The sequence below is a fragment of the Panthera tigris genome, chromosome F2 (genome assembly GCF_018350195.1).
Source record: "Panthera tigris isolate Pti1 chromosome F2, P.tigris_Pti1_mat1.1, whole genome shotgun sequence".
Taxonomy (NCBI): Eukaryota; Metazoa; Chordata; class Mammalia; order Carnivora; family Felidae; genus Panthera; species Panthera tigris.
This window is the reverse complement of record NC_056676.1, coordinates 2,000,009-2,071,530: the sequence shown is the minus strand read 5'-3', so window position 1 is coordinate 2,071,530 and position 71,522 is coordinate 2,000,009. Positions and strand designations below refer to the sequence as shown.

Genomic DNA, 71,522 nt, shown 5'->3' with positions numbered 1-71,522 from the left:
ACGATTATCATGGGTACTGTAAAAACCTCTAGAGGAAATTGATTTCTCCATCTACAGAAAGATATTTTAAAACACTGACTCTTAAAATGGTAGCATCTTTCAAAACACAATTGAATAATGAGATACATTGTTGTTTTTATTAGCTATGGTCTTTAAATTTCATGCTTTTCATTTTGTAATGATTTTTGTTTGGCAATAAAGCAGATCCTGCTGCGAAAAACATTCTGGAAACATTTAGAACTTGACGTTGTGTGATGTCTCTGGAATAAAACAATCACTGGCCGAAGGCATTCCTCAGGAAGGTAGCAAATAACATCTAGGCAGTAATGGAACTGATATGTATCAGTGATTTATTCCGTTCCAGGCACTGTGTTAAACGCTTTGTGTTGGTAACTTTCTTCGGTAATTACAGGAGTCTGATGGTTGGCTCTCCCATTTTACAGACGGGAACACTGAGACTTAGAAGGCAGGCATCCCAGCATGGCTTAGCTGGCAGTGAGCAGAGACTTACAGAGACTGCTGGGTGGCCAAGGGCTCCTCTGACCTCTGCACCCCAGCCCGTGCACTCAGCTTTCTCAGGGGCTCAGACTCTGCGTGGCCACAGTCAGGGCAGAACGGCCATGGGAGTCACTGCCTGTCATCTCGGCTGTGAGGAGGGCCAAATGCTATTTTTTAACTAGTAGTAAATTACCGAGGTTTGTAAATTGGAAAGTATCCAGTTCTCCCCATAGTAAAATCACTCCTGAGCGTTCCACTGTTTTCTTGAGCGGAAAAGAAACGGGGTAGAGTTACAGCTGGCTGGATAGCACGGGTGGTTCAGACATAAATCACACGTTTGTTTGTGTCACAACAACAACAACAACAACAACAGGCAAAGCAAATACAAGGCTGAAAGCCACCAGCCAGGCTGGGCCCAGGATGGACACTTCGGTGCCACAGAGAATGGCCTTGTCTGTCACCTGGGTTTGGCACAATCTGAAGCACAGGTTACTCACGTGTTTAGACTGCACTGTGGGTTCAATAGGGGCCTTTTCATTAGATGCTCCCGCAGGAGAAATGACAACTCTTGGGACAAAGTAAGGGATCTACTGGTTTACACAGCAGGCAACAGCATAAGGAAGCCAGGATCCCGAGAGCTGAAGCTTATGGAGTTCGGTAAGGGTAGGTCCACTCACTACTACCAAAGGGTAGGCTGTCCTCAAGTGCCACCACACGAGCTCCACGCTCGATCTCACACAAGTGACACGAATCGCGCTGATCGTACTCTCCGTTTGTAAAATGGAACTCCTGTCATTGTCTGCATCAGCTAAAAATTATTTTTCAGATCTTAAAAACATTCAAGTGTCTTTGGATACACAGTTTCTCTGTTATTTAAACAGAAAAGTTTCTTTTACAAGATTAGCTTCGGGCCACCATTCTGACGGGTTTATTTTGTCTGTTCTTTGGTATGCCTTAACAATTGGCCCCTGGTAAACCCCTCCCTGACCACAGTGCTAATTCTCATTTAAATAACGAGGGTGTTGCTAAGAACTAACAGAGCGAAGGATGAAAGAAAACCATTTGTTCCTTAGGCCAGAGAAGCAGAAGGTTTAAGAAGATGGTGGTATCAATACCATTGTCTGACCTACAGTTTTGAAACGAAAAACAAGGTTTGATGTAAAAATCCTGCAGGGAGAGTGAAAATACTAGTCAATGTCCGTAAACAAGAACTGCATTTCACAGATTCTGTAATTTACTGAAAATATTCTCCCACTGTAAAATACACTTCAAAGAAACGTAGCGGGCCTCCTTCTGAATGCGTCCTAATGCCTAGTCCCAGGAGCTATGAAATAAAAAATAAGGAAGTTAAATAAATGCATTATATTGCTGAGCAACCTGGCTCAGCCTTCAGCAACTTTTCCTTGTACGAACCCTTCCAGAAAGGAGCTCCTGTGAAGTTTATGTCAGTTCTCACCCTGTGGGTACTGTTATAATATTTTCACGAACAGTTACTCCGAATGGTGACTGAATCCAATTATACACAGTCTCCAGGGTTATCCCTTCCACCACTGCCTCACATACAGGCATGCACACACACACACACACACACACACACAAGCACGTGCACGCAGGCACGCACACAGGGCTTATGGAACTTAACAAAGGTGGATCTTCAACACACATTGTATGTATTTAAAAAAAAACTTGAATGTATTTAAATGTTGATGAGAATTTAAAGTATCTCTCCTGCTTCCCTTGTTGTTTAAACTCTGATGCATGTTTTAAATATACAATCATCACTATTTAGTCTAGGCTGGCGGAGATACCCATAGGGATTGGAGGCACTGCCTACAAATCTAAGATGAGGAAGAATTACAGATAAAATATGACTTGCTTCAAACCCTTTTCCATAACAGATGATGAAGCCAAAACAAAACGGCTGAAGAGCATAATAAGAAAAAAAAAACTGGGTTCACTTTGGGTTTTGCTGCTTTTAAATGATCATTAATCTACAATATCTACAGTCCTGAATCCTTATAATAGCTGAGTGCTATAAGAAAAATCCCAGACCCCACGAAAGCTGGCCAGCAAACACTTATGGAGTGCCTGCTATATACCGTGTACAAACAAACCACCAAGTAACTCCTTGGGAATCTCTGAAACAGGTAATGCTTGGGATACTGGTTGGAATAAAATGCAATGTTCTGCTTAAGTCAAACATGCCAGTAGAAGCGAATGGATTTTTCCATACTTTTACGCTTTCCAGTTTTCCTTCTCTCTTTCAGAAAGAGGTCCTATAGCTGGGCACGCTTCTTTGAGAAATCTGCAACCACAGTTGCAAACAAATAGCTATTTGCCAAAGGAACATTCGTGCAGGGATCCAAGGATGGTCAGTGCTGCGTTCATAAACTTCAAAGACAACGAATGGTCAACAGGTGAAGCAGGAAACTATATGTGTCTGGTGCCCACAAGAGAAGTGAAAATCAGCGTAGCATTTGTTAAAATGGGTGACTCTGGCCAGCGTTTAATGTTCGTCTCCAGCCTCCTCTACATCTGTGTCAATTCTGCTTGGACTATTCACAATCAAAAGGATGAAGCCCAGGTTTAGAGGGGCAGAGCAGTCCCGGGACCCTACCAGGCATTTCACCACCATCTGCCAACATCCGACCAAGTAATAGCACTAGCTGAAAACCTTACCTTCCGTCAACAAACGATTAACAACTTAATATAATAAAGTTAGAAATAAAGTTATTTAGACAGTGCAAATCCACAAGATGACACTGTCAAAATGAGGCTTTCATTTAGAACGAAGACCGTTCTGTCGTTGAACTCTCTTCAGGCCCCAGCCCTGCCGCTGACTAGCTCCGTGAGGCTGTGTGAGTTAACCACTGCGACACTCACGTTCTTCTCTAAACTGGGCATTTACACCACTTACTCCATGAAGTGGCCGTAGGACCTAATGTTAACACGTGCATGGTGCGGAGGCGAAACACTCCATCCCTAGAAGGGAATAGTGCCTTCTCAGCGTCGGACGCTTCCTCTGTTCTTCATCACCGATGACGTTTCTGACACCGACCTTCCTCTCATAGCTGCCCACCTGCCTCGGGGGGGTTGGCCCCTTCGGGAGGGGCATGTGACCCAATTCTGGCCAATAGGATGATGAGAGAAAATTATGAGGTGTGGAGGGGGGGTGGCTTCTGGAAACAGGAGTTTATCTCTTAAGAGACAGAAACAGGAAAAGATTCATCTTCCCTCGGCTCTCTCTGGGTGTTGTGCCTGGATGTGACAACTGAGCATTAATGCTGTCGCATGAACACTAAGAAAGGGCAGAGGGAAGGAAAGAACCTGGATTGCGAGATATGTCTGTAGCATCTGTGTACTTACCCTCTGAAATTCTCATTGTGAGACCTTTGAATCAAGAGCTCTATTAATTTGCATGGAAGAGGACATTAAATGACTCAGAAAACACATAAAAGCTAGCGTGGGGAGGGCATACGGAAGGAAGGGAGTCACACTGTTCTAAAGATGATAAGAACCTCATTCCGTAGAATGGAATCAATTCAGAGTACCTAAAGTGCAGTTGAGTCGGGTTTGTAGAGATCTACTTCCCATTTTCTCCCATCCCCAGGCTCCAAATCTGCCAAAACAAAGAACTCCTAACTCTGAGAACATGCGTAGCTAGAGATACTTAGACCTGTTAAGCTGTCACAGCGGTAGGGCACCTGGAGCTCTGGCCCCCACTCCAACGGGGAGCCATCCTTAGCAAAGGTCCCTGTGGCACCAGGCATTCTCCATAAAGCAAAACTTGAAGAACTTGCACCTTTTTTAAATTAAATGAAAATATTGATTTTGAAATAAGTGTAGCTTTGCATGCAGTTGTAAGAGATCATTTGATGAGATCTCACGCACCTTTAGTTCTTCCGCTGATATCTTGCAAAGCCGTAGCACAACATAGCAAGCAGATATTGACATTGATACAACCAAGATGTAGGACATATCCATCCCCCTGGGTCCCTATCTCCTGCCCCCGTCCTTAAGTCCTGGCAAGTACTAATCTGTTCTACATCACGGCAATTTTGTCATTTCAAGAATGGTGTATCAATAGAATCAATCATGCAGCGAACGAACTTCGGGTTTGTCTTTTTCTTCACTCCGCATATTTCTCTGGGTATTCAGGCACTTTGTTGCTTGGATCAGTAATTCGTTCCTTTTTATTACTGAGTACAATTCCATGGTATAGATATACCACAGTTTGTTAACCATTCACGTGTTGAAAGACATCTGGGCTGTTTCTAGTTTTGGGCTCTGAAAACTGTTTTGAATATTCATGTGCGCATTTTCGTGTGAACATAAGGTTTCATTTATCTGGGATAAACGCCCAAGATAGCAATTGTTCAATCTCATGGTAGTTGTATGGTTAGTTTTTTAAGAAACTGCCCAATTGTTTGCACAAGTAGATTGCTATTTTATATTCCTACCTGCAATATACAAGTGACCTAGTTTCTCTGCAACCTTACCAGCATTTGGGATTATCATTTTTTATATCACCCATTTGGCTAGGTGTATAGTGATATATCTCCTTACAATTTTAATTTACATTCCCCTGATGGCTAATGATGTTGATAACAAGTTTTCATGTGTTCTTTTTATGTCATTTACCATCTACATACTCTATCCAGTAAAATTTCTGTTCATCTCTTTTGCCCATTTTCTAATACAAATTTTTGTTCCTTTTACAGTCGAGTTTTGAAAGTTACAAAATTGTTTTAGCTTTATATTTATTTTGCCTTTCGATGTACATTTTAGAACAATCTTGCCTATATCTACAAAAAAAATCTTCCTTGTATTTTGATACAGAGTGTGTTAAACTTCTACAGCAATTGGGGAAGAATCGGCTCCTTTACTATGTTGGGTTTTCCAATTCCTGAACCAGGTATGTCTCTCCACGTATTTACATCTTTGACTTTTCTCATAAAAGTTTTATAGGTTTTAGTATATAGTGCATGCTTTGTTTGTAAGTAGTTTTATATTTATAATTTTGCTGCCCATGTGTGCATTGTTACTATAAAGAAATACAATTGATTTTTGTATGTTGATCTTGTATCCTGCAAACTTGTTAAATTCATTTATTTCCAAGAGATTTTGTACATTCTTTCAGATTTTATAAGCAGATAATCGTGTAATCTGTAAATAGCGACAGTTTGATGCTTTTCCTATCCAATCTGCATGCCATTTATTTTCCTTTCTTGCCTGGTTTCAGCAAAAAGATTTACAGTGTTATGTTGGGTTATATGGTAGGAGCAGACATTGTTGACTGTTCCAGCTTAAGGGAAAGCAATACTGTCTTTTACCATTAGTATAATGTCAGTTGTAGCATTTTTATAGATGCACTTTTATGAAATTAAGCAAGTTTCTCTAGTATTCCTATTTTTCAGAGAGCTTTTTATCATGAATGGGTGTTAAATTTTGCTAGATGCTTTTTCTGCATCAATTAATATGATCATGTGATTTTTCTTCTTTAGCCTGTTAATATGGTACATAACCCTCATCAATTTTTTAATGTTAAGCCAGCCTTGCCTGGTATGGTATATAATTCATATTTCATTGTATATAATTCTTATTTTATTCACTACAATTTTGTTAAGGACTCTTTAGTCTGAATCCATAAAGGATATAGGTCTAAAGTTGTCTCTGTTGTACCGCTTTGTCTGGTTTTGATTTTAGTATAATAAATTAGGAAGATTCTTTTTTTTTTTTTTGCCTCTTCTATTTACAGTTGGTGCCAATTCTTCTGCAAAGGTTTGGTAACATTCATCATGGAAACAATCTGAACATGGAGATTACCTTTTTGAGATGCCTTTAATTACAAATTAGATTTCCTGAATAGTGAAAAGGCTACTCAAATTAATCCTTCATAATGGTAAGTTTGGAAGTTTCTGCTTTTCAAGGAATGGGTCCATGTCATCTAAGTTGCCCGATTTATGTGTGCAGACTGGTCCATTTTACTCCTTTGTTACCATTTTGATAGCTGCAGGACCCATAGTGATATCCTCTGTTTCATTCCTGGTACTGGTCCTCTGTGTCCTCTCTTCTCTCTCTCTCTCTCTCTCTCTCTCTCTCTCTCTCTCTCTCTCTCTGTGTGTGTGTGTGTGTGTGTGTGTGTGTGTGTGATATGTCACTTTTGTTGATCCTTTCAAGGACAACCTTTGCATTTCATTGCTTTCCTCTATTGTTCTTGTGCTTTTAATTTCACTGGTTTCTGTTCTTTTCTGCAATTTTCTTTACTTCTGCTTGCTTTGCGTTGGCTTTTCTAGGTTCGGGGTGGAAGCCTACATCGTGCACTTGAACATGCCCCGTCTTCTAATGTCTGCATTTAGTGCTGTCCGTTCCCTCCAGCGCTGCTGGGGCCTGTCCATGCCTTCTCGAGGTGGTATTTTCATTTTCATTCGGTGCAATGTATGGTTTCTTTCTCCCGAGGCTTCCTCTTTGACTCACGGGTATTTAAAGGCGCGGTGGTTAGTCTCGAAGTGTTTTTGGGGGATATTTTTCCATTTTTGATTTCTGGTCGGACTCCAGTGTGGACAGCAGACACAGTCCATATGATTTCAGTCCTGCTAAATCTGTTGCTTTTGTTTGCTGACCCAGGCTGGCGTCTGTCCTGATGTGTCGACTCGATCCTGTTGGCCGATGGTGTTGCTGAGTTCTTCCATACTCTTAGTGGTTTTCTGTCTGGTCGTTCCTTCAAGTGCAGGCAGAGGGGTGTTGAAGTCTCCACCGACAACCGTGGCTTTGCTAGTTTTGCTTTCAGTTCTCTCAGATTTTGCCTCACATGGGATGCCGGCTCGTTGTTTGGTGCATACACATTTGGGATTGCTGAGCCTTCTTGGTGGCCCGGCCCTTTGGGCATTCTGACTATTCCTGTCTGTCACCTGTCACTGGTAAGTTTCTTCGCTCTGAAGTCTAGTTTATCAGATATTAACACAGTGTTTCCTCCTTTCTTTTGACTGTTTGCATATATCTTATTCTTCTTTCTATATAGTCATGTTTGAAATGAGTCTCTTGTAAGCGATACACAGTTGAATCATGATTGTTCAGTCCACTTTGCCATCTTTGTCTTTTAAATGATATATTTAAGCAACTTAATTTAATGTAATGATTAAATTGTTAAGGCTTAAGCCTGCCATTTTGTTTTATTTTTTCTGTTTATTCTTTGTTTTTCAATTCTGCGTCTTTTTTCCCTGGGGTTCTATGGGTTAGTTGAACTTTTCATTTTTAAATTTTTTTTTTAGTTCCATTTTGATTTATCTCTGTGTTTTTTAATGTGTCCCTTTATAGGGCTTTAAAAAAATCTCCATGTACTGGTGTAGATACTTTACTAATTTGAGTAAAGTTTAGGAATTTTACCTCCTTTTATCCCGAATTCTAGCCTTGCTTAAAATCTAATTGTCATAAATATTTTCCCTATGTATGTTTGCAACCACATCAGAAAATGTTACCATTTTTGTTTCAACCAACAAACGTTCAGGCATAATTTGGAAAACTCAATAGGAGAAGGAAAATTATTTTCTACATACATACTTTAATTTGTTTCATTTGTTCTTATTTCCTGATGTTCCAAATCTAACGTCTTTTAGCATTTCTTTCTGTTTAGAGAACTTCATTTAGGCATTTTTTAGGGTATCTCTGATGGCGGGAATTCTTCCTTTTTCTTCATTTCAGAATGGATTGAATTCCCTTTACAGTTGAAAGGTAATTATGAGTATAGGATTCTGGGGTGATAGTTCTTTTCTTTCACTAATTAAAAATTATTGTGGGGGCGCCTGGTGGCTCAGTCAGTTGAGCATCCGACTTCGACTCAGGTCACAATCTCACAGTTTGTGGGTTCGAGCCCCGCGTAGGGTTCTGTGCTGACAGCTCAGAGCCTGGAGCCTGCTTCTGCTTCTGTGTCTCCCTCTCTCTCGGCCCCTAACCCACTCACATTCTGTCTCTGTCTCTTTCAAAAATAAATAAACATTAAAAAAAATTATTGTGGGCTCTGTAATTTCTGGAGAAAACTTTATTCCCATTCAAATTGTATTTCTCCCGGAGAAAAGATATACTTTTCTGCTCCCTATTTGTCAAGATTTTTGTTTGTTTGTTTGTCTTTACATTAGTAATGTGGCTATGATGTTTCTCCATATGGATTTCTTTGGGTTTATCCTGTTTGAGATCTGCTCAATTTCTTGAATCTGTAGAATTATGTCTTTTGCCAGCTTGGGAGATTTTTCAGCCATTATTTCATTGAATAGTTTTTGTTTGTTTGTTTGTTTTTTATCTTTTCTTTCAGGGACTCATACCATGAGTGTTGTTTCTGCTGTTGGACATTCAAGTTAGTTAATGCACAGTGAAGTATTGTTTTCAGGAGTAGAACTCAGTTATGTTTTCAACGGAACTACAGGTCCCTGAAACTTTGTTCATGCCTCCTCTTTGTACTTTTTCCTTGGACCATTCCAACTGGGTAATGTCTGTTGTTCTATCACCCAGTTCACTGATCTCTTCATGTTGTTGTTGAGTCCAATTTAATTTCGGTTTCTGTCATTTTTCTGTTCTAAGATCTCCCTTTTGTTTGAATTTCTATCTTCTATTTGCTTAGACTTCTGTTCCTTTGTTTCAGGTGTGTCTGTCATTCCTCATGAAGCGTGCTTATCGTGGTTGCCTTAAAATCTTTCTCAGGTAATTCTAACATCTCTTGCATATTGGTCATGGTGTCTGTTGATTGTCTTTTTTTTTTCCCGTTCAGGTTGGGATCTTCCTGATGCTTGGTATAATGAGTGATTTTCAACTGAAATCTGGGCACTTTGGGCACCACGTTATGACAGCGTGGATTTTATTTAAGCCTTCTATGTCGGCTGACTTCCCGTGACATCGCCGCGGCAGGGAAAAGGGGGCTCTGCTTCATCTTGCCAGGTGAGAGTTCAAGTCCAGGTTCCTCACTTGGCCCCCACTGTGCCAAGTGGGGTGCCTCGTGGCTGCTCCCCACGTGTTCGACACTGACACTGCATCGGGAGAGGTAAGTCCTGGCTCTACACAAGGACTCCTTGGGCACCATCTCAGGGGGGAGGAGGAGAAGTTCCTCACTACCACTGGGTGGAGGCGGATGTCTGTCTCTGACACTGTGGGTGGGGGTGGGGGGGGTCTCAACACCCCCATTCACGATGCGATTCCCAGCTTGTGACCTGGCCTTTTGTGACACCTTCTGGCAGAGCATTTGGGGCATCTCATTACGGTGCGGAGGGAATGGAGAGCAGGCCCCTCGCGTGGCCTTTGCTGATGGGGTTGGCCTCGTATCATAGTTTTTCTGTGTTCGGCTGGAATACAGCAGTTTTTTCCTAAAACTTTTCTGTGTTGCTGGGCTGCCGCTTTCCTGGTCTTTTGGCTAGGGACAGTCAACTAGAGAGAGAGGCTTCTATGGTGTACCATTAACACTTCTGGGTTGCCTGGTTCTCCAGCTCCATGCCTCGATACATAAGGCAGAAACAAAAGCCAAGGCATTCATCACCGTGTCTCCTCGGGCCCCGAGTTCTCTGTCTGCCTTCCTTTCTCTGTCTTTAAGAGTCTTATGTTTGCATTATATACACTGTCTGTTTTTTTTAATTTATATATAGCAGGAGGAAAAGGGAAAATATTTGTTACATTTTTCTAGAAGTAGAAGTCCAACGGGAGCCTGCTAGATTTTTATCGTTTTTATTTGAAGTGTTTTATAAGCCTCCTACTCAAGGTCAGTTTTTGGAATTGATTAAACTTTTGTAGTTATTGTAAAATAACAACTCCCTCTTATCACACATGTATTCTGTGTATATAATAGTCAACGTTGTATAATACATCATATGAAATTATATAATATATAATATATTATGCTGTATATGTAATATGTAATTGATTATATACATTATAATACATGATATACTAATATATTATTGAATTCTAATATATTACTATTATACATTAGTTATATGATATATTAATGTATTAATTTCTATAATTCTACGTGCATGATATAGAAGGTTATTATATGTGTTGTTACATATATCTATGTTGTTATATATTATACGTGGCCAACCGGTAGACCAACAAACAGCTTCTGAGGGCCTCTGCTTCCCAAGGCTCAGAGCTATCTATCGGGGATCACAAGAAGCTATATTAGTTTTCCAGGGCTGCCGTAGCAAAGCACCACAGACTGAACGGCTTCAACAGCAATATTTTCTCACGTTTCTGGAGACCAGCAGTTCAAGGGCTCGGTGATTTCTCTTCTCCAGAGGCCTCTCTCCTCGGCTTACAGACGGCCGCCCTCTCCCTGTGTCCTCACTGGGTCCTTCCTCCAGGGGCAGTTGTGTCCGCATCCACTCTTCTCATGAGGACCCCCTTCATATTGCGTTAAGGCGCACCCGGCGACATCTTACCTTCCTCACCTCTTTACACCCTGTCTCCCGATACGGTCACATCGGAGGTACCAGAGACTGCAACATGTGAATTTCGAGGGGACGCAACTCAGCCCGAGCCCACGACACAAGCCTAAGGCCTGATCGCTGCCCTCGGTGAGTGGCTGAGGCCTGGTGACAGAGAGGAGAGCGAAGGCACCCGCCTGTCCGACGGCTCCTGGGTTCAGAGGCGGAGGCCAGGCCCGGGGCTGCGCACAGCGGCTCCCGGACAGAGGCAGCCAAGTACGGGGTGTTGGGGAAGGAAGCTCACTCACTTCAGGAAGGGCTGGCTCCCCGGCTGGGGGGGGCCTCCTGCTCTCTGTTCTCCCTCCTGCTCCAAACAAGTGCGGGGAACTGAGGCCAGCGACTTGCCTCCCGTGCGCTCCGAGAGCTGGCTTCTCACGGTCCACACCTGTCCAACGGTGCTCACGAGGACACTGCAAAGGTTTGTTAAGTGATGGGTGGCCTTTTGCACAGATTTTTAAGAAGACTGATTCTTACGTGTTAATGAAATAGAAAACAGATGATACATTTCAGCCCTCGGTTTGTCCCTTGGTTAAGTATTCACACATCCTGGGGATATATTCTTGGGGGGGTTTATTGTCTTTCTTACACTTAGTATGATGTATGCACCTAGACGTACCAATTGAATTGTCTTTGACCTCAAAAACCCGTGCAAACCGAGCCTCCAAGCACACAGAGCTTTTGCTTTTTTTCTTCCCCCACCTCAAACAAATACACATTTTCCATCGGATTCACAGCCCAGTGAAGTCTCCAAGCGGCAGCAGCTGGTGAGGAGAAAAATAGCGGCCTAAAAGCCTCCTTGCAGGCCTGTTTAGCAAATGCCTTCTCATTTTAATCTTTCCTTATGATTTATAGAAGGATTCAAAGTTTGTCCCAGCGACCCGTCCCAGCCACCCCCGGCCTGTGGAGATAAATATCCTTACTGACTCCCGGCTGCATTTGGCAACCTATTCATGGCTAATTTTTACTGCACCCCCTGAGGAAATAAGAGCACTGTGTATTCTAGGGAAAAACAACACTCCTTTCAAATACGCCTTTCTCCGCGGCCGCGTGTGTGTGTGTGTGTGTGTTGTGAGCGTTGCTCCGTGGCAAGGAACAGTGTGGCTTTCTGTGGAGCCGCCCTCCCGTCTGGGGCGGCAGACTCCGTGTCTGTGGGGGGGATTCCCGCCCCTGGCCCCAGCCCACGGGCCCCGCTCCAGAGCCGCCAGGGCGGCCCGAGCACACACCCTCCTTTTCTTGCTTGGATGAGGATCTGTGCTCTGGAGAGGAGGAGAAAGCAGCTTTCACTGCCATCCCTGACTGGGAAACTCAGCTTGGTCCTTTCAAAGCAAACGTTCCCCTGGCTCCTTCTACTGGGTAGGAGACACAGGTAGAAACCGGCCTCCTGGCCTTTGTGTCTCTGGAGAACGAGGCAGCCGTGGAAACCGGAGTTCAAAATTCACGCGGACGGCCCCGGGAGGGCGGTTCTCACGCCACGTTTCGCACCTTTTCCTCTCCCCGGGGTCTTGTCTGAGGGACCCTGCTCTCTGCAGCTGACCGAGGCCCTGTCTAAAGAGGGCCTCTTGGCCTTACGTGGAAGTCAACCCACCCCGGACTCCTAGGCCTCCAGAGTCTCCCACTCCCGGCGCGGAAGAGAATGTGGCTTCGCAAAGTCGTGGGCTTTGGGCAGAAGGCATGCTCACATCTTCAATCATCCGTGGCTTGTAAATAAAACACCTCCAGCCCCCCTCTTCAGAGGAGAAACCTCTGGATGAGATCACAAACCCCTCCTGGGCTGCACGCTAGACGGAGCACAGGACTGGGAGTCTGGAGTCAGTTTCCGCTGGGAGGTCTGGCTGGTAGCCGTCTGAAAGGGAGAGAAATCAGGCGAGACTGTGGCTCCCAACCTTCCCTCAGCTCATCAGAATCATCCGGGGACCTTTTGAAACGTAAAGTCCCCGAACTCCTGACCTCGGAGAGTCTGATTCACAAACATGTTTGGGGGACTCCCAGGAAAGTGCGTTTCTTAAAAGTTCCAGATGTGATTCTGACTCCAGAGAGATTTGAGAACCACTTTGTTTTGATGAATTCTGACGTCTTGCGCGGCTCTGAGAAACAGGACACAGGAGAGGCCCAGAAGAGGAATCCTTCTGAGTCCAGCCACGTGCCCCTCTCTATTTGCGACAAACCATTGGTGGCATCATAGATGTAAAGCCTCAGGAGCTGAAGGGCTGCCATTTCCGAGGGGACCGTTACTAACGTCTGCTGACCTGAGGCACCGGGAGGAAGGACAGGAGGGGACTCTTCCGTCGGAGGGACACTTGCACGTCCCTCGGCACAAGGGCACTGCTCTTGAAGGGTGTTCAAAACAAAAAAACATCTTAGTGAAAGTGCATTCCTTTCCTAATCTTGTTCACACACACTTTGTAAGATGGGACGCTGGCTCCCTGAGGACACATTTGTCCTGCTGGGATGTTTCTCTTACCTGTACATCAGGGGACAAGGGGAGGGGGGCTTCCTGTTAGACAATGACTTGACCCCTTCCAATAATCATGTAAGTTCTTTACTGGTTCTACTTCAGTAAAATTTAAAATACATTCATACAAGCCCTTGAGCACCCGGACAGAAATAAAAGAGGCAGCAACAGGGCACAGTGCTGAACTTATTAACTGTAAAGCTCACTAATACGTATTGATATCGAATCAAGATGCGTTGTATCCATTAAGCATGTGACCTGAGACCCAAGGCAGCTCGGTTTAAGTATTTGGCTGATTTGTTACTTCTTTACTGATGTCTTATTCCATGTAAGTTATTTGTTTAGGGGAGCTGGGCTGAAATATTCATTAATTACCTTTATGTATTTAGGATTGCTTGCTTGAATTACTAACTTACTTAATGCCTCTCTGCTTCACTCAGAAGCCTGGGAGTTCACTGTAACACTGGGGAACTATTAAGTCCTTACTTCTCAGAAACACCCTGACCCTTGCTTAGAAAACAACAAGCTAAACCAATCAAAAACCAAAACGAAAACCCGAAACCCACTCCCGCCGTGAAAAGAAGGGAAGGACAGACAGGAGCGCCTGGCAAGCGGTGGCGAGCTGGGCTGGTGTGGCTGCAAGGTCCCTCTCTAACCTGAGACATGGGCAAGAAGACGTCTCCTGTCTTCAGATCTTATTACAGGAGGATGAATCAGATGCGCCTTTTCCCTTTTCTCCCACCAAGTACAGCTAAAATCAGTAAGCGTTACATATCAAACAAACACAAGAAGACTCTGGAAGGCAGACAGAAAGCAGCAGATGAGCCAGGCACTCGGGACCAGAGACACAACGAGGTGGTGCATTCCCTGGGTTTTCCTTCCGCTTCCTATAGCTCAGACCTGGAGTGGGACAGCCCGGGAACCTGGCGGTGTAAGTGAGGACCAGGGGAAGCCTAGCGAGCTGGGAAACTTTCAGACGATGACTACTCCGCTCTGTCGAAACACTGCACAGAGACGACAGCCCAGCCCTGCCCACGCCGGCACACGCGGAGGAGGGAGCTCAGATGTTCACCCCGGCCAGGCTGCACGGGCCCTCCAGGCTGAGTCCGTACCACAGAGCAGACATTTGTGTGACTGCCATCAGAGCCTCAGGAGGACAGAGTGAGGGTGGGACGAAAGGACAAAGTAAATGTGGAGAAAACACAGTATGTTGTCCTTCTCTTACTGAGTTCTCTAAATTACACCTGACAGTTGGAGCAAAAATATAAAACTTCCCAATATGTCTTTAATGGGAGAAGGGGGAATATTTAAGACAACGATGTTTTTAGTGAGGGAGGACAAGGTAATATAAAAGAGAGGCACACTTTCCACACCGGACTCAGATTGGTGAAATATCTACACCCGTAGACTGCGGGGAGTATATATATATACATATATATATATACACACATGTCTGTAAAAGACATGCAAAGAGATATGCTCACATTGGAATTCTAAGAATATGTTTAAGTAAGCTACAGGAAGATGGGAGAGGGGAAAACAAAAAACAGAATAAAGGAAAAAATAAAATGGAAGGCTGAAGCCTTGGTAATTCAATAATCACATTAAATTTAAATGATCTAAATGTATAAATTAGATTCACAGAATGATTTTTTTAATCACCTCATTGCATACTGGCTATAAGAAACTCATTTCAAATGAGTTAGGTAAGGAGAAAGAAAAAAGATACAGTATGCGAACATTAAAAGAAAGGAGCTATCCACATTTGATAGCCGAGAGACAGAGAGAGAGGCAGAGAGAAATAGACAAACAAACAAAACAGAGAACAAACTGATGGTTACCAGAGGGGAGGTCGGTAGGTAGATGGGTGGAACAGGTGGAAGGGACTAAGAATACACGTATCATGATGAGCACTGAGTAATGTACAGATTGTTGAGTCACTATATTGTACACCTGAAATGAATATAACACTGTATGCTAACTACACTTGAATAAAAAATAAAAATTCATGTAGAAAATTAAATATATATATATATATATGTATATGGGAGTTTAAAAATTTTCTGTTTGACAGGTAAATATGTGCTTATGTTTGAATGTGGTCAGAAAAAAATAATAACGGTAAGCTTCATCATTTTCAGAGTGATTTGTGGTGCCTAAGTATACTAAATTAAAATGATAATAAGAAACTAAAATACAGACAATATGTGAAAAAAAGGAGCTATCAAAACTAGACTTCAGAGCGAAGAAACTTACCAGTGACAGGTGACAGAGAGGAATAGTCAGAATGCCCAAGGGGCCGGGCCACCAAGAAGGCTCAGCAATCCCAAATGTGTATGCACCAAACAACGAGCCGGCATCCCATGTGAGGCAAAATCTGAGAGAACTGAAAGCAAAACTAGCAAAGCCACGGTTGTCGGTGGAGACTTCAACACCCCTCTGCCTGCACTTGAAGGAACGACCAGACAGAAAACCACTAAGAGTATGGAAGAACTCAGCAACACCATCGGCCAACAGGATCGAGTCGACACATCAGGACAGACGCCAGCCTGGGTCAGCAAACAAAAGCAACAGATTTAGCAGGACTGAAATCATATGGACTGTGTCTGCTGTCCACACTGGAGTCTGACCAGAAATCAAAAATGGAAAAATATCCCCCAAACACTTCGAGACTAACCACTGCGCCTTTAAATACCCGTGAGTCAAAGAGGAAGCCTCGGGAGAAAGAAACCATACATTGCACCGAATGAAAATGAAAATACCACCTCGAGAAGGCATGGACAGGCCCCAGCAGCGCTGGAGGGAACGGACAGCACTAAATGCAGACATTAGAAGACGGGGCATGTTCAAGTGCACGATGTAGGCTTCCACCCCGAACCTAGAAAAGCCAACGCAAAGCAAGCAGAAGTAAAGAAAATTGCAGAAAGAACAGAAACCAGTGAAATTAAAAGCACAAGAACAATAGAGGAAAGCAATGAAATGCAAAGGTTGTCCTTGAAAGGATCAACAAAAGTGACATATCACACACACACACACACACACACACACACACACACACGCAGAGAGAGAGAGAAGAGAGGACACAGAGGACCAGTACCAGGAATGAAACAGAGGATATCACTATGGGTCCTGCAGCTATCAAAATGGTAACAAAGGAGTAAAATGGACCAGTCTGCACACATAAATCGGGCAACTTAGATGACATGGACCCATTCCTTGAAAAGCAGAAACTTCCAAACTTACCATTATGAAGGATGTGATTTGAATAGCCTTTTCACTATTCAGGAAATCTAATTTGTATCTAAAAGCAATCCAAAAACATAATCTCTAGGCACAGATTGTTTCCATGGAGAATGCTACCAAAACTTGAAAGAAGAATTAACACTAATTGTATAAGATCTGTTCTAGAAAATAGAAGCAGAAAGTTACCCCTAGGCAGAAGGAATAGCAAAGTCTGGGCAAGTACCAGGTGCCAAGACACAGACTTCTTCTGATCTCCAGAGCTTCCGGAAGCAATATGCTAGGCCTTTCGAATAACTGAAAGTAATCTCAGGGTTTATTGAGAAAGGCAGATAAAGAACAAAATAATTAACTCAGAATCTGATAACCATTGCAAGGTGAGAATGGTATCTATAGGGACATGAGGCAGATAGAGATAAGATCTGAAATAGCAAACACTTCGGTTTATAATAATTGTTTTAGTTTTCTAATGTTCATTTATTTCTTTTTAACATTTTTAATGTTTATTTTATTTTTGAGAGAGAGAGAGAGAGGCAGAGAGAGAGGGAGACACAGAATCTGAAGCAGGCTCCAGGCTCTGACCTGAGCCGAAGTCGGAGGCTTAACCGACTGAGCCATCCAGGTGCCCCAATGTTTATTTCTGAGAGAGAGAGAGAGAGAGAGAGAGAGGGAGGGAGAGCATGAGTGGGAGAGGGGCAGAGAGAGGGAGACACAGAGTCTGAAACAGGCTCCAGGCTCCGAGATGTCAGCACAGAGCCCCATGAGGGGCTTGAACCCACGAACTGTGAGATCATGACCTAAGCCGAAGTCAGGCGCTCAATCGACTGAGCCACCCAGGTGCCCCAGGCTCCATTTTTAAAAAGGTGATTCCTTGCTACCGAGTGAGGTCAAGTCTAAGGCATAATATAAAATGTGATAATGCATACAAAGTAAATAAGTATGCACGTATACCCGCAGTATACAAATCCATGTTTATTTCTCAGATACACAGACGCTACTCCTCACCTTTACCTTGTCTTTGCAGAAAGAAGTCTGCTTTGTAACGCACATAATAATGTAAACAATCTGCCCCTGAGCCCAGAAGTCAAAGCCTTTTACAAAGCAGACTCGGGGCAGGACCTGGCGTTCAAACCACAGCACATCCACGTCTGCCGAAAACACTCAGCAGAGAGGCGTGTGGAAACAGAACATTCTCTTTGCCCCAAATGCAGCGTCCACATCCATCTTCCGAGGGAAATAGCTTTCCAGGGACCGTAGGCTGATAAGAAATGGCAAGTGATAAATGAAGCCATAGCGTCAAAGGACAAATGGCCCCCCGAGGATGGGAAAACCAGTGAAATTTTGACAGGAGCTATGCAGGCAGATGTGTGCCTGCCAAAAACATCACACACACGTGTGCCTGCGCACACACACACACACACACGCAGCCGGGCAGGCGTGCACACACACATACGTGCAGCGCGTAAACGATCGGTCCATTTGGAAAGGAGACCAGAGCCCCCTTTGCGTGCAAAATGAAGCAACTTGTGTAACCACCTGAGCCTCGATCTCCTCAAATTAGAACAGAGAAACTAATATTGCCTCCTTCATAGGGTTCACGTGAGGTTAGACGCTTTAAGACACAGACAAGGCTGAGAACAGCGTCTCGCATGCAGTAAGGACTTAATGACTCTGACTCACTCTTAAAAACAAGAGGTAGATGCTTCGCTGCAACTTTTCTGGGGTCCATCCCCCACGTCCAACTTTCTACCTGTTAAAAAAGAGCCCCTGATTACAAATGCTAGTAGATTCCAATTAATCAAGGTCAAAGTTTGTTCTTAAGGCAAATCTTTATCCTTAACCAACTTGTCCAGTCACCTCGGCTGTGTTTTCAGATGCTTGCTCCACACTAACGTCTCCAACTTAAGCAAAGGAAGAGGGGGAAACCCTCCCTTCCTGCTGGGCTCTTTGTCCCCTCTACCCTCAGGCATAAATATCTGGGCACCGGCAGGAATGAGGAAACCCTGTCCTGGCAGTTCCGGAGGCCGGTGGGCCTCCTCCCTCCTGCAGGCTTGGGGATGGCGGCCGCCTCCCTCCCGGCCCTCAGGAGCAGTGCGTCTTAGGCACGAGGTGAATGGCTAACAGTTCCAAGCCTCCTCTTGGAAAAGCACCAGCTATTTTTGAAACAAAGTACTTCCTCAAGACCAAGAAAGTCCATATTAGTAAAAACACTGGGGAGCTGCCTCTCTGGCTCTTCCTCTGGAATCTCTCTCTGGTTATTTTAAGTAGTTCCTTTCTCCCCGACCAAGAGTAAGGAAGCGGGTAGTATTCCCAGGGCGATACCCCTGACTTCACATCTCCTGGTAGCTCTGGGCCGTGGCCAGGATCTCCGTGGCCACAGAGGGTCACAGCGAAGGGCTCGGTCTGACAGGCCTGGGTAGAAACCCCGCTCTGCCGTCGGTGACATCTTGGGAAAGTCACTTAAGCCCTGTAGGCATGGGTGTCCTCACCCTGCCGCGCTGTTCTGAATGAAGAGATCCGTGGACAAAAGGTCTCAGTCCAGTGCCGTGAAGCCTTAAGTGTGGGTTTGACGTTTAGCAGTGGCTACTATGCTGCCTGCCCGCGGGTTGGCTATGTAACACTCACCCAGGCGATCTGCTTCCAAGAAGTTTGGAACGTTTTCTGACATAACCGGCCGTAACGAGCCCCTCGAACCTGCGAGTTCCAAGCGAGCGGGCAGCGGCGCTTGTGACCTTGCCATCCTCGTCTACTCCCGAAGTGGACAGGCTGCACAGATGGCCACAGTGATCCGGGCCACCCTGCCCGAATGAGCCTTGCAGCGAGGGGTGGCCACTCCTCCCGGTGAGAGGCGCGGCGTACTTCTCCACCGCCTGAGTCTGTGTCGGCCCGTGGCTCGTGTGGACAGGCACAACGTGGCACACAGAGTCCGGGGGGGCTTTCGGTTTCAAGCCACCGGGATTTGAGCTGACTTGTCCCACGGAAACAAACAGCGGATGCGACTCTGCTTCGGGCACAACGGCCTCGTTGCAGATTCACGACCGCGCCGGGCTTCACCCTAACTCAGGATGCTCCCTCTCCCTGGGCTGCTGTCCCTCAACTTGTCTTCCGCGCGGCCAGCTCTCTCGTGTTCTTCGGTTGTGTCAGCAAGTCTCTTTCCCAGTGAGACTTCCCCCGGACCCGTGTCTAGAATTGCAATCCTTTCCCCCGACACCTTTATCTTCCTTCCTGGCCCCCAGGTCCCCCGTGGCACTTAAACCCTGCCTAACTCAGCACATAATTAAGCACCTGGGCTGTTCGCTGTCTGTCTCCTGCAGTAGACTGAGGGCCCCATGAGGGCAGCGCTCCTTGGTTTGATCCTAGAACACTACCTAGCACGGCAAGCTATGTTAGCTTGGCCAGGCTCGCTTACCGTAACAAGACATCTAGTAACAACCTAGTGGCTCAAAACACATCCGTAATTATTTCTTTCAGATCCGAGGTGAGCTGTTCAGGCCGGCAGGTGGCTGTGTTCCATGAGACCCTTCAGGCAACCGCGGTCTTCCGCACGCAGGCTCCATCACACCCCCTGCATAGGCCAGTTTGGGCGGCAGAAATCCTCTCTGTCCCAACTCACGGGAAGCAGAAAGCGAACCTGCTTGGATACCTTAAGTCACAGACCCGTGACCTAAGAGTAAGTCAGTACAGAGTAAGGCAGTACTAATCTCTCCTGCTCACAAGGTCATTCCTAGTCAAAGGAAAGGCTGAGGTCGGGGTCTGTCCGGGCAGGCTTGTGCTCAGCTACAAAGCCCATTGCATGCAGAGGGAAGGAAGAGACTTAGTGTACCAGCAGTAGGCTTGGCCACCGTTCCATCCGAAGTGGCCGGTTCTCCCAGAAGTTGTCCTGAGGAAACTTATACCAAAATCAAGTTGGAGCTAACCGTTCAAAAGGAGAGATAAGTTACGTGACTATGCCGCTTTCGCTGAGGCTCCTCGGGCTTAGCTGAGAGACATAGTAGATTAGCTGGTGGGATCCACAGCGGAGAGAAAACAAGCACCCCATCTCACCCTAGTCAGGCAATCAGAGGGACACAGAAAGCGGTGGTGCCGGGAGTGCGCAACCGACGTGGAGCACGTCAGCCCCGCTCAACCCAGGGTCTGCGTTGAGCTCAGCTCCACGGTCCTGCTGCAGAAGAGACGTGGTGAAGGCCTTACCATGGAGGGGAGCCTCCCTGCACAGAAGTTTACATTTCCCTTTCAGCTTCTCATTAAATAATTATTTTTCGGCCACTGTTAAGAGACTAATCCCAAAATGCGTTTGCTTACATGAAGCTCACAATTGAACTACTAGAGCTGGTGTTATTTTTAAAGCAAAGCCTTACAGAAGAGCATATGCAAGGCCCAAAGATCGGAACGTGAGTACATTTGACTGCGTACTGTCGCTAAATACCTCAGTTATTCTCTGGGCTGCATTTGTCCATTATCTGGATCCTTGTCAGCATTGAAATGGAACATTTTTAAATCTAAATAAGAATAACGTGTTCGTCTAGTTCCTGGTTATATTGATTCATGCACACTCAACGATAAGGTAAGTTTTAGAATGAGTATGATAGATATCAACAACTCAAAAGACTTTTGAAAGAAAGGCATTTAAAAACTTTAAATCCAGGGGCACCTGGGTGGCTCAGTCGGCTAAGCGTCTGACTTTTGCTCAGGTCATGATCTCGCGGTCTGTGAGGTCGAGCCCCGCGTCGGGCTCTGTGCTGACAGCTCAGAGCCTGGAGCCTGCTTCGGATTCTGTGTCTTCCTCTCTCTCTGACCCTCCCCTGTTCATGCTCTGTCTCTCTCTGTCTCAAAAATAAATAAATGTTTAAAAAAAAAACTTAAAAAAACTTGAAATCCAGAGCAAGAAACACTTTAGAATTTAATTACCAAAGAGGCTTTACAACCCTGGCTCAGTTTTTGTTCAAACGCAAGGATTTCTGACCACTAAAAAGACAGTGTTTAAGTTCTTAGATTTAATTTGAAATTACAAGATCTCGAATGAATTTATGGTGGCACAGGCCAATCCCAGAGACCCTTTTCAGACCTAAAATTGAATCACTATCTTCCCACCAAGATCTACTGGTCTCCTCTCATTCTCCAAGTAACTGCTGGTCCCATAATACCTGATAAGCCTGCAGAAAACCCATCAGTTAATGCCCTAGCAATTATAAAACAATGCTTAGTCAGTGCTTTGGACTTTCTCTCCTAAATCATCCACAGCACTTGTCTTGTTAAGCATGTCCTCTAAAAGCAACGTTAGTCACACTTTGTTTCATCAATCCCCGGGTCTGAATTGAACGGTTCTGCTCCAGGGGATTCCAAAAAGATGCATCAATTGCGAAGTTTCACTGACGGACTCCGTTGATACAGTTTCCCACGTGCTGGGTACTTTAAGGAAAAGCAGCAAAAACAACATCAGCCTTTGTACCTTGACCTCTTGCCTATTGTGACTCTTGAACAGTCCTGTGTATGCAATCAAAGCTTTAATAAAAGACTCTAAGGTTTGCCCAAGGAAAACCTTGACACCCATCAGGAACTGATTTCACCAGGGATGGATGAAGAAGAAAAACGTATTTGAGTCTTCCTAAGCTCTCCCTAAACAAAGTAAGGTCAAATGTGTAACACTGATATCTTATTAAAGAATCTCTTGGCCCTAGCTCTTCAAGTGTAGCTGAACTGTGTGTATGGCTAAAAGAAAACAGAAGACCAACAATGCTATTTCTCTTCATGGTAGACCTCATTCTGGAACGTCAAAGAGAAAGTGAGGTTTAGCTGATCCTAAAGCTGACTTGCCACCGGAGGCCTAAAGAATAGATGACGAACAGCCAGAAAGTTGTAGGAAGCTAATTATCTACAAATTCAAACCAAACGTTGACATGTCAAATGATGTCATTATAACTAAAGCTCTCTTTGGAACGTTTTATTGTTTAACATGATATCTCTTTAGCACAGGACATGATATCACCTAACAGAATACAATACAGTTCAAGGTAGACAGATGCTCAAAGACAATAGAAATGAAAAAAAATAGAAAATTAATTTCCAAAGTTTCAAGGATGGCATTGAAAAGCATGCTTGAATAGAAGCTAAAAAACTGAAGGGAATTTGATGTGCTTTCTGGCAACATTATAAAGATCATTTTGTCAGGGAGAAAACACTTCTTCCCTAAGACAGGAAGGAAGGGTAGATGAAATTTCTCAGAGTAGGAGGAAAAAAGGTAACGATTTAGAAACTTCCCACAGGATACCCTCTATTTTCTGTTTGAAGTAGGAAAAGAGAATGCATGCACAGAGGCGTGATACCTACACAGCATCATGAACAAAGCAATGCAGAAATAGATCTCAGAGATTATCATGAGGAAGAATTTCCCTAGGATGAGTTATTAAATTAGAATTGTCTTGTTGTTGTTGTTGTTGTTGTTGTTGTTGTCATGAAGTACATCCTCAGGCAGGTTCTCAAGATAATGTGTCCTGATTGTAGAAGGGTCACGTGAGTATTCTAACATAGGCATTCTGGGAAGGTGGGGAAGGTAATGGTGGCCCCTTCATTTGTGTATTTGCTTTTACAATGTCATGGGTATTGCAGTTTCCTGTACCTAGTTAAGCTAATTTATGGATTAAATTATCTGGTTTTAGTAAACTCGCCCTGGACAAAAAAGGACCAACAGGTTAAAATCATTCCTTCACGGAACGGCCATGTTGAGAGTAATACTAAGAGGAAGGCACACCGGCAGCAAAAGAAAGGCCGAGATGCCCCTCCCCCGCCCGTTCCCAGTCAACCATAGGATAAAATACAGCCTACGGTGATCTCGCCAGATCTGCAAGAAGCAGGCCAAAGTAATAATAATTAAAAAAAAGTTAATTATAAAAGGTTATTTGAATTATGAGATTATAAATGTATCATTGGAGAGGAAACTTGAATTTAGTGTGCATTGTGATTTAAAATATAAATTATTATTTTTTATATATTTTTTTATTTTTAATTTCTTAAAATTTACGTCCAAGTTAGTAAGCATATAGTGCAACAATGATTTCAGGAGTAGATTCCTTAATGCCCTTGACCCATTTAGCCCATCCCCCCTCCCATAACCCCTCCAGTAACCCTCCGTTTGTTCTCCATATTTATGAGTCCCTTCTGTTTTGTCCCCCTCCCTGTTTTTACATTATTTTTGTTTCCCTTCCCTTATGTTCATCTGTTTTGTGTCTTAAAGTCCTCATACGAGTGATTTTTGTCTTTCTCTGACTGACTAATTTCACTCAGCATAATACCCTCCAGTTCCATCCACAGAGTTGCAAATGGCAAGATCTCATTCTTTTTGATTGCCGAGTAATATTCCATTGTATATATAATTAATCATAGCATGATGAGTAAGATAATTAGAAATAAATATTTAGAATACTAAGAAAATATTTATAATTTTTAAAAGATATTTAAAGCTGTGAATACTCAACAAAGAACTTTACAAATTTTTAATTAAGGGAGCAAGAAATACATGTAAGTCTTGCTTGGTCTCTTAACAGTGGAAGCCAAAAAATAAAATCCAAATATCTTTGGAAAACATTTGTTCCCCCTTCTTCTATAAAATATGTTGTAGTAATACATGGAAAAAATAGGCCAACAATATAGAAATCATTCTCTTCAGAAAAAATGACTAGAAGACACTTATTTTTTTTTTTAATTTTTTTTTTTCAACGTTTTTAATTTATTTTTGGGACAGAGAGAGACAGAGCATGAACGGGGGAGGGGCAGAGAGAGAGGGAGACACAGAATCGGAAACAGGCTCCAGGCTCCGAGCCATCAGCCCAGAGCCCGACGCGGGGCTCGAACTCACGGACCGCGAGATCGTGACCTGGCTGAAGTCGGACGCCTAACCGACTGCGCCACCCAGGCGCCCCTAGAAGACACTTATAAAATAGTTATGTTGATTGGGGCCCCTAGAAGACACTTATAAAATAGTTATGTTGATTGGGGCCCCTAGAAGACACTTATAAAATAGTTATGTTGATTGGGGCCCCTAGAAGACACTTATAAAATAGTTATGTTGATTGGGGCCCCTAGAAGACACTTATAAAATAGTTATGTTGATTGGGGCCCCTAGAAGACACTTATAAAATAGTTATGTTGATTGGGGCCCCTAGAAGACACTTATAAAATAGTTATGTTGATTGGGGCGCCTGGGTGGCGCAGTCGGTTAGGCGTCCGACTTCAGCCAGGTCACGATCTCGCGGTCCGTGAGTTCCAGCCCCGCGTCGGGCTCTGGGCTGATGGCTCGGAGCCTGGAGCCTGTTTCCGATTCTGTGTCTCCCTCTCTCTCTGCCCCTCCCCCGTTCATGCTCTGTCTCTCTCTGTCCCAAAAATAAATTAAAAACGTTGAAAAAAAAAATTAAAAAAAAAAAGTAGTTATGTTGATTTAAAACATTAAGAGAGAGTGAATCCTGTCACTGAGTTGGGAAATTGGCTACATCATGATGCTATACAGATGTATATTAGTCAGATAGGTGATCTGTAGAATACAACTCCCAAATCCCAATGTTGTAGAACAATGGGGACAGACTTCTTATTCTTTCAATGTCCACTGAAATTCTTCTTGACAGGAGATTCTGTCCTCCAAGGGTTAACTGTGGAAGCTCAGACTGCTAGCATTCTGTGTCCCAGCTGCACAGAGCAGGAACCAAGCAATCAAGAGAGATGTTGTGTGGCCAGGCCTGGATGAAGTTCCTTGCAATTTTGTCTATGTCCTATTGACTAAGATCTGGCTAATTGTACTGCCCCGATGCAAAGGAGCTGAGAAGTATACTCTACCTATGTCATTAGTAGGGAATATTAAAGGTGTGTCTTAAACTGTCATCATCTATTTCTAAAACGTCTGAGCTTATGTATTTTGCCAATTCTGCTTCCAGAAAGAAATTTAGTAAGCCTCTAAAAAAACCCCAAATGTACCAAAGTACCCATATTCTAACACAAAAGGAAGTAGTAAATAAAGAAAAAAATATTTTATTGAAAAACTGGGAACCTTGAACCAGAATGAATAAACAACATGAAACAAAAATCACCAACTAAGGCTATCGAGATGGCACCAGACCTAAAATGAATCTATTGCATAATTTGTAGGCATAGTACTTCAGTCAAGAAGTCAAATTCAAGGTGAACGAAATCGTTAATGTAGCCCATTTTATTTAAACAAACAAACAAAACACCACAGTCTTTAAAATATCACGAAACCCTGACAACAATTCACAACGAGAGGGTGAGTGGTTACAAACCCTGTTGTGCCAGCCCTGATGTTTCCTGATCAGAGTATGGCAGGGTATACAAAAGTTGTCAAAGTTCAGAATGAGTTGCGAGTCACTTATTTTACTAAAAGACAAGCATCCCAGATTTGTTGACGTTTCCTGTGATATGCAGCTCTCACCTAATAGGTACTCCAGCTACCTGCAGCAATGGTGGATGAGCAATACAAAATCCAACAACCCACTGATGATAAATGCTCTCGGGAAATCCGGAATGGAAGAAAACTTCCAGAGGACATAGGGTATCTGTGAAGAATCTACAGCTAACATCACATTTAATGGTGAAATGTTGAGCGAGTTCCTGCCAACACGAGGATTTCTACTTCTACTACTCTGACATTACACTAAAAGTGGTAACAGTAGAAATCCTTGCTGTGTTCCTTGTGTTGGCGGGAACGTGCCCACTATTTCCCCATAAAAAGGAAGATCAGGAAAGAAAAAGTCATAGAAATTGGAAAAGCAGTAAAACTTCCTTTATTGGTAGACAATAGGACAATTAATGTAGAGAATCTTAGGTAATCTACAAAAAAAACCCTCATAGAAGCAATATATAAGTTTAGCATTATAAATATAGTAAATACTATAAATCTATTAAATATTATATATTAACATCAAAAATATTTATGAAAACATGTAACAGAAATGCTCAGATGTGCACACTTAAAACCTCAAAATAATGCTTCAAAATTAATGAAGACCTAAATAAATGGGAGGTATACCATGTCCAGAGATCAGAAAATTCACTATTTTTAAGCTTTCAATTCTATCCAAATTTCTATATAGGTACGACACAATACCACTCAAAGTCCCAGCAGGATTATTTGGACTTTTTTTTCTCTTTTTTTTTTTTTTGAAATTGACAAGCTGATCCTTTTTTTATTTTTTTAACTTTAGAGAAAAAGACAGAGTGCATGTGAGATGGGGAGAGGGTCAGAGGGAGAGAGAATCTTATGAGCATGATGTGGGGCTCCATCTCATGACCCTGGGATCATGACCTGAGCCAAAATCAAGAGTCAGAGGCTTAGCCGACTGAGCCACTCAGGTGTCTCAAGCTGATTCTCCAATCAATATGAAATGGAAAGGATGCTAGTTAATCAAAACCATTTTGAAAAAGAACAACATTAAAGAACTTGCACTTCCTGCCTTGAAGACTCACTACAAAACTACAGAAATCAACACAGTATGATATTGGCATAAGGATAGACATAGTGATCAATGGAACAGACTAGAGAGTTCAAAAGTAAGCCCACACTTATGTAACCATTTGAAAAAAATGCCAAGGTAATTCAATAGAAAATGGATAGTCTTCTATACAAATTGGATAGTCATATGAAAAATAATGAACGTTAATCTTTAGCTCACGAATATGCAAAAATTAACTGATGGGACCAGAGATCTAAGTGTAAGAAACAAACCATAAACCACATAAAAAAGTACAGGAAAAAAAAAAATCTTTGTGGATTTGTAGTAGGCAAATCTTTTTAGATAGAACACAAAAAGCAGAAACCATAAAATTAAAATTTGATAAATGGGGTTTCATCAAAATTTAAAAACTTTGTTTCTCAAAAGCCACCAGTAAGAGAATAAAAGAAAACGAATTGGCTGGTATCTGATAAAGGTATTCCATCCATAATGTAGAAAGCACACTTAACTATACTCAATTTAAAAAGAAAAAAGAACACGTACAACTCATTATTAAAAAGACATACTAGGGGGTGCCTGGGTGGCTCAGTCGGTTAAGCGGCTGACTTCAGTTTGGGTCATGATCTCACACTCTGTGAGTTTGAGCCCCGCGTCAGGCTCTGTGCTGACAGCTCAGAGCCCGGAGCCAGCTTCGGATTCTGTGTCTCCCCCTCTCTCTGCCCCTCCCCCACTCGTGCTCTGTCTCTCTCACTCTCAAAAGTGAATAAATGTTAAAAAAAAAAAAGACATACTATCCCCTAGTTAATAGGGAAATGCAAATTAAAATCACAATGGGGTAACACCACCCACCCACTAGAATGACAAAATTAAGAAGACTGGTAATATTAAGTCCTGGCAGGGATTGGAAGCAAACAGGACTCTTAACACATTGCCGGTTTGAATCCAAAATAGTATGGCTGCCATGGAAAACAGTTGAATAGCTCTGTGTATAGGTAAGCCCGTATTTATCATATGACCCAGCAGCAATCCCTCTCCCGGGTATTTACCCAAGAGAAATAAGTACAGATGATCTCACAAACTTTTGTTTGAATGTCCATAGTAGCTTTATTATAATAGCCCAAAGTAGGAACAGCATACATGTCCATTGACTGGTGAAGGGATGTGGTGCCTCCATATAATGGTATACAACGCTCAGCAATAAAAAAAAAAAACAACTGATACATGCAACAGCATGAAAGAATATCAAAAACATTTATGCCAGGGGCACCTGGGTGGCTCAGTCGGTTAAGCTTCCGACGTCAGCTCAGGTTGTGATCTCGCCGTCTGTGAGTTCGAGCCCTGCATCCGGCTCTGGGCTGACAGCTAGGAGCTCGGAGCCTGGAGCCTGCTTTGGATTCTGTGTGTCCCTCTCTCTCTGCCCCTCCCCTGCTCCCGCTCTGTCTCTCTCTTTCTCAAAAATAAATAAATGTTAATTTTTTTGTTAAAAGCATTTATGCTACATGAAAGAAGCCAGGTATGAAACTGATGCCATTTATATGGCATAGAGGGGAAAGCAAAGGGACAATATGCAGAATGGCGTCTGACAGTGTGGTAGGGAAGTAACTGACTGCCAAGGGGCAGGGAGGACTCTGTGGGGTAACAGAACATTCTATAGCATGGTTATTGTAGAGGGTCACATGAATCCATCCATTTCAAAATTCACCAAACTCTATGCTTAAACTTGGTGATCTTTATTTTATGTAAATTTCATCTCAATAAAACTTTTCAATAGCTCTTTAGGATCTGAATGTTTATTATTTTATTATTACAACGCCTGCTAAAGTTGTTTTTTTTTTTTAACTTGAAAATGATGGTGTACTTATTTTCTATTGCTATGTTATAAATTACCACAAACTTAGTAGCTTAAAACAAGAACACAAAGTTCTGGCAGGCTCCACTGGTTCTCTGTTCCGGGTCTCGCAGGTCAGAATGAAAGTTGTCAGCCATCTGGAGGTTCTGGGGGGAAACCTACTTCCAGGCTCAGTCGGGCTGTTGGCAGTATTAATTTCCTCACGGTGTAGGGCTTTGGGTTCTCATTTCCCTGACATGTATCCCGCTCCTTCTTCAAGCCAACAATGGCTCGTGCTCTCCTTCCTGTGTTTGAATCTCTCTGCCTTCCCCTTCCATGTCCTCTTCTGCTTTTCAGGGCTCCTGTGATTACATCGGGCCTACCTGGCAATCCAAGAGAAGCTTTGTGTTTTAAGGTCAGCAGATTAGTAACGTTAATGACATCCGCAATGCCCCTCTTGACATCTGAGGTAACGTATTCCCAGTCCTGGGATTGAGATGTGAATCCTGGGGACCGTAACCCTGCCCCCACAGAGAGCCCACTACCACGGACAATGATAGCAGCTAACTAAGGGGCACTGAGTGCAGCCTACTGTGTGCCTGACAGCAAGCTAGTTGCTCCAAAGTCATCATCGCAGTTTGCCTTCCCGGCTGCCCTACGAGGTGGGCGCCATTTGCGTGCTCATTGTCCAGTGCGGCAAAGGAGCGTGGAAAGCTCTGGAAGGTGCCAGAATCCCACACTAGTTAATAACAGAGCAGACATCGGACTCAAATCTATCTGGATCCCAGAGTGCTAGACTGATGGTGGCTATATTTTGGTCACTGTTCTTCCTGTCGGCTGATTTTATTTTAATAAAAAGTAACCATGGCCTCTCAGCAGCATCCAGAACTGCTTGCATTTTTCCTTCGCAAGATGTTGCACAGCTTGTTGTTACCTGTGTTTTCAATTATTTCAGCAGCAGCTGTCTTCTCACTCAGTGGCGGGTGCCTTCATCTTGAATCTCCATGTCCCAGCTAATGCTCGGTTCATGGTGAGGGCTTCATACGTGGCTGTTGACTGACCAACGGAATGAACGAATGAGCGAGTGCATAGCATGAAGGTATACACCCCTCTTCAGTCATCTTCTCCAAATGCAGACCATTACTCTCTGCCTTTAAGACGATGGGACAGAGCAACAAGGGTAGATGCATTGTGCCCCAGGCTTGCTCCCTGCCAGATTAACTGTGACCTCCTACCGGAGCATCTCTGGAAAGGACGGCTAGGACCCGCTGTCTCTCTGTGCTACTCACTTCTGTAGACAGCCCCTGCTTTCCTAACAATACAGGTCGTATCTCATCATCACGTTTGGATGAGTGAACAAATTGAGCCCTCCCTAACGTGAGATTTTAGGAAGCGTTGCCTGAACCAGCAGGTCCCAGGGAATGAATTTCTTTGCGGAAGCACACAGCTCAGGGTACAGTCTTCCCAGACTAGCACATATACCATTTTACCAAGTGACTTTACACCACGGATGGTCAGAGCCTAGCAGGCAGGAACTGGGCATAATTCATGAGTACCCGATGTGACGCACTTGGTATATAGCGGGCACCCAAAATATTGATTAAATGAATGAATAAATACACAAGTATGCCACGTGGAAACTGACCCAAATGAACTTCTTGGGATTTGTATCATTAAAAAAAAAAAAAAAAGTCCTCCTCTCTAAAGCAGAATGAAACAACACCCACAAATATAAAGAGAATAATGGTGGCCACATCCTTTCTCCAATTTTGAGTGTGAAATTGCCTTTCTTGATTTGCTTTTGTTTCTACTACTACAAAGACAATGCCCTTTTGATGTTCCTAAACGTAACCCCATTAAAGATTAGATCAGAGCAGGAAGGGTTTTCTTTAAACATAGTCGCAATTCTCAAGTGCTAAACAAAGTGTGTTAGGAGTGGCTGGATTGCCCAGTAAACTATTAATTTCAGTGAAAAGCCAGAAAATACCTCACCACAGTCTTCTCTGTCATCCCCAAGCAGTGAGAATAGAGCAGGGCTCCTCCGGGTACAACCCGTCCCAGGTCAGCCGTTGGGTATATTCCCCACCAATATGGGAGACAGGTTAAAAGAAAACTATTCCAAATTCCTTCCTGTAGCATACTACAAATCTAGAATGGGGATCGCAGGGGATTTGAATGACGAAAAGATGAGGTAGCCACTTTGATGTTGCAGAGGAAGTCTTGGTTTTGCTTGGATGATTTGAAATCTTGAACAAACGTACAAAGATACCATGACACGTTAGATTGATATGGGGTCAGTGTTTTATGGGTCAAAAGTATGCAACTGCTGACATTTTCATAAGGTTTGGCGTAGTGAAGAATCTGTGGAAATAGTGGAAATCAAATTTTATTTTTGTCTTTAAGAATCTCAAAGCCAGAAGAATCTTTAGATGAAAAGAAGTCCAACTTTATTATTTTAAAGACTATGTTTGTAGGATTAGGTATGACTGAAAGTAATTGCAAACCCCCAAATATAAATGGGATAAATGAGATAAAATCTTATTGTACATTCCTGTTCAGGAGTGCCTGCAGCATTAAAAGACACAGCCCCTTCTAGTTTGCCCTTCCACTCTGAGTGGCCCCAAGCTTCCAGTGAACCTCATGGTATAAGATGGCGGCTAAAGCTCCAGACATTAAATACATAGCAATTGGTCAGAGAAAGGCTTACATAGAAGGCAGAGGCCAGATCTTGGAGACCTGTGGAAACTGTACTATTTGGGTGTGGACATGGTCTTCTTATAGGACCTGAGAAGTCATGGAGCAGAAGGAAGACACCGGTGGATCAGTGCAAATCCTCCTGGCAGCCGTGTGGATGGCTTTGAGAAGCTTGCGATGGAAGACAGCAGGCTAATGCAGGGGCTGGTTGGGATAGCCAATGGATGGGAGAGCCAATGGATGGGGCAGGAGGTGCACAGCGAGGAAGCGGGCACAGCCTGAACTTTCTGAAAAGGCCTATGAAGAGAAAGGAAAGAGCAATCCAGTAAGGAAGAGATGATGTGGGTCAATGGGACAGGCTTCCTTCTGGCTGTGAGCAAGTGGGCATGAGACCATGGGCAGCCTGTTCTGTGGGGTGTCTACAAAAGAAGCAGGCTTCTGAGGAGAAAAGGCTCTGTGTACCGATCGATGGGTTGTATAAGATGAATGTTCACAGTCAAGAAGAAATTTGTTGAGCACGGGTCAGAGGGGTTAGACAGATCTAGGCTAAGAAAGAGAGTGTGATGGGGGTAAGATTGTTTAGAGATAGGCAATTCTGGGAGCTTCCTTCTCTCCCGGAGTGATCAAGAGCAACAGAGGTAGAGAATGTGGTCTCAAATATTTGGACTGGTTCCGGTCATTTTGTGGTCGGCACTGGCTCACAGGGCCAGGCAGTGCCGGGTGTGGTCTGGGAGAATAAGCGTGGCCCTTTTCTGCATGGGAGGTGTGTGACAGCTGCAGAGGGCCGTGATTTGTTCCAGGATGGTACCTGGCACTCTAGGATCCCCTGGGAAGGAGTATCTACTGTCCCTGTTGTGCTTTTGTAAATAGCACAGCCACCATGACCTAGCTCTGGGCACCCACGACCCAGCACTCAGTAAGGAGCATGGCAGGTCCCTTGGGATTTCTTGGTCGGCTCTACCGGGTGTAGAGAAACAGCTTCCTATCATGTGCCACATCTAATTTACAATGTCATAGAAGAAGAATCCTATCCTTAGTAAACCTTAGGCATTTGCATTACCCACAAGTCACTTGACTGTGTGTTTTCAAAAAATGCTAGCTAGAAATGTGTTAACCCCAGTGAATACAAATGTATTTTGGGAAAAGTTTTCTTTACTACGTAGCCCTCTTTAAAGGCCCTGCTATCCCTTCAAAGGGGCTCTTCTTGATGGGGTGTTGCAGGGAAACTCAGGGTTCATTCCCCACTCAGGCAAATTCTCACACCCCCTCCCTTAATACAGACAACATAACATGGACCGTGTGGCCAAACTGCAGAGATATCGACAAAAAGAGGATAGATCTAGAAACCCAGACACAAAAATAGACATGAATATAGGAAGAGAGAGAGATTATGTCATTTACAGTCTAGTGGGGAGGAGAGATCAGAGAAAGAAAGTAATCACTCACTGTAGCAAGTACTAGAAAGAAAATGGTCCCGAGGCAGAGAATGGTCCTGGGGTAGAGAGGGATTCACTTTACACAGTGAAGTCAAAAGCTCTTTGAAGGGAGTTGCCTTTGGAGATGGGTGAGGAATGTGCAGAAATCCTGGGGCAGAGAGCTGGGTGGTTGGAGGTATTGAAGGCAGCTGGTCACAGATCATAGCAGCAAAGACAAAGTGGCAGGAGACAGTGGTGGAGATTCAACCACCCAAACACTTGGTTAAAGTCACCTCTGAATTTCTCATCATTCTCTCTATATAATAAAATGGGTAAAATTGAATTTAAATTATGTAGATAACTAACCTTTATATTTTTCTTACGTTAAGGTAATTTCATAATAGATTTGTAATTTATTTGGAAATCAATTCTATGATGTCATTTCCTGAACAGCTTCCAAAAGCCTTCATCATAAAAGGTCCACGTGAAGTAAAAGGCTTTCATCAATTCAAGGTTCAGGTTATTTATCATGGCAAAGTTCCAATTAATTGTGAGTCAAAGGGAAGACTGTTTTGCACACAAAATTAAAGGAAACATTTACAGCATTGATAGTCACTGTAATGTACTTTTTTATTTACAAAAGCATCCATCTCAAAGTCGAATTTTGGAAAGTTCTGTGATCTTGTCACGTGCGGCAAAATGTGTGCACAGATTAAATGCAGTTTTTTTTATTATTCTATTATTGATCGACTTGATATGAAGTAACCGTTCAGGTTTAATTGCCTTACTCTGAAAAAGGCCATGAGGGGGAAAGTGATCCTGTGTCTACTCAACACAAGCAAATAAAAACTACAAATAGGAATTTCAATTTGCTTTGACATGCGATTAGCTGAGTCTTATCAGGCCTACAGCTTGTCCCTAAAGTCTAAAAAGATTACATTCAAAAACCAAAAACGTCACAAGAACATAATGAACGCCCTGAAGATTTCCCATATGCTGACACAACACTCTCCTAACAAATACCCTGCCCACTGTCTTAGAGAAGTTTCACATAATAATGCCGTTGGAAATTTTTCCCTAAAAGAACAGCATGGATGAAAGAACTTGGGGAGGGGGGCATACGGGAGAAGAGTGCCTCACAAAGTTTTCTTCGCAGGTTACAGACTTTTTGCCTGGCAGAACAGACTGGGCTCTTTTAATCTCAACCTCTGGTGGTATTGTCCTTACACCAGACTTTCGGCCTTAAGGGAAGATGGTCCTAAGCCTGAAGCTTGTGAAGAAAGAAGTGATTAGCTCAACCGTAGATGCTCACCAACAAGCTCTCAGTGTATGATGTCTGCAGAAACACATCTGGACATGCCCATCAACGTTCTCCCCACTGACGGAGGCCCGCTCCCAAGATGTGCCAGCGGGGAGTCTGATCAGAACACCTCATAGGTAGTTTTTAATAGACCTACCAACACAACACAGGTGGGGCCCACGGATTCCCTTCATCTCTACTGACCCTTGTCTTTTAAAATGAATACTGCAATGATCTCTATAAATGAAATATTTGCTACAATGCTGTCATCTAACAAAAGCCACAAGTGTTTCACAGGTAAGTGTAATTAGAATATGTCCAGTCCTTTCCATTTGTTCTCTACAATCTGATCAGAAGCGTCACAGCTGGGGGCACCTGGGCCTCTCAGTCGGTCAAGCGACCACCTCTTGATTTCAGCTCAGGTCATGAGCTCACAGTTCATGGAATCAAGCCCTGCGTCAGGATCTGTGCTGACAGAGCAGAACCTGCTTGGGATTCTCTCTCTCTCTCTCTCTCTCTCTGCCCTTGCCCCGTTCCAAAATAAATAAACTTAAAAGAAAAGTGTCACAGCTGCTAGACAAGAGGACATATAGGAATACTATTTACCCAGAGAACTGTTGCAAACTCAACAATTACTATCATTTCATATTGGTTAACTGTTCTCGGAGAACTTGCCTTAAGATAACCCAGTCCCTGCCTTCACCAAGCACCCTTGACTCTGGTTTTAAACAGCCTCCCAGTTCTTCATTTGATAAGCAAATGGAACAAGGAGAGGAAATCAGAGACTTCAACCCTGGAACCATTTCATTCTGGATTGTTACTCATGGTTGGCAGAATTTTTCCGCTTTCAGCCCGACAATGACATTATGTATACTATGAAATAATTTGTTTTCAAAGGCATTTTCCCCTCTGCTGTAAAACCAGGAGACAGACTGGAGAATACTGTAGGTTTTGTGCTCCTGGCTGAGCTAACCCATTTTATTGCTGTCTTAATTCCAAGAGGGTGTCCCATCTGTGATTAAGAGCAGAAAATCCTCCCACATTAAAGGACCCAGAACCTGTCTTTCAAATAAGTAAAGGACCGATTTTACTGGGATATTTTTCAGAAAAGCAAGGTTGGGTTTTACCCCACAGCCAAGTGGCAGTTGTCAACCTGTCTGTTTGGGAGGCCGCCTCTTTCACTAGCTGAAACGTTGCCCGAGGCTTTTTCCAGATTCCACCAACAGCCTCCACCCCCACCTCCAAGAATGAAGGAGGGTGGGAGAACTATTCCGAACTTCTTTTGCTCCCGGCAACATTACCAAAATTGTGAAGCTACCTTGTTCCGGGCTCCCTCCGGGCATCACAGCAAAAAGACTGACAACCAAAAAGAGTGGCTCAGCTTTAAGGGCAGGCTCCTCACCGTCCTACACCCCGAAAACGCTCGTCGGGCTAACACACCTGCTAATTCCTGAGGTTCCTCCCAGCTCCCCCAGATCTCCCCGAAGATCTGAAGCCTCGCTTGGTGCCACGCGCCCCATCCCGAACACCCCTTCTGGCCGCGTGCACAGCATACTTTCGGACCTTGGGGACTCGCAGTGCAGTCCCTCCAAGGGGCTGTGGGCCCAAAGGACAGCGACAGGGCTAAAACTCCGACGCCGGCAAACAGCAGACCCTCCAACTGCACCGGCCGGGGCCCAGCGCGCCCCAGCCCCGGGGCCAACAGGCGGCGTCCGGCCGTTGCCATGGCCACGGTGCGCGTTGGGGCCGCGCACGCACCCCGCGCGCGCCGGGAGCCAATCGGCAGCCGGCCCGGGCGTTGCCATGGCCACGGCGTGTGTTAGGGCCGCGCGCGCGCGCGCGCGCCCGGCCGGGGCGAGCCGGCCCAGCTGCCCCGGGGCCCGGGGACCTCGCGCCCCCCGACAGCCGCCGCGGCCCGATTCCCGAGCTCCCGGCATGAACCGCAAGAAGCTGCAGAAGCTGACGGACACCTTAACTAAAAATTGCAAGCACTGTAAGTAAGAATGGAGCGAGTGCTGGGCGAGCAGAGCTCCTGGCCAGGGCGCAGGTCCTGCCCCGCGCCAGTGTCCGCGGCTCGGCCCGCTTTCGGGCTCCAGTCTGAATGCCCGTGGAGCCCCACTTTCCGTGCCCTCAGGAGAAGTCTGGAAGGGAATCCCCGGGGCTACCTCGAGCCGCCTACCCACGCTTGCCCATGACCTTAAGGACCAGTACGCAGGTATCCGGGCGTCTGGCACTACACCCCCGTGCAGGCACTCACTTGCTTCCCAGACTCTCTTCTGAACTTGCCTGTCCATTGTAGAACTGTTGCGTATATACTGGCAGGACACGTGTGCTTTTCGCCTCAGACACATGCATAAAATAGGTACTGAAACCCACCAGGTTCAAGAAAACTAGAGCAGCCAGCATGCACCTGCTTTCTAGCTCTTTGTATTTTTTATTTACCTTTTATAATATGAAATTTATTGTCCAGTTGGTTTCCAGACAACACCCAGTGCTCATCCCAACAGGTGCCCTCCTCAGTGCCCACCCCCCACTTTCCCCTCCCTCCACCCCCCACTTTGGTTGGTTATTTACTTATTTGGTTTACTTATTTACTTATTTGGTTGGTTTCCAGACAACACCCAGTGCTCATCCCAACAGGTCCCCTCAGTGCCCACCCCCGACTTTCCCCTCCCTCCACCCCCCACTTTCCCTTCCCTCCACCCCCCTTCAACTCTCAGTTTATTCTCAGTTTGTAAGAGTCTCTTATGGTTTGCCTCCCTCCCTCTCTAACTCTTTTTTTCCCCTTCCCCTCCCCCATGGTCTTCTGTTAAGTTTCTCCGGATCCACATGAGTGAAAACATATGGTATCTGTCTTTCTCTGCCTGACTTATTTCACTTAGCATAATACCCCCCAGTTCCATCCATGCTGTTGCAAATGGCCGGATTTCATTCTTCCTTGTTGCCAACTAGTATTCCATCGTGTATATAAGCCACAACTTCTTTATCCATTCATCAGTTGATAGACATTTAGGCTCTTTCCATAATTGGCTATTGTTGAAAGCGCTGTTATAAATATTGGGGTACAAGTGCCCCTATGCATCAGCACTCCTGTATCCCTTGGGTAAATTCCTAGCAGTGCTATTGCCAGGTCATAGGGTAGATCTGTTTTTAACTTTTTGAGGAAGATCCACACTGTTTTCCAGAGAGGCTGCACCAGTTTGCCTTCCCACCTAGCTCTTTTTAGAGCAAGTAAACTGGCGGGATCCAAGTTCTGGAAACTTACCAGGAAATCCATAAGCGAAAAACGGTTATCAATAGCTGAACATCCATAGGAAAGATGAGTTGAGTGTCACAAAAACCTGTACCTCAGAGCAAGGAAGCGTGTCTGGAAACCAAAGAGCTCTACAAAGCTAAACACATAGTCAAGAACCTGCTCCCGGCTCCAGACTTAGACTTTGCAGTTGCTGCTGGGGTTGCCAGGTAAAGGAGACCGCAGGCGACAAAATGAGCACTTACTGAAGAGGTCTGCTCCAATCACACATTCCAAAACACGGTCCTAGAGTTTCACAGGCAACTTTAGAATTGTATCCAGAACTGTACTTGGGCGAGGAGGCACGGAAGCTGCGAGATGGTTTGCAATGAGAAAGATACGTCTGATGCACAAGCTTACAAATTGTTTTGCTGATTGCAAAACTAATGGCCACTTGAGAAAATAGGAGAAGCCGTGATCCCAGGACCACCCCCATTGTGCAAAGGAGGAACAAAAAGGTGTAATGTAGTCCTAGAGATTTAGGATCTTGTGTCTTCTAGTTGTACTTAGTATCTAAATACAGCTCCCTTTACTGGAGGGAGCGTCACTGTAGCTAAAAGTTAGGGTGTGTATAAACATCTGAAGCTTCTTAGTAAAAAAGCCATCCTGTAACGTAAGGGATTATTATCGTTATTATAATCTCGTGAGAGTTTTGTCCTGTTGTTGTTTTTCTCAAAATAATTCCATTTCAAGGGGAAAAAAAAAACAGATCTTAAAACATCTAGTGAACATTGTGAATAAACAATGCAGTGACTGCTATCCACAATGCTGAATTTGATTTCGTCCCTGTTCAGTAAGTTTACAGTGTACTGTGAACAGTCAAAAGGTGGATGTATTAAAAGGTAAGTGAAAACCTGGCAGGTAAAACAACCAACTCTTTTTCCTTTTGTCCTTACATAAAATTTTTAAAGGGGGCCTGAAAAACCTAGATGATGACTAGTTCAATTCTATACAGATAGTTACAAGTCATGGACATTATAATTAAAACATTGTTTGAAACAGAGAACCTTTCCCCTAAAGTCAGATTTCCTTTCACTTGCCAGATGATAATCCTACCAGGGTGAAATGGAAAAATTCTGCAGAATCAGAGGAAAAAAATATCTTAAGTGATTGCCCAGCTAACCTCCCATTCTACAAATATGACGTGCAGAGCACATGTAGACCAATCCAAAGAGATGAAAATCGATTCTTGAATCTCCCTTGGTTTCATTTAGTATTTCGTTCTAGAATTTAAGAAACATTGCAGCAAGAAAGGCTTTCTTATGGCCAATCTTGGATCTTTTGGGTAATAAATTAAGCTGATATTCTTTAATTTTTATTTCAGGCATAAATGGAAAAATGGCTAATCAACATCCACTCTACTAACATTTCATATACGTGAATATCATTCTTCGTGCAGGCTTTTCCTTTTTTTTTCACGTTTATTTGTTTTTGACAGAGAGACAGAGCTTGAGTGGGGAAGGGGCAGAGAGGGAGGGAGACACAGAATACAAAGTAAGTTCCAGGCTCTGAGCTGTCAGCACAGAGCCTGCTGCGGGGCTCAAACCCACCAGCCCTGAGATCGTGACCTGAACCGAAGTGGGACACTTAACCAACTGACTGAGTCACCCAGGCGCCCCTATGCAGGCTTTTCTTCTTCAGCCACTAACAGTTCCTTTATTTTTAGAGGTGTGTGTGTGTGTGTGTGTGTGTGTGTGTGTGTGTGTGTGGTTGAATATATGTAACATCAAATTTACCATTTTAAGTGTACAATTCTGTGGCATGAAATGCATTCACATCATTTTGCAGCTATTACCACCATCCATCTCCAGAACTTTTTCATCTTTCTCAGCTGAAACTGTACCCACTAAACTGTCTCTCCTCATTTCCCCTTCCACCAGCCCCTGGCAGCCGCCATTCTACTCTCCATATCTGAACTGCACCACTCTAGGTGCATCATATGAGTGAAATAATACAATATTTGTCCTTTTGTATCGGACTTCTCTCACTCAGCGGAATGTCATCAAGTTTCATCCACGTTGTAGCCTGTGTCAAAATGCACTTCCTTTTCAAGACTGAATAATGTTCCATTATATGCATACGCTCCATTTTATTTATCCGTTTATCCATCGATGGTCACTTGGTTTGCCTTCACCTTTTGGCTCTTGTGAATTACATTGTTATGAACATTGATGTACAAGCACCTGAGCGCTTGCTTTCAGTTCTTTTAAGCATATACCCAGCAGTGGAGTCACTGGGTGACCTAGTGTAATATCTATGTTTAATGTTTTTTTGAAGAACTGGTATGCTATTTTCTATAGCAACTAACTGCTCTCTTTTTCTTAAATTTATTTATGTATTTTGAGAGAGAGAGAGAGCAAGAGAGAGAGAGAAAGAGTGGGGGAGGGGCAGGAAGAGGGAAAGAGAGAGTGAGAATCCCAAGCAGGCCCACGCTCTCAGCATAGAGGCGCACACAGGGCTCACACTCACAAACCATGAGATCATGACCTGAGCCTAAATCACGAGTCAAACGCTTAACTGACTAAGTCACCCAGATGCCCCATAATAGCTCTTTTTAAAATTATATTGTTTTCTACTATTTAATCCATTTTAAAAGAAATTTATTTTAACATTTATTCATTTTTGAGAGACAGAGGAGAACAGAACGTGAGCAGGGGAGAGGTAAAGAGAGGGAGACACAGAATCTGAAGCAGGCTCCAGGCGCTGAGCTGTCAGCACAGAGCCCGATGAGGGGCTCGAACTCACGGAGCACGGGATCATGACCTGAGCTGAAGCTGGACACTTAGCCGACTAAGCCACCCAGGCGCCCCCTATTTAATCACTTTTTTTTTTTTTACCAAATCTTTAGTTTCCCCTAATATTCAATGTTCCTCCTAAATTGTGGTACCCAAAACCAGATAATCACGTTCAATCCTGTCTTGACTTGTAGGATGAGGCGTGATTTCTCCAATCCTACCTACTGTCTTCCTTTATATTCACACAGGTTTCATCCTTGATTTTTAAAACAAGTCATAATTTTGTTTTGTTCTGACATAAAATCTTTCTCCTCCCCCACCTATACTTCATATTTAAACTCCCTTTTATGTTCTTAATGCCAGGTAATCACTTCCACCTACGTACGTCAAATGAGAATTGGAACACAAATAATTAACTCAGGGTTTATAAACACCCTTCATGCAATTATGTGCCTGGGCCAGTGTACGTGTCTGTGTATCGATTTTAAATAAAAATTCCCCTTCCGCCATGATACTACTGAATCCTTGTGTGTTGCTTTTCACATACAACAAGGACCACGATGGGTGCTAGAAGATGGTTAAATGCTTCTGAATTGGAAACTAGGTGATTCTGATGTCCAAAATCTGGCTTAATGATTTCACCAAAGCTGATGGGAAGTGAAAATTATTGCCTGGTATTCAGGAGTCTGGTATCTCTTCCCAGGGAAAAGTTAAGTGATTCCATAAATGCGTATAATCAAAATGCTGGGGGAAAGTGACCATTCTTAAACGTTACCTTGCTTACTTTCAATTGCACCTCTACTGCCTTTAAAGTTCAGGATCCAGCCCCACAATCGTTCTTCAGGTAACTTGGCTAATATTCTTTTCTTCCTAAACGTGACTGAGTGTACATCTGTTTAATATTCAAGTCCTATTCGGTGGGAAGGCTGTTTCTCTTATTTTAATGGGGAATCCTCTGTAGTGGCCACCCACTACTAATTTAAGTGTCATGAATCTTAAAACAGAATAGTCGTCTGTTGAAAACTGAGTATTTGATGGCCTTGATGTTGTTTATAAACTCATTAATGTAAAGTTTAAGTTAGAAATTAAAGATTAAAATGCATTTTTGTTACATTTTAATTTTACTTTTTCACAGTTAATAAATTTGAAGTGCAATGTCTTATAAATCTTTTTTATAACCTGGTGGGAGATGTAACAGAGCGGCAAGGTATGGTCACTGGACTAGATCGTAATGCATTTCGAAACATCTTACACATGACATTTGGAATGACAGATGACATGATTATGGACAGAGGTAAGAAGACACAATATTCAAATGGGCTACATCTAGCCATAACTGGAAAAAAAAAAAAAGTTTGGAGTTTGGACATATTCCTTGGTAGGAAGCTTAATGTTCTGAATTCCCAATTTCACTTGAATATAAAAAATTAATTTGTATATGCATAGGGGAGGATCATAGGGAAGGAGATTCTACCTTCTGTATTCTGTGTATTTAAAAAAAGTCTAGCTTGAATAATTAGGTTTTCCTTACTTTATATCTGAAAGCCTCAAATAGTTCTATTTCTACTTAGTAAACATAATGATGAAAATAATAGTTTTAAAAGGACATACAAACTTTACATCATCAAAAGTATTTCAACAAAAATTAAGTTATAGTCTTCTGTATCATGTAATAGCATTACTTTTCTTAAGTAAGAAAAATATAAAATAATGTATTTTATGCTAATATATCAGCATGTTTAATATACTAGTATATTCATATGTTAATAATTATTGATTAATATATTTAGATGCTCAGAATTTACTTTGTTCCCACAAAATACGAAGGGAAAGTGTCAAAGTTTAAATAAAAGAGTTCCCAATGTTATGTCTTAGTTCTCCCCTTTGTCGAGTGAGAACGTTGGACCATCTAATCCTGAAATTCTGTCTAAATTTTAGAAGTGAGTGGCACCAGTGTAAACGTACTTCTGAGAAAAAAAAACGCAGCACAGCTGTAATGTTGTACTTGTCTCCTCTCTCAGTATTCCGAGGTTTTGATAAGGACAACGACGGCTGTGTAAACGTATCAGAGTGGATTTCTGGATTATCGGTATTTCTTCGAGGAACTCTGGAAGAAAAAATGAAATGTAAGATTTCATGTTATTCTATTGCTTTGGACATTAGGATTAACACATCGAAAGAACTTACCTCCCGTCTTCCAAACCTGCCAGTGAAAAGGTCTGTCTTTTGGTTGGTTAGTTTGAATCCCCCGTAGCCTCTTTTACAGAGCGAGTTTAAGTCAATGATAAAGGTTGAAAAAAATTAATAAAAAGGAAAACCAAGAGATCCTGAGGAGTTGTTCATGCCGAGCAAACCTGCATAAGCATATACTATCCATGCTGACTGTGTGCATATGCAGTTATGTATCAAGGTGTTAAGTATTTTATATGTTTACCTGAGCTGTTAACCATAGAAGCAGTGAACGTTGGTTCAAGTCTTCTGATTCTTAGTTCATTCTTAATTCATGCTGATGAACTCTGCTTAAGGATCATATTTCAGTCAGTTTTTCCAAGAGCTCAGGTCATTGTTTCTTGGCATGCTTGTTCACAGCCGATTGAGTGTAAGGACTCATTTTCTAAGGGTCGTTCACTATATGCAGCAAGCGTCCATGAAGCATTTACTATGGAAAGTAGATTGCCCTACAGCCTGCGGGGTTGACATGAACATCCACAATACAGATGTTGGCCTTGAAAACTGTATAAGAGCACATTTTCCCTTAGTGAGAGTATCAGATTCATAACTGGTTGTTTTTTTTAAAAGATTGCTTTGAGGTGTTTGATTTGAATGGTGATGGATTCATTTCAAAGGAGGAGATGTTCCATATGTTAAAGAACAGCCTTCTCAAACAGCCGTCTGAAGAAGACCCTGATGAAGGAATTAAAGATTTGGTTGAAATAACTCTTAAGAAAATGGTAAATATGGGAAATTTAGGATTTTATATTGAAATTTACAGGCCAGATATGGGGTAAGGCACTAGAACTCAAATTATAGTAACTGTCAGTTTCCTGCTTGGTAAAATGAAACACTTACATTGTTGCTCTTTTTTACTATAATATTGAAAGTTCTTTTCAATTTCATTATTTAGTCTCTCATTTTCCCATCACCTTTCTCCTATCAATACTTGACCAACAAAAGACAGTCTGTGTTTGCAATAAACATTTTTCATGTCGACTGATGTGTGGCTGGTCACCTCCCAGGACCATGATCATGATGGGAAGCTGTCTTTCTCAGATTATGAGCAGGCTGTGAGGGAAGAGACCCTTCTACTAGAAGCTTTCGGACCATGTCTACCTGATCCAAAGGTAATACCGCTTTCACTGAACAGTGACCAATGCATAACGGAGAGTCAACAACCCAGGACTTGTAGGTTTGGTGAGTGAAGGATCAGATGAATTATATTCACCCACGAGGAATAGCTTCTAAGTAGGGAAAGCCCACCTGCTGGTTCATCTCATAGTACCGTTTTAGCCTAATGCCATTTTTCCCATTCATTAACTCATTCATTCAGGTAAGAAACAATTATTGAAGCATAATGTACTCCAGAAACACAGATGAAAGGTTCCATGTCTGCACTCAAGGGCTAATATTTTCCTGGGAAAAGCCAGCATGAAACTAATTACACAACAGTGTGATAAGTATTACTATAATAATGCTGACTTGTTGAGTGTTTCATCTATGTCAGGCGATGTTTATTACCTCATTTAATCCCCCCAACAATGCTATGAAGGAGGTAGTATTATTATCCTCATTTTACAGATGAAGAAAATGAGCATCAGAGAGTTTTGGCGAGTTGCCCCAGGTCAGTCACGAGTTACGGAGTACCCTGGGCGCCCTGGTGCTCCAGTCCATAGAGATAGGTGCTGGAGAGTGCCGCGGTGGTCGGGGGCATCTAATCCAGCTGGATAGAATCGCTGGTGAATGGCTTGTGGCACAAGGAAGGCTCAGCTGGGTTTTAAGGCCACAATAGTTTGCAAGGTCCAAATGGAGAAGAGCAGTCTAAGCAAGACATACGCATGGGAGGGGAAGACAGGGGACAGAAAGAAGGACTGTGTTAGAAGAGCGTTCAGTGTGGTATAAGACTCATGTTGACGCTAGACATGCATAGGAGAGCCAAGTCCTGTGGCGCTTAGAGCTTGGATTTTGTCTTGAAGCTCATGAGGATTCACTGGAAGATTGTAAGCAGGTGGAGTGACGTGATATATAAATATTACCATATACCCGCTTCCCCAATCTCTGCTTGGTTTATCCAGCTGCCTATTCAACGTGTCCAGTAGATAATCTCAATGAACTCTTGGTTTTCCTCTAAAAATCACTTCTCTCCCATCTTCCCTACCTCAATAAATGACACGGCTCTACACTCAGTTTCAGTCAAAAACCTAAGTCACCCTTAATTTCCCTCTTACAGCAGCTCCTACTTCAAAATATGTCCTTGGGGCACCTTCATGGTCAGTTCATGGCGTCAGCTCAGGTCACGATCTTGCGGTTTTTGAGTTTGAGCCCCGCATCAGGCTCACTGCTGTCAGTGTGGAGCCCGCTTTGGATCCTCTGTCCCCCTTGCTCTCTGCCTCTCTCTCTCTCTCTCTTAAAAATGAACAAGATATGGCCTTGAGTATAACCTCTCCACATGTGTGTGATTGCCAACCTAAATCAAGCTGCCACCCTGACACTCAGCCTATATCATTGGCTTTCTTGCTCCTGATGTTGCCCCCACAAACTATGCTCTGTAACATCCAGTGTATTTGAAAACACAAATGCTGTCGTGCCTCTCTCTTGCTTGAAATCCCCAGTGTGTTCTGATGCCTGTTCGGTGGCCCCTCTGTCTCTCTCCAGACCATGGTCTCCTACTACCTCCCCAATGGAAGATTCCTGCCCCTGGAGCAGCCACCTACCTGTTCTCCCTACAGAAGGTGCCTCTGCACTTGCTGTAGCTTCTTTCTGAGTGTCCTGTGCCCAGACCTCAGCGTGTCTCAGATGCTTACTTCACTCAGTCTCTGAGCAGATGCCATCCACCCTCTTAACTACTCCATCCCCTCCACCCCCTACCACTGCCCCTTTTTGCTTTGTAGTTCTTATCACTATGTAGAATGTATTTATCTACTCATTTGCTTCTTGTCTGTCTCGAAACATGGATAGAAGTTCCCTGAGGGCAGGAACTTAGTCTTTTTTTTTTCACCATATTTCCCCATATACCATGTGTAGCACATGGTATACAGTAGGTGCTTAGTAAATGCTGAGAGGATGGATGGATGGATGGATGGATGGATCTCAGGAGTGCCCAATAGTGAGTTCTAGATCTGCCTCTTTCCATCTCCTCAGGAAGTACTTTATCACTGGCCTTTCTCTTTACCCTACATCTTCAACCTCTTACCTCACTACAAAATTTTGCCCTGCAGAATTTAAATTTAGCCTAATATGAAAAATGGTGAGAGAGAGAGAGAGAGAGAGATAAGGGAAGGGAAGGGGAAGGGCCGGGGGAGGGGAAGGGAAGGAAACAGGGAGGGAAAAAGGAAAAGGCAGAGGAAGGAAGGGAGGAAAGAAAGAACCTGACGTTGATCCCACATGTACTTCTGTTTCCTGTCCAGTGGCTTTCTTCCTTACAGTCAAACGTCGTGAGAGAACGGTCTATATTTGCGACCCACACTACCGCGGTGTCTTCAGCCCATTCCTAAAACTGCTCTTGCCGAGGTCACAACACCCTACTTGTCAGTAGGTCCCAAGCGCAGGGCTCTTGGTTTCTTGTCCCGCTGGCCCACATCCCTTCCCCACCCCAACTCTCAGTGCAGCTGCTCGGCTCCGGCCGCAGCCTGGCTGTGACATCATGAGGCCTCCTGGACTCCGGAGCCCCCATGTAGACACCCTCTGACACCGTCCCCACCATGAATTAAGCTCCATTTGTGGCCACCTGGCCACCAGGCTGGAGGCTCCTCGAGAGCTGCGCCATGCCCCTTTGCTCATCTTTGTGGCCCCAGACCGCATGTCACTGTCCCTGCCCGTGAGTGGAAAGTGCACGAGTGTCACAAGTTCCTGGTCCCCGCTCTTCTTCAGTTATCTTGGAGCTCTTCAAACATGAAGGAGACATACAGAACGTCTTGCTTTCTTTACCTTTTTGGAAGTCTGTGCTAATTTGAGCACTTTTTTTTTACAGAGCGAGATGGAATTTGAAGCCCACGTTTTTAAAGATCCGAATGAATTCAATGATATATAAATACCTAAATGTCTGTGTTGTCTCAAGTGAGTAAAAAAGGAGGCGCATATGTATTGTTTGTTTCTCCTGCTTAGCTCAGAAAGATGATGTTGAGTCGTGTGTTTGGGGCGGGGGAGGGGACTCACCAACAGGTGTCATCCAACCTTGGTGGAAGATGCAAATGAACAAATGGGAGACAAGAAGCCCCATTCTGAGTGTGCGTTTGGCAGTTTAACATTGCCAGATATCTTATCACATAGACTATCCGTTGAACTAGCATGAAACAAATCGATTATATAATCATGCAGAGGCAAATACTTGTCATGTGAGAAAGATGCTGGGTGTACACTGAAAAATCAGTGAGACTACTGAATTTCCTTTGGGGCGGTAAATCAAGACCACATCAAAAGAAGGAAAGGGTAATGGCAGTTAGCATTTCGCCACCTTTCCGCTAGGCATGGAGGGACATTCCGAGAGCTGAAAGCGGCATGGGACCTACTTCAGCATGATGCCTGTTATTGTTTGAGGCTTTGCCAGAACAGCCTTGGAGACAGTAAGCATCTGAAGGCAGGGATCCCCGCAACCCATCGTTGTGTCTGGCACAGCGGTGAGGACAGTCGCCTGCATAGAACGGGTACGCAGTCAACAGCGTGGAGGGAAAAGTGCAAAGCGCTGCAAGATAAATCCAGACTCTTGGTGAGCGTTGGAGGAAGAGAGGGCTGCTTGTGTTCATAATGCGTGCGTGATGCGGCCACAGCTTTCGGTCCATCTCTGGAGTCACCCCGAGGCTCCTCACCCATTGCGGCCGGTTGTAAAGTCCCCTCTCTGCCCTGGATCCCTCTGCCTCTCCGCTTCAGCCCCATCCCCCTCGCCCCACCTGGGTGCGCCTCAGTGTCATGCCTCCACCTTTGGCCTCCCCTCACGCACCCCTTAACAGGGAGCGCGTCACACCTCCTCCCTCCAGCCGTGAACTCCCGAAGGCAAAGCTGCTTCCTCGGCCTCCTACCGTCCAGCAGGTGCCTGTAGGCCCTGGGCGCAACAGGAGAAAGATGGGGCCCGCTTAGGTTCCGGTAGCTGCCGTCACCCCTTTCTTACATGCGTGCAGGCGGCTGCGAGCGTGCAGATCTGCAGCTATCCCCTCCGTCCACATATAAACACTCAGAGGCTCCTTGACACACTAAATCCCTTTCGTTAACATCCGGATTAAGTTTAAGCAAAAGAGTACCTTGTGTTAAAAAAAAAAAAAAAAGACTGATACAAATAAATGGAATAAGTGATTCCATGAAATAAAAGGTATTTTACCGCCTATGTGTTTTCTTAAAATTTTAGATTCTTACATAGATGGACCTCGACACCATTTTCCTGCCTTGAGTAGGTCTAAACAGTGGGACGCACAATGCTTTGATTTTTTAAAAATTATGTTTTTCTGATTATGAAGTAAGAGAGGTTCGCTGAAGACCATTTCAGAAGTTTAGGAAATTAAAAAATAAAATTAAAATATTCATGAATACTCAGGTATACATTCTTTCAGGCTTTCTGAAGGCATTTGTAAGTATAGCTATACTTTTGCCCGGAGTAGACCTATGTATTTTTTTTAGATGATCACGTTGAAAACGCCCTTTTCTAAGCCCTTTTTTTATGGACCTCCAGCTCATGGCATTTTCTCGGGTCGACTTCTATTTGCCTACAGCCTGACGTGCCATGACCACCTGGTCCATCACAACAGACTTGATTAAGCTCCTCCCCTGTCACTGGCATTTTGGTTGGTCCCACGTTTTTTTGGTTGGTTGGTTGGTTGGTTTTTTTCTTACAAATAATTTCCAAAGTGAACTGTCCTCGTAAATAAATCTCTTCACATGCATCAGTGCGGGCTTACTCGGGGTACGTGTGTGAAAGCGAATGTTGGGTTAGGGGCCTGGCTTTGGGGTTTCTGCCGTGCCTGGTGCCCGGGCTGCCCGCTCCGCTTCTCTGGGGTGCACCTCCTTTTAACGTCTTCGCGGATGTTGTGGACCATGATTGACCATGGTTTTGAGTTCTCATTTAGGGAACTATTCTTCTACACCTGCACCTGAAATTGGTACTGTGGATTGTATAAAAAGTGACTTCCGTGTGAATGACCCTATTCCGTTACTTGACATTATTTAAAACTGGAAAAGCCTTTTTAAAGTTTTATTATTTTTTTAAATGTTTTTTTATTTATTTTTGAGACAGAGCACGAGCAGGGGAGGGGCAGAGAGATGGGGGAGATAGAGAATCCCAAGCAGGGCTCCAAGCCGTCCGCACAGAGCCCGGCGCGGGGCTCGAACTCACGGAGTGTGAGATCAAGACCTAGCCCAGTCGGACGCCCGACTGACGGAGCCACCCAGGCGCCCCCGAAGAGGCCTTTTTAGAAACGCCCGAGTAATTTCGGAGGAACTTAAGATGGCGTCAGCACTTGACTGTGCGGACTCGCGAGCTCCGTGTGAGAGCGCCCCGCCCCCGCCCCGCCCTCGCCCCGCCCCGAATACTGCAGACCACACCCCCTGCGCTGTTCCGCCTGGTGTCCGCCCAAATCATTTCCGTGTGTGCCTGTGTCTGGATTTCCGGGTTCTCTCACTTGTCCTGCTGTGACAACTCACAAATGATCTTCACACTGACCATCCTCCCAGCTCGACAGCAGGGCCATCCGAGGACACAGAGCACCTCTGAGGAAACAGCCTCGTTCCTCTCGCTCCGAGCTCGGCGGCCTCCTCCGGGCCTTGCCTGCCTGCTGCCGGCCTGCCCTGACTTCACCCCATCCCATTCTGCCTGCCTCTGGGTGGCTGGGACGGCACCGTGGATGAGCAGTTTGAGTTGGAGGACCGAACGTAGTAGCCTTCCTCCCACCGGCCGCTCGGAACGTTGGCTGCCCTTCTCCCGGTGCCCTCGGGTGACCAGCAGAAAGCCAGCCGGGCCCCGGTGGGACAGACACGCTGCCTCGCTCGCAGCGTGCAGAGAGTCTGTTTGGGAAACCATCAAGCACAGGTCTCAGACTACAGGATTTAGAAACTACCCCCGAAAACTGGTAGTCCCGCATTCTTAACCTGCAGATAGCTTTGTGTACAAGATCGCACTTGCTAAGAAGCCAAGCCTGCAATGGCTTGCATAAAGTCATCCACAGCGTTCACCAGGTTCCCACCTTGCGAGGGCGAACACAGCGCGAGTTGGGTCACCCTGCCGTCACCTCACTCGTGCCGTGCGACTGCTGTGTTGTGTCATCCCCTTCACTCCCTGGAAGCACAGTGACGGCCCCTCTCCCGCCCTTCTCCACCCCTCCCCCCAAAAGTTATGTCATTTTTAATTAGAGGACGTGGTTAGAGGGAGTTAGAATGAAATACACTTCGAAACTGTGGGGACAGCCGTGTCTGGGAAGGCTACTCCGAACAGCTCCTTGGACGGCCCAGTTTTGCTGACTGCATTTAATCTGTGTCCGTTCCCTCACAGGATTCCACCCCCCCCCCCCCAACTCTCGCACAGTCATCCAGAGTAGATGGTAATTCTCACCGGGTGTGACCAAGAAACGATGGCCATGGCATTTGACACGCAGAGATTATTATAAACAATCTGTAATGAAATAGAAACTTAACCTATGCATTCGCCACTTACACTTTAGCAAGTCTTGAGGATTGGCTGGTAATATTTCAAAAAGAGGGAGAAACGATACATGTGTCTTTCCTGATTCAGTGACCATGTTCTCTGTGAGGGTGAAGCAGACGATCTCTTTAAGTGTTTTCCAGTCTCAGTTACTCCTGAAGGAGAAGCCAAAATACATACCAAGCAAATCAACGTCCCCTTCTCATGAGATATCTTCTCAAGGAAACTTGCTCAGTTTCAAACGAGGGGGGAAAAAGGCAGGAAATTTGCTGCATGCTTCCACACTTGAAACGTCTTTATCAGAGTGCCATTAACCTGAGCAGCGGTTAACGGCTCACAGTTCCATCACTGGTAATTTGTGGCTTTCTGTGTACCTCCTGCCTCCTACCTAATCCGTCAAGAAAATATTCCTCCCCCTAAGACACACATCCTCTTGTTTATTTTTACCTCCCTCCTGCCTGTTGAGCTCCACACTACTCCTATTATGTGGCCCCAGCCAGACTCACAGAGAGTTCCCTGGGTGAGAAGCTTGTCAGCTTAAAGGGCATTTGAATAAATTGGGTGAAATACAGGCTGTCCGCCCCTTCACCCGAGGTGCACCTTCCCGTCTCCTGTCCCTGTCTCCAAAGTCTTCATGTGGACCAAGGCCATACCTCAGCCAAGAGCCGGGCAACAGTGAGCCTGAAGATGGCGAATGGCTTGGAAGGAAGCAGAGGAATTTACAAGTTCTCCCCTGCAAGAGACATCGAGAGCTTGAGTCACCACCTCCTGGTAGGAGTGATTAGCTCCAAAGCCCAAAGCACTCCCGAAGAGTAATTAAAACCATTTGGTCAAGTCTTCCTTAATGAGTCCTTCAGAAATGCAATATAGTGGGCAAGTGGGATAAAACCGTCCTGGCAATCTCAATAACACATTATACAAAAATCCAATGAGCCCTTTTGTTCCAGGTATTATGATAAGCACTCTACATTTACTATCTCACTCATTTCTCACAACCGTCCTAAGAGGTAAACATAAACATCAGTTACTTCTTTATCCTGCAGATTGAGGAAATAGGAGTTTAAGAAAATCAAGAAACTCTCTCCACGTCCTACCCTGGTAAAGAACAAAGCCAAGACTCAGGCCGCATTTAGTTCTAACATTGAAGATCCTTCTCTGAAGCAGTATGTGTCCTTGCCATACATCTCCCTGACGTTTGAAATAACTGAGCACCCCTGCTTCCTGAAGAATCTTCGGAGGACCCCTTCATGGCTCCCTGGAAGTGTTGGGTATGTGGCATGCCAGGAAGTGAGATGTTGACAACTCTCTCCAGGGCACGGTCCTCATCGGAAACACCTTGGAGTTTCCTTCATTTAGTTGCAGTCTCCGATTTGGATGTAAAGGTGTGCCTGTGGTTGGTACCAATAGGAATCTAGACATTGGGCTGGAACCTTGCCTTGTCAAAGTCCACCTGTGGTAAATGGGGTTCATGAATGGTGGCCAGGCCCTCAGACCTTGTGACTCCGTGGTCAGCAAAGGGGGAAAAGTGAAGTGAGGGTCAACGAACAACAGAAGGAGAAATCAGAGCCTGAGACCATTGCTGGTTTGTGAGGAGAGAGACAGAAGTCCTTCCAGAAGGAGAGGAAGGGCAGGACCCGTCAAATGGAGAAGGACAAAGAATGTTTCTTGAGCCATCTTGGGTGATGCCAAAGAAAGGCATCCATCTGAAGAAGATGCCAGTGATGAGAGACTATGAGTCAGTGGCAAACACCGGCAATTATGATATGGCCCTTACTGGGTGCCAGTAACTGGCCCACGGAGACTAATCAAGGTGTAGCTGGATTTGTAGCCCAGCCCCACTGTGTTGTAGCTCCGACTGCCTCTAACTGTCACAAGGTATCACATGGCCTTGCATAGGTTGCACGAACCTAAAATGTCTGATGTAAATAGGGGCACCCGTGACTCAGTCTGTTGAGCGTCCCACCGGCTCAGGTTTGTGAGTTCCAGCCCATCGGACTCACTGCTATCAGTGCAGAATCCACTTCGGATCCCCTGTCCCCTTCTCCCTCCGCCCCTCCCCTTCTCACACACTCTCTCTCTCTCTCTCTCTCTCAAAAATAATACACAGACATTTAAAAAAAAGTCTTATATAAGTGAAAGGTGGTGTGTATATTGGTGGGGACCACCATGGTTATCTGTCATCCAGACCAGAGATACTGAGAGAGGAAGGAGATGCTCATAATTACAGTGGGACAATGTCATCCCAGGCAAAGCCATATGCATGCCACCCATTTATAGGCTACGGATTACTCCAGTGACATTTCATGTAAAATGGGAATAATACCAACTCTTGGTGTCTCCACCTCACAGGGTTTTTGTAAGAATTGCATGGGATCATGTCTACGGTATCATTTTGTAAACTGTGAAGTATGATATAAATACATAGATTGATATTGGAATGCGCTAGACAGTGGAACACACACCCTGCATTGGGACATGTTTGTGTTCTCAGTAGGAGCTCATGTACGATGAGTCAATAAGAGCATCAACAACCTGGAAATGAGATGCATTTGACTACATGCGTGACATTGCTCAAGCCACTCAGCCAGTTAAAGAAAGCTGAAGGATGCCTCTAAAAATATCTTTAGTAATCTAATGTATTTACAGAAACGAATCTCATGAAATTAGGACAAAACTTCAGTGCAACCAACACTGGAATTTTCATGATTGGAGTTAGTGTTAGTGAAATTACCTCTCCTGTGAGCACACACACCCACCCACACCCTCACTCGCTCACTCACACACACACACACACACACACACACACACATCTCTCTTAGACTCACAGACATACACATGGTAGTTTATTCTATTTAACAGACACATCAGAGTGTCTTGAATTTCTCTCTCATCCAGTCAAGATAACCACGAATTCTAAGGCCATCGGCGCCATACTGTTAACGTCCACAGTCGTGATTGACGACATTCGAGGCTTGATGTGTTTGTTACGCGGGCTCTAACGTGCTGACGTATTAGAACTTAACAAGATGCGTGGTTTGTGTGAATGCGCAGGAGTCAGAAACCCGTGAGTAAACATGAACTTACATCCAAGTTATGTGAGCTCCAACTAGCCAAGCTCACACCTTGGTCCACATGCTGTGTTCTTAAATTGGATAGTGTAAATTTGACTAAGGGCAAAACAGGCTTCTGTCCTCCTTGAATTTCTAAATATCACTGTATGTTGATGTGTGCACATGCAGAAAAGAATACAGCAGCCTCAGGAATTACAGTCAAAGTATTTACTAGGAAGGGGACGCACCCTCCTTCTTTCCAAGGACCCTGAAGATCATGTCCGGATTTATGCATCATGTGTGCACGGTGCTATACCCAATGTCTGCAGACTATACGCCGGGCAGCAAAAGGGACATGGAAAAGGGATATGGGACAGGGAGAGGGAAAGGGATAGGGACATTGTCCCTACCCGCCAGGAGCAAACCATCTGGGAAATGAGACTTGCTGTTGTCCCGGAAAACAGGAGAAGGAGGTTGTGGAAAGGAGGAGGAAGAGACGGAAACTAAAGTAAGATGAACTGAGTAGGAGCAAAGGTTTCCCTGGCGTGACTTTTTTCAAAGAAAACAGAGGCAAGCGGGAGAGTGAAGGGGGTTAGCGCTCGTCCCTCTTTTTTCACGTTATTACAGAAGCTCCCAGGTCGGAGAGCAGAGGCACGGCCTCCCTCGAGGAGCGTGTCGGGAAGTCCTCGGACTGGAGGTGTTGTCGTCAGGGCAGAGCAGGATGCGGAGCAGGCCGGGGCCTGCACGCCCAGCACGAGGTATGTGACTGAGAGGCAGGGAGCTGGCCCGCGGCAGGTGCAGCACAGCCAGGGCCCGGCGGCCCCGGGAAAGGAAAACCTGCAGGTGCAGTTGGGACATGTCCTGAGCCTCCAAAGCCACGCGTTTTTCTGAATAGCTGTCCTATCTTCATTGTCTGCCTGCAAGATTATGGTTTGCGGCGGGAGGGGTTTGGTGGAGTTTCCAGCTCTGGCGGCTTTGATGACACACGCGGGCTGCTCCAAAGTGAGGTGCAGTCGCAGACGGCAGAGACCCGGCAGGACAGTGTCCGTGGGGCGGGGGGGAGACTCGCCCACCTGCCCCGCACAGCCCCGGTGGCCCTGGGAGGGCTCCCCTTTCCCCAGAGCCTGCGGTGGAGCCGGGCTTTGCCGGCTCCCACTCAGCCCTGCCCTCCTGTCCTCCACACAGGGCATCTCTTTCCTTCCTCCCTCAGCCATCCTTGGGCTCCGTGACTCCCGCAGCCCCCCCAGAACTCAGTGCTCGAGAGGCCTAGAACTTCTGATTGCCACCCGCGGCCTCTCTGCACATCCAGGGAGCCAGCACAGCCTCACCACCGCCGCTGTCCTTTTTTAAAGGTCCTCTCGGCCACTCTCACGACCTGTGAGCAGAAGCAGTTTTGCAGAGAAGCCACTGTCCCGTTCAACTGGAAAGAGGAGAACTCCCAGTAGCTGGTCAAGGACAAACTCCCACCCTGTCCAGAAGAGGTCTGTTAGAAAGGGGGGTGGGGAGGGCAGGATGTGTTAAATGTGAGCGTATATTTTTAGAAATTTCAGTCACAGAGGCATAGCAGTTGCTGTAGCAATGCCCATGACCGAAGGAACGAGGAGAGTGTGAGGGTAAGGAATTGCTCTCTGACCGGATGTGCAACCAGGGGAAAGATCTAGTGAGGCAGAAAAGGCAGTGCTGCGGCATGAAGAGGCCTGCAGAACAACAGTTGGAGAAAACAGCAAGGAACATTCTGGTCCCTTCCTAGCAGTACCCCCGAAGAGCCACACGAGCCACGGCACAGCCCACGGCAGTGCGGCTGGAGAGAGGCCAGAGGGAGGCGAGGGTGAGCAGTGCGGAGGTGCGGCTGGAGGGGGGCGACGAGGCCACCGGGACAGCGAGAGGCAGGCAGGTGTCCCGTGAAGCCGCGTGCTGGGGAGGCCCTGCACATCTGCTTGGATCCTTCCTCCCACGTCCTGGCCTGTGGGGCTCCGGGAGGGCAGACAGCAGCATCCAGGCGGGTGGGGAGAGGGGCACCCACAGAACGGGGCGAGGGATTACTCGGGCTTGAATTCCTCCTTTCTCAGGTGACTGCGTTCTGGCCGCCCCACACCTCCCCCTCTCATTCTTGGCCTGCCTCAGTCCACCTGGGGCACGCAGGCGGAGGCTCCAACCGCATGCCCTGTCAGGACCTGTTGCTTCCAGGGGAAGAATGCAGGAATAGCAAATCCTTTCAAATGCTGAAAGGGGAGAGCCCTGCTCTGGAAGCCGCGGGGGTGTGAACGGTTGTAGTACAAAGTCAGAATATAGAACAGTTTGAGACTGGACCCCGGGACGCGGGGAGCGGGGGGCGGGAGGCCCGGGGAGTTGGACTGAGGCTTTTCTAGCCTTGAACGCAAAGAACCGGAGGTGGTGGAACTCCTTTGTCCCCCAGCCCCAGGGGAGCAGGTGCAGCACAGCACCCCTCTTTGTTTATTGTTTTTAGATTTTTAGATGTTTATTTCGGGGGGAGAGAGAGAGAGAGAGAGAGAGAGAGCACAAGCAGGGGAGGGGCAGAGAGAGAGGGAGACACAGAATCCGAAGCAGGTTCCAGGCTCTGAGCTGTCAACAGAGAGCCTGATGCGGGGCTTGAACTCGTGAACCGCGTGACCGTGACCTGAACTGAAGTCGGACCCTCAACCAACTGGGTGGTGTGAGCCACCCAGGCGCCCACAGCACCCCTCTTTAGCAAGGCCTTCGCTCCTGTGTGAGTCGGAGGGACCCTGGGAGTTGTGCTTTGTCCCACCCCAGAACCCAGAGCTGCACCCCCAGGATCAAGCAAGCATAACTTCTGGTAGGGCCACTGGGCACCATGCCAGGAATGGGGTACCCTCCTTCCGAAACCATGCACAGCACCCCACCCCCGTAGCCTTTGCATATACCTGGAAAGGTCACACAGCCAGGGTTCAGCGTGGGCTCTACAAGCCGGGCAGGGCTGAGCACTGCTCCCACCATCTGCCCACGTGGCCCAGGACAGACGCCTTGACCGCTCTGCCTTACTTAACACGACCGTAAAGTTTAATTTAATCCAAATGCCGGTCTAGTTTTGTGGGGGTCAGCAGAACGTCTGCCGCAGAGGGTTTAAATATGTGAATAGATTAAAAACACTTAGGGTGGTGCCTGGCACATAATAGATGCTCAATAAATGTGAGCTCCTAGTATTATTAGATACAGATGACTTATTATGTAAACATTGTATGCTTTGGCTGCACTTCATGAATCTTCTTATTCGGTGTCATGATTTCAAGAGTAGCTGTACGATCAGTCAGTTGGTCCCTTGGTTACCCCTTACAGCATTCAGACGGCACTGAGTGTGTGCCACCAGCCACCAATCTGTTGCAGTTCTGAGCAGGACTGGAATTCTTCCAGGGGTCGGCGTCCTAAGGGGGCGTGTCTGGAAGGGGCCTAGGCAGGTGCATTTCAGCCACCATTAAATGGTGTTGAAGATTCCTCAGTATATGAGAAAAAATACCTTCCCTACAAGCAAAAATAATATAAAAACAGGGAGGGGGACAAAACACAAGAGACTCTTAAATATGGAGAACAGAGGGTTACTGGAGGGGTTGTGGGAGGGGGCGTTGGGCTAAATGGGGAAGGGGCATAAAGGAATCTACCCCTGAAATCAGTGTGGCATTATAAGCTAACTAATTTGGATGTTAAATAAACAAACAAACAAACAAACAAACAAATAAAAATACCTTCCCTACAAAAATTCTCAGCTAAGAATGGAAACATCCTAGGATGCTAACTCCTGGTCATAATCTGAATCCCTATTGGTTGAACACGCAGGGGATTTCTCCTTACAAAAATAGTATCCTAGAGGCACACAAGCTACTTCTTTTTTTTTTTAATTTTTTATTTTTTTACATTTTATTTTTATCTATTTTTGAGAGACAGAGAGAGACAGAGCACTAGTGGGGGAGGGGCAGAGAGAGGGAGACACAGAATCCAAAGCAGGCTCCAGGCTGTCAGCACAGAGCCCGACGCGGGGCTCGAACCCATGGACTCGAGATCATGACCTGAGCTGAAGTCAGACGCCCAACCGACTGAGCCACCCAGTCGCCCCCACACAGGCTACTTCTAAGGAATCCTTTTTCTTTTTTTAATGTCTATTTATTTTTGAGAGAGAGAGAGACAGAGACAGAGTGCAAGTGGGGGAGGGGCAGAGAGAGAGGGAGACACAGCATCCGAAGCAGGCTCCAGGCTCTGAGCTGTCAGCACAGAGCCCGATGCGGGGCTCGAACCCACGGACTGAGAGATCATGACCTGAGCTGAAGTCAGACACTTAACTAACTGAGCCACCCAGGCGCCCCAGGAATCCTTTTTCACGTCTATTATTAACCACGAAACCACAATCCATTACTATGCGAGCTTCAGTGTGCTTTCTTATCTGGCCCAAATTTAAGCTGCCGTTGCATGTGGTGTGTGCGCGTGTGCGCGCGCCCACGAACGTGCTCATCCGCACACACCTGAACTCACCTGTCCGCACAGCGAGGCTTTCTTCCCTCTGCGTCTCAGGTCTCCGCTGCCCAGCTCCACCTGTCTTTGCACTGACTTGAATGTCTCCAGATTATCGTGTGCTTTTCTCTTCCTGCCGATCTCTCCCCTTGTTAACCATTTCTGGTGATTTCATGGAAGATGATGTGGAAATAAACCCCACACGGGGCTCAGAAAATAAAGGCGAGCTGGACACAGTCTTGGGGTCACAGCAACAGATACGCCTCCGGGACTTTGACCACAACCTTCAGACCAAAATCTGTCCTGGTCACCGGCTCCCTGAGGCCCATCCACAAAAGCAGTGCCCTTCTGGGCTCCAGCCTCGGCGGACGCAGGGGGGCAGCTAGCTGCCTCGTGCCCCGTGCCCAGTGCCAAGAGGACGGGGAAGGAAAACCCGAGTCAGCCAGGCCACACAACTCTATATGGTTACGCAAGCGAGTTCCTTGAATCGTGCTGCTTAGAAGAAACCCGTATCCTTGAAAAATATAAACAGTTAACAAAAAGAGTGCCAATCTGGGGCTACAACAGGAGCCCATACAGAAGCATGGACAGCTGGCTGTCCGTGGCCGATGCCAAGCCAGGTGCACGTGAGGGGAAGAGGGAAGGAGATAAGTGAAGAGAAGACAAGGGGAGGCAAGAGGGAGAAAAGTAAACAAAAGGAAAAGGAAAGAACGGCATGAGCCTCAGCCTTATCTAGGGATTGCCAGGTGTGTGGTATAGGAAAACAGAGCTGTGTTTTACCTTCTCTAGGAAAAGCCACTTCTGACGGACACGAGGGGGAACTAACTCAGTGCAGGCTCCAGGAATAATAAACAGACCAGACTTGAGGCTCTGTAGGGAGCAGAAAGTGGCCGCCTTGCTCACAGTAGTGTCCCCGTGCATCCCACGCTCGTGGCACATGGCCCAGCTCGATAAACCGGGGGCGGGTAGGATGACAAAGAGCTCCTGGGAATGAATGACCTGCTTTCAGGTCACCCTATCCCCTGGTCACAGCAGGAAGGACACAGGGTGCTGGAGGTGAGCATAGGGATGGGAGGGCACAGAGCGCGCCCCTCGACCGCAGGATGGAGTCTCCCTGTTCGGGCCCGTGCTTCAGCACAGGTGCAAGTGCGTGTTCACCTCAGGGCGCCCCCTTCTCTCTAGAAGGCGGATCTGGACATACTGAGGACCCATTTGGCCGCAGAGCATCTGTACTCTGCTGCCCGTAGAGGGGCAATAGCTCTCGGGGAGCTAGAATGCAGGGTCTCGGGCCCCACCAGCCCGGCTGAGTAGGAACCCTCCTTTCCCTAGATCCTGCAGAGAAGACTAGGCATGACTGAGAAGCTCGGCTCTGGAGATGGACCAAGCATGACCCTCAGGACCGGTAAAGGCTTTGCAAACATCACACATTGCAAAAGAAATCACTTATCTGACCTACAGAAATGAAAACTAAGGTTCGATTTCACTGCACGAGTCCTAAACGAACAACAAAACTGGGCAGTTGATTTCATCCAAATGCCAGTCTGATTTTGCTCGTAGCCAAAAAAGTTTAAAAAAAGGCGGGGGGGGGGGGTGGACAATGGTCTTTCTTGCAGCCAGAAATGATTTGGTAAGATGTGAGGAAGAACGCCTTGGTAGATCATCAGTCCAACAATAGCATATGTGTTTTCCCTTGCAGGAATGTTCGAAGCCAGCCTAAGGACAGCAGTCCGGATAGCTGAAACGATCATGGGCTTATAGACGGGAAGGAATGGAGCTGATACGATTTTGAAGGCCTCCCAGTAGACCCAGCGTTGAAAAGATTCTACCTCAACGTGTACATCCAATGGACCCGGCGTTCCCTCTTGCCTTTCGTGCACATACACGGACCCTCACTCGGAAGGTCAGGAGCGACACAGGGGCTGCTGAGGACGTCCCAGAAAGCCCCCTGCTCTGTCACAGCCTCCCTGCAATCGCCAGCATCCTTTGGCGTGTTGAAGAGCACGGCCCTCATCCTCGGTAATTTGTGGCTTGCTATGTACTCACGCCATGACTTAATCCCTCAAGAAAATATTCCTCCCCCTAAGACACACATCATCTTGTTTATTTTTACCTCCTCTTGCCTGTTCAGCCTACACTGCTCCTATTATGTGGCCCAGCCCCCCGCCCCCCCCCCGCAACACACACAGTGTTTCCTGCGTGAGGGGGTGTCAGGAGGAGGGACGTTTGAACAAATGGGTAAAACCTGGTTTCCTCCCTCCCTTTTGCCTGACACTCACTTCACAGCCTCCAGCTCTGTGCCGCCACCGTCCAGGACTGTCCCCACCTGCCAGTCACGCATGGCTGCAGTGTCGTCCCAGCCCTACACAAAATGGGAGTTTGAAGGAAACGCAAATGTCTAAGTAAAAAAAAAAAAATTCCACGGAAGCACATAACAAGACTTTAAACTCCTGTCATTAGAGATGAGTTTCGTTACTTTCATCACTATCTGGGCCAGGAAAGTTATGGCACGTGCTTAACCATTAGTAGCAAAATCTTCACATTGTTCTAGTGCTAAGTAACACATCACAGAAGCAGCATTACTAAAAGCCACCCAGGCAAATCCTCACTAGTGAGTCAGACAGGTAGTTCACAGAGCTCAGAGGAGTGGGGCCTTCTGTGACTTAGTGGAACTAAGTCCCGTCCCTCCCTCGTGCATGCACACGGCTGAAGAGTTTGACACGGCCGGTTCTTCCTTGGTGTCTCCCACCCTGTCTTTCCGAACAATCCCATTCCTGTAGATTTCTCTTAGAGTTTGCAACAAATTTTTGAAATTTTCAAAACAGGTAGGGTAGCAAGTGGCGTTTGGTTTCGCAAAGAGCTGATCGATGCGTTCCGACAGAAAAGCACAACCGGCCCCTTCCCCAAGAGAGCCTGCGAGCCCTCCCGAGTTCCTGTTTCCCCGACTGGGGTTATCTCTCTTCCAAGATCGCCCACTGGTGTGCACACAGCTTAAACCCATGTGTATCAGATCGGTTTGCTTCTTGGAAAACCATCATAAGGACAGGAACCGACAAGCAATGGATCGGACAAAGACAAGTGAGGGCCCACCGTGGACTACGGCAAGGAGGGGGCCCAGAGAGTGGTGCTTGTCTTTTTTCACGTTATTACAGAAGCTCCCAGGTCGGAGAGCAGAGGCACGGCCTCCCTCGAGGAGCGTGTCGGGAAGTCCTCAGACTGGAGGTGTTGTCGTCAGGGCAGAGCAGGATGCGGAGCAGGCCGGGGCCTGCACGCCCAGCACGAGGTATGTGACTGAGAGGCAGGGAGCTGGCCCGCGGCAGGTGCAGCACAGCCAGGGCCCGGCGGCCCCGGGAAAGGAAAACCTGCAGGTGCAGTTGGGACATGTCCTGAGCCTCCAAAGCCACGCGTTTTTCTGAATAGCTGTCCTATCTTCATTGTCTGCCTGCAAGATTATGGTTTGCGGCGGGAGGGGTTTGGTGGAGTTTCCAGCTCTGGCGGCTTTGATGACACACGCGGGCTGCTCCAAAGTGAGGTGCAGTCGCAGACGGCAGAGACCCGGCAGGACAGTGTCCGTGGGGCGGGGGGGAGACTCGCCCACCTGCCCCGCACAGCCCCGGTGGCCCTGGGAGGGCTCCCCTTTCCCCAGAGCCTGCGGTGGAGCCGGGCTTTGCCGGCTCCCACTCAGCCCTGCCCTCCTGTCCTCCACACAGGGCATCTCTTTCCTTCCTCCCTCAGCCATCCTTGGGCTCCGTGACTCCCGCAGCCCCCCCAGAACTCAGTGCTCGAGAGGCCTAGAACTTCTGATTGCCACCCGCGGCCTCTCTGCACATCCCGGGAGCCAGCACGGCGTTATGGCCACCGCCAGGGCGCAGGACCTCAACCTCTCTAGGAGGGCTCTCCTCTGTTCTGATGTCTACATGACGTTGAAAACTTACACTGGGACCCCTGCCCCTAACACACAGCTTCATTCGGCCCTGTGTTTCTCCAAAAGGCTTTGATCCTTAGACTGTGTTAATACTGCTGTCTGTAATTTTATGAAAAAATGGGAAACATTGCCCGAAGCTAAGCCACCTAAACTTTAGAAGGTAAAGGTGAAGTTCAATAGCATCATCATCACCATTTACTCTCTTAAACCACCTCAGTACTATGAAAGGGAAGCTCAGGCTTATGACTTCAGCCCTCAGAGGGGAGGCCCAGCCTGGCCTCCACATGGTTCGGTCTCTAGCCGAGGCCTCAAGTCAGCCTGCTGTCACTCTCTGCTATATTCTTTTTTTCTATTTACTTCTTTCTTGGGTTTTTCCTTCTACCAGCATGTAAATGCAGGGACGTGTAGACCTTGCCAGTGCTAAGGTTGTCTTCACTGACGCCACGCATAGTAGGCACTCAATAAATATTTGTTGAATGACTGAATCTCAAGACAGGTGCTATGGGAAAATCAATTTTTTTATATCGGATCTCGAAAGAGTTTGTGTCCTCAAGGTAGCGTTGTCTTTTGAGGAGGCTGATATACACTGTTATGTACTCAACAGTACAAAGTGAAGGCTGAACTAGCATTCCTTGGTCCGCAGCAGCCCTGAGGGCCTCTGATTTATTGTATGAAATCATGAGCAGGAGGCAGTGTTTTCATTCTACTCATCACCACCCGGGCCTCAGTAGCATCCTGTTCACTCGGCCGGCAAACAAAATTGAACACAGCCCCTTAGGGAATAAGATGAGTTATTCCCTCATGAGTGTCCCAGGGACACTCACGTACCTGGGAAAGTTACAGGGGTAAACATTTCTTTGCCTGGAGAAGAGTTAGACCTGAGTCAAGGCCTTCCTGGAACTCTACACATGGAAGTTTATTAAGTGGAATATATCTTCCAAATAATGGAACAAAAGTAAATAGACTCCAGCCGAAGTGCAGAGTAAATTTGGTCTGACTGAAATGAAGGTTATTCTACTGATACGGCCACGGTGAGCTGTGGCAATCAGCTAAGGAACAAACATCGTTTTGAAACTTAAAAAACTGGCTGGTCCCATATTCTGTGATGGCTAAGATGAGCCCCTCCACGGAGGGGCTCATTGTTTCCAGAGGATGATGATTCTACTGCTGTTCCAAGCCCTGGGTAAAGGGAAAATGCCGAGAGGTTCGAATCTCATGGTTTTCAGTGCGTGGCTAGCCACGAAATCTTAACTCCCAAAGGAAGGGAGTGTGTAATGTAGGTCGTCGACAGGATTAGTGACTACATGGTAAGGGCTGCCCTGGCCGAGGAAAATCTTCCTTTCTTAGCAGTCATCTGTTGAATTTTAGAAGTGGACAATTTCTAAGACGAGGAGAACGTGTGAGAGCAGTTTGGTGCTTCTGAAAGGTTGCCCGATTCTCGAACGTCCCGGAGGGCTTTCATAAGACAGCTAGCTGACTGTGCGAGTTCCTTCAGGCCACTGTTGCCATGATGCGCACGTAGCTGGCCCACCGGAGTCCTGTCACCTCCACTCCTGCTTCAGAAATGGCCTTCCTTCCACCTCGTCCTGCCTGACAAACTCCACTTACCCTTTACGTCCGATTTCACCTCCACTGCAAACCCTCCCGGTCTCGGCCAAGAGGTCTGCACCCCACCCCACCTCCAGCACGGGGTCCGTGGTGCAGACCTCTCTTATGGCATCACAGAGCATTGAACTCATTTATCCACTTTGATTTCACCCGGGCCAGGGACCTAATTCACTTCAGTGCCTTCATCTGACATATGATAATTCTCCACTAAAGTGACAGATACGTGAAGAGTGTTCTCAGACGAAATTCATCAACCCTATGGAACGCTGACATTTCCCCAAAGGTACTCAGCCACTTACAACTTCCTCCTGGTGTACCTTTATACTCTACAAAAGATGAGCTCCTCCAGGAATAAAAAGTGCCTGTTCGTCTGCATATGACTCGTTAATATCTCACCGATGTGAGGATTCTATACGCAGCCTGGGCAGCGTCTATAAAGCCGAAGGATTTGCAGAGGATAGAAGGGTGTCTGGATCCTCTAACTTAGAGCACCCCAGGAGTACTGCTAAGATCTAAAAAACAAAACAAAACAAAACAAAACCTATTTGAATCCTTCTTTATGGGGCTTAAAATTCCAAATGGGAGAACAAAACACTTCTTCATTCAGGAGCTGACATAAGTGAAGAATTCTACCTCCCATTTCCCCTTTCACCCATAACGCAATGCAACCACCAGCTCCTTGAGGATTTGTCTGTCTCAGGCTAACCTTGGGTTTTCCTATAATTGACAGTCATGATGAGTGCTCATCACATGTACTGTGGAACGTACAGCCACGTAGGGAAGCAATACGTGGCTGAGTATCTTAGGGAAAATTCCAAAATACGATTAGCATCAATACATCAGTGTATTATCTTATGAGTGCACCTCTCCTCCGTTGACAAAGAGGCTGTTCATCCTTGAAGCTTCACATCGAATTTTACTTCCATGACACATCTCCAGCCCTAGGTTCATCAACAAATAGCAAAAATTGAAAAAGAGAGCGGTGTCCAGGAATTCCCTTCTCTGTCCTTTGAATTCCTGGCTCCATCTTTGGATTTACCACCAATTGGTGCAGTTTGATAAATTCAAGGGACTTGAGAGCCTTATATTCCCCACCGCCCGCACGCGTATTCGTATTTCAGCATTAACTGGCACGGTGCCTTCCACGTTACAGGTGTTCCATATATGTTGACCAGCTGATTAATGAAAAGAACACACTGATCACTGATCTGAAGGGAACAGCGCCCAGGAAGCTGAAGACCAGAGTTTCTCATAAATAGGACTGTCATTTTTTAGAGTTATCCTGGCCACCAGGAACACAAATCCTATCTCTCAAAAGTATTCATTGAAGAGCCACATCCTGAGTCAAATGGTTGGCAGGCTGATTAAATAGTATCTGTGCCCTAACCCAGGTAGCTGTAGGATTTTTATTATCTGTGTGGTATTTTTATACTTTGCAAATCACTTTTATATCCATGACTGCATTTGATCTTTACAGCCATCCTGGAAGTGGCTGGGGCAGAAGTGATGATGAATGGATGAATAAACTGAGGCGCAGAGAGGTCAGCAGACTTCAGCTCCAAAGTCTGTGCAAGAGAAATGGCTGTGGACAGGATCTCGGTGCTGGCCCAGAGGACCCCAGCGGCTTAGGAGGAAAAAGGACGCCCAAGAGAGAATGAACGCGAAAGCAGAGGTCTGGCTAAAGTGTAATGGAGCACAGAGGAAGGTCCGAAGACCAAACCCCCCAGACATGCGCTCTCCACCCCGAGGGAAGTCCTCACCCCGCAGGGGACCGCGTCCGCGGCACCCGAGCAAACACTCCAGCGCACAGACCTTCCCAGAGGCCGCAGGTTCTGAAGGGATGAAAGGGGCTTTGAATCCGTGCACCACGATAATTATGTTTGTTTTAATGGAGCAGTGGGTGCTTCTGTTGTGCTGTGGTGCGCGGGCCTAATTATTCAAACGCAGCCATTAGTTCCCACACAACAGAGAGGACAGCAGATGTTAGAAAGATAGCATCTCTTGGCCATTTGCCCACCAAGACCGGCCACAAGGCCACTTCAAAAGCAACAGCAACTCCTGCCAGGAGCATCCCACCACATGTCCTAAAACATCAGAGCCCGGAGTTGGCTTAAGACACCTGGAGGGAGATAGGGGTCAATGTGGCAGTGACAGCCTGTCTCCCCCCCCCCCCCCACCCAGCCCTCAGGTAGACAAGGTGGCGTCTAGGCGGGTGAGCACAGAGTGATCTGGGCTGCCTGGAGCCCTGTGTCCGATGGCTGTTTTCACGGACAAGCAGCTCCCAACAGGACACAGAGCCTGTGTCAGGAACTCATTTCAAACCTGCGGGGCTGAAAGGAAATCATTCATTTGACCGGAGAACAAGACGTGCCCAGAAACCCATCCAACTTCTTGCTGCCACCACCAGGGAAAAGCATACATATAACTAGCTGAGTCTGTGTGGTACGCGATTGCTCAAACTTGAGTGCTCAGAAGCAGGCACCAGCCTGCCTGCATTTTTCCTCTCCCGGCCCTGTGAGTAACAGTTAGGAAAACACAAAGGGCTTTAAAAAGTTCAAAGAATTTAAAAAAAAAAAAAAAGTGACTGCATCACTATCATCACCAAACTGCCGAATATTTAAACTTCTGTAAACAAACAAACAAACAAAAAAGGTTTTTAAGTTGAGAGACCATCAGGGATTTTGTTTTCTCTGCCTCAACCATAGCGAGGAGATTTCCCGGAAGTGGAGACCCTCAAGGCCTCAGTTTGTTTCCTACGCATCCGTCATGCACACACACACACACACACACACACATGCACACGCACACACACGCACACACACCTGTCTCTCCAATAACTGCCTGGAAACAGGAGTCGTGGAGAGAGGAGACGAGGGCTCTGAGGAAGTACTCCTCTTGACAAAGACTTCTGCCACCTTGTGTTGAATCACACCTCCCTCTGGCTTTTCTTCTCACTTGCACCAAATCATAGAAAGGATACCGCCCACAAAAATTGCAGTGCAAAGGGTTCTCGGTTACAAAACAAACAAAACAAAAGTGGGGGCGGGGCGGGTAATAGTGCCATAATAATGAAGGAACCACACTGGGTTCCTTGTAGCACAGACAACGAAGCCAAGATTTGCCATCACATGGAGACTTCCCCGTGGGAAGTGGAAGGAGCCGGTGAAAGGCGCGAAGGTCCCACAGGATGCCCCCTCCACAGCCACATGTGGTGGAAAACTCCTATTGGTGACGGATTTCCCAGTTTCAGTGCATTGTGGGTTTTTTTTTTTTTTTCGCAAGGGGAGACCTAATAGAAAATCTAGGTGGGGAGGAATGAAGTCAAAGAGCTTGCTTCTCAGCTCAGGAAGAGGAACGTGAACTTCAGAAAGACCTATGTACTTACGAGGGTCTGGAAGTATATCAATTTGAAAAATAAGCACGCACAATAAAAAACAAACAGTCAAAATACTAACAATGAGAAGTTACAAAGAGGGAGGGAGGCAAACCATAAGAGACTCTTAAAAACTGAGAATAAACTGAGGGTGGATGGGGGGTGGGAGGGAGGGGAAAGCGGGTGACGGGCATGGAGGAGGGCACCTGTTGGGAGAGCACTGGGTGTTGTCTGGAAACCAATTTGACAATAAATTTCACATTTAAAAAAGAGAGAGAGAGAAAAGTAGCATAAGCCCACTGGCATAGCTGGCTTTGTACCAACTGAAGCAAAGGAAGGTCAGTCGTGGCCCTTCACTAATGGAAGAAATGTGATACATCTGAAAAGAGTCTTGAAATAGCACCGACATTTGTATGTTTTTATATCTAATTTTATTTTATTTAATTTTCAAATTTTTCATTTAAGTCCTAGTTAGTTAACCCTGGGGTTGGGGGATAGGTGGAGACAGTGGGGTCCAGATAGATCACGGGCCCATCCTGTAGACAGGAGAGTGTGGCCCAGATGGGGCCCGGACTCATAGCTAGCTCATAGATGTAGGACTGGGGAAAACATAGCGGAAGATTCCGTTACTACCCCATTTTACAGACAAGGAAACTGGCACCAAGTGATGGGTCCAGGGTAATTCGGCAAACAAACAGCACAGAAGACACTGCTGTCTCCAGGGGGGTTGATGCCCTGAGTGCAAAGAAAAGCTCAAATCTCCACTGCTGCCCTACAATCAACGTGTGATTTCCCCGGCACGTCTCTTCTGAGCAAATACCATGTTCCGCGTTTTGCCTCTTCGCTTTCCACACGAGCAAAGCCAGGGCAGATATGTACCTCCCACAGGAGTCGCTACAGCCATGGGCAAGGCCAGCGGCAGACTTTCTCAGACTTCGATGAAGAGACCAAAAAAGACGCTGTGGCCCCCAACACGGCTCCTCCGGGCTCGGTGGGTGGGCCTGACGGGCACTACCCGAGAAAGCTACAGCGCTCGTCCTCCGGGAGCCACGACCCAGCTAATCCTACAACTGCTGCTGAGGATCAGAGGCCAGCCCACACTCCTGTGTGGCGCCCGGGACCCCTTTGACAGAGAGGATCATTGTCCACTGTCAGGCCTTGTAGGAAGCCGCCGGTCTGAGGGTGGGTTGAAGCAGGGGAGTGTGTCCTCCTTTGTGGGACCGGGTGTCAGGCCTGGAGTCTCCCGGGCTGGGCAGGAGGCGAAGGCTGAGGGGTGGCAGTGAGCCGAGGGATGTGGGACTTCCCGTCAGCCCTGGAGTGCACCCTTAACCTCCTTGTGCGTGGCTTCTGTGAGGCCTATAAACTTTCTTCCCAGTGGAGTAAATGCACCAAATAACACAAATACGATTAAAGGAAAGCGATTATATGGAAATAGATTGTATCCACGTACCCCTTGGTTAGGACGTCATTAGGGAGCTCGAGTGACCTAAATGTGGCATTAAAAAGTACAGGTGGAAAAAAGGGATAATATGGGATCCAATGTTGTAGTCTCAGACTGTCATGGGCCATGTGGCCTACCACTGCTGATAAAGGACACCTGGTTCCTACAGGATTCTGGGGTCAGAGCACCCGATTCAAACCAGCCAAGGCCTCTGAGCGTCTGCCGCGAGCCACTTAGGTTTCGGATTATACAGGAATGCCAAAGGTAAATAAATATGGCTTCTTAGTGCAAAGATATTTGTGTGGAATCACATTTCTCATAAGTTGTATTGCATAGGTTTGTTTTTTTAGGACATTAACACATTATTTTTTTCAATATTATATTGCTTTTCTTATGAGGTACTCAGATCGTAAATAAACCCGAGGATATTCTCTCAGCAACAGAGAAATATGGGGGATCCGAGACTTGGTTTTCGTCTCGTCTTCTATACCTTCGGTCGCGTTCCCGTGGCAAACACTTTCTGTTCCGTGAGTTTCCCAATGGAGTCTGAGAGCAGCCGGACGCACCTTGGGCCCCGGGGGGGTCATGAGGAGGCACATTTGCCAGGCCCACGCACCTGCTCACCTGCCCCTGGGGAGCTCTGCGCCCGAGAAGGGCCCGTGCACATTCAGAGCAGCTAAGTATACAGGCGGGTCCAGGCCTGCAGCCGGTTGCCTCCAGTAATCACAGACCCAGACACACGGCTCCGTGGAGGAGCCAGGACGCAACGGCCACCCACACCCGGCCCCCACCACCCCCGCCGGGACCCCCGCCTGCTGCGGCCCACCCCAAGCACCAGCACCCTCGCCCGGTGCCGGCCTCGAGGCGCGGCCTGGATCCGCACGCTCTGTGGACCCCCGGTCCCCGGCCGGCACCGCCCCGGGGCCACAGGGGCTGTGGTGGGGGGTCTGACCCAGGCGCAAGCCCCTGGGGGCTCCCAGCCAGGCGGGGAGCAGAAATCTCCTCGCACTTCTCCACAGCAGCTCTCTCAAGGGAGCCCTTTGCAGTTCACGGTGGCGTGCCTTGTTTGTGCACTATTCCGTTCTTCCCAGCCCTGCTGGCCGTGGGGCCTGAGGTCTGAACGGAGGTCACAGAGGAAACTCACTTTCTGGTGAAGCTGATGCTGGTGTCAGCCCCTGCGGTGGCCTGGAATACCGCCCCCCGCCCCCTCTGCCCCGCCAGCCCCTCCACGGGGCCTGGCACTGCGGGCCCAGACTCCGCTTTAGGCCGTCTAGTTTTCAGAGCAGGCCTGAGCCCAGTTTTCTCCTCAGGATGACTTGCCACAGAGGTGGCTTCTGCTCGTGAGGGACCGCAGCCTGAAGGTTTCTCTGCCCCCCTTGTGAGCCCCAGGGACGTCTGTACCCAAGCCGTACCCGTGTAAGGCCCGTCCCAGGTCTCAGTCTAAGCACTGGTGGTTCGTACATTCAAGAACTTAGGAAGAAGTGCTTGAGGGAGGAACCCCAAAGTCCGAGCAATGTTCACATGCCGGGTGGGTCACTCTTCTTGTTTGGAGGGGACAGATGTCTCGTCGCCATGACAGTCGGGGTGCTGAGGGAATGAAAAGGAACAACAGAAGAAGGGATCCTGAGAGCAAGTCAGCTCAGGGAGATATTTTGCTTCTGTACTTTATCCTTCCGCAGAATGCAGCCAGGCCATCTACCTCTCTGGAGGAAGAGAGAGTCCCACAGAGAGTGTTGACGCGTCGCTTTCCTACCCGCTGGTTTTACGATGCAGGCGCGTTCGAGGCAGGGGGCCCTGGCCAGGAGTGCGAGTAGACCTCCTGTGGCTACTGTGGCTCCTGACACTGTCCCGCGGGGCTCCTGGCCCCCTGGTGAGGCCCAGACACCTGGGGTGCCTTCGTATGGGCTACTAGATAATCCTTGCCTAAAACCCCAGCTCTAAAGCTTTGGCAGAGTCCCCCCGGCTTTCGAACATCCTTCCGTGTGTCGACGCTCTGGCCTGATGCTTCAACAGGACACGCACTCCAAGCTCTTTGTGACAGCTCTGGCGGCTGAGCACTTGGCAAGACATCGGAGAGTCTGATCTCCTCCCATCCCAAAATACACCTGCGAAAGCGTGTGCACGTGCTGCAACGAACATGGGATGTGAACTTCTCTTCGAGACCCTAACATCACTTCTTTTGTATAAGTACCCAAAAGGGGCATTTCTGGATCATACGGGAACTCTGTTCCTAACTGTGGAACGACCTGGTATCTATCAACAGAGCAGCTGTGGGGCATGTGGAATGTCAGTCCGCCGTAAAGAAGGGAGGAGATCTTGCCATACGGGACAACGTGGATGAACCTTGAGGACATTACGCCAAGTGACATAAGCCGGTCACTGAAGGATAAATGCCGCATGAGTCCCCTTCTATGAGATGCCTAAAGTAGTCAAACTCACGGAAAGTAGAATGGTGGTTGGCAGGGACTGGAGAGAGGGCAGTGGGGCATTGTTGTTCAGACGGCATTAAGTTTCAGTTTGCAAAGACACACACATTGCAAAGACCTGCCGTATCACATCGTGTTTACAGTTGGCAGTCCTGTACCCTGCACTTAAAAATTCGCTAAGAGGGTGGAGGTCATGTTATCTGTTTTTATCACACACACACACACACACACACACACACCCCAAGCATATGGAGGGACAGCTCCTGGCATGTCCTCTCCAGCCTTGCAGAACTTGAAGGCTTTGCTCTCACTGCTCTCTCCGTCTGGAAGCCCCTTTCCTCCTGCCCCACTTGTGAGGTGCACGGGACCTGATGCTCTGGTATAAATTAGAAGGTGCCCAAAGCCATCAGGTGCCATGTCTCCAAGACCCCATCTACCGTGCCGGGCTGGAACACAGCAGGCGTCCGTCCCACCTTCAGGTCTCTCCGACCTGGGGAAGAAGAAGATGCTATTGATGTCTGACGGTTGTTTTGAGGAGAAAATAAGGAATGGATATCAATATGGTACGTACTTAGAACAGTGTTACCTATTATTTACATTGTAATTAATATTATTAGTATATAATTTCTTAGAAGCATTTTCTCCAATAGAGTTTGGTTCCTTTGGACACCATTTCTACATGTTTATATTATCTTCCGTAGGAAGGCTTAGTTCATTCTTTGTCGAACCTGAGATTAAGCGATCCGACTTTCTTCTCATTAGCCCCACCTAAAAACCACAGTCGTGGAATAAAATTTGTTGAAACGTGGCAACCGCCACGTGAAACGGACACGGCGAGGTGGTGGCGACCTTGCGTGCACCCCCAGTGCAGATATTGGCATGAGCTTACGTAGTTTGGGCTGTGTGTTTTGTTTCAGACTGGTGGGTAGGGGAGCGATCAGGGTCATTTTCGGGGGGGTCAGGAGCAGGATCGTTTTCTGGGGGGGTCACTTGTCCTGTCCTTGGACCTTTTCC

General features: G+C 46.3%; 2 protein-coding genes across 3 annotated transcripts; one reads left to right on the top strand and one right to left on the bottom strand.

Moving 5' to 3' along the window:
* Positions 1–31,383: 31,383 nt before the first annotated feature.
* On the bottom strand, positions 31,384–36,284 carry LOC122235142. The gene is made up of 2 exons (XM_042973609.1): positions 35,788–36,284; positions 31,384–31,929 (listed from the first exon to the last, which is right to left on the bottom strand). Exons 1-2 carry the CDS (start codon positions 36,282–36,284, stop codon positions 31,731–31,733), a joined length of 696 nt encoding a protein of 231 aa, XP_042829543.1. The 3' UTR covers positions 31,384–31,730.
* Positions 36,187–47,818, top strand: EFCAB1 (EF-hand calcium binding domain 1). Of its 2 annotated transcripts, XM_007085578.3 has the most exons (7): positions 36,187–36,340; positions 41,510–41,668; positions 42,396–42,500; positions 43,174–43,325; positions 43,611–43,715; positions 46,559–46,644; positions 47,053–47,818. In XM_007085578.3, the coding sequence occupies exons 1-6, from the start codon at positions 36,283–36,285 to the stop codon at positions 46,616–46,618; spliced, it is 639 nt and encodes a 212-aa protein (XP_007085640.1). In that variant the 5' UTR covers positions 36,187–36,282; the 3' UTR covers positions 46,619–46,644; positions 47,053–47,818. The 2 variants fall into 2 exon arrangements, with proteins under 2 accessions (XP_007085640.1, XP_015394535.1); XM_015539049.2 differs by lacking the exon at positions 47,053–47,818 and having other exon boundaries at positions 46,559–46,665.
* Positions 47,819–71,522: the final 23,704 nt, after the last annotated feature.

Excerpts from the sequence above, each read along its gene's own strand:
- EFCAB1 (XM_007085578.3), top strand. The coding sequence starts at position 36,283 with ATGAACCGCAAGAAGCTGCAGAAGCTGACGGACACCTTAACTAAAAAT. Across the intron at positions 41,669-42,395 it reads TGACATGATTATGGACAGAG|TATTCCGAGGTTTTGATAAG; the intron begins GTAAGAAGACAC and ends CTCCTCTCTCAG. Across the intron at positions 43,716-46,558 it reads CATGTCTACCTGATCCAAAG|AGCGAGATGGAATTTGAAGC; the intron begins GTAATACCGCTT and ends TTTTTTTTACAG.
- LOC122235142 (XM_042973609.1), bottom strand. The coding sequence starts at position 36,284 with ATGCCGGGAGCTCGGGAATCGGGCCGCGGCGGCTGTCGGGGGGCGCGA. Across the intron at positions 31,930-35,787 it reads GGAACCTCAGGAATTAGCAG|GCCTTTTCAGAAAGTTCAGG; the intron begins GTGTGTTAGCCC and ends TTCTCTTCATAG.